General features: G+C 44.1%; 1 protein-coding gene across 1 annotated transcript; it reads right to left on the bottom strand.

Annotated features, from left to right (window-relative positions):
• Positions 1-34,767: 34,767 nt before the first annotated feature.
• Positions 34,768-65,340, bottom strand: RpL12 (ribosomal protein L12). Its single transcript, XM_070083978.1, has 4 exons — positions 65,173-65,340; positions 61,193-61,447; positions 47,422-47,540; positions 34,768-34,995 (listed from the first exon to the last, which is right to left on the bottom strand). The coding sequence occupies exons 1-4, from the start codon at positions 65,207-65,209 to the stop codon at positions 34,909-34,911; spliced, it is 498 nt and encodes a 165-aa protein (XP_069940079.1). The 5' UTR covers positions 65,210-65,340; the 3' UTR covers positions 34,768-34,908.
• Positions 65,341-72,089: the final 6,749 nt, after the last annotated feature.

Raw genomic sequence — 72,089 nt, 5'->3', positions numbered from 1 at the left:
GTAGACAGTAATGGGGAAGCTGGAGGTGCTGTCCTGGGAGACAGTAAGGGTGAAGCTGGAGGTGCTGTCCTGGGAGACAGTAATGGTGAGGATGGAGGTGCTGTCCTGGGAGACAGTAATGGTGAAACTGGAGGTGCTGTCCTGGGAGAGAGTAATGGTGAGGATGGAGGTGCTGTCCTGGGAGACAGTAATGGTGAGGATGGAGGTGCTGTCCTGGGAGACAGTAATGGTGAGGATGGAGGTGCTGTCCTGGGAGACAGTAATGGTGAGGACGGAGGTGCTGTCCTGGGAGACAGTAATGGTGAGGATGGAGGTGCTGTCCTGGGAAACAGTAATGGTCAGGATGGAGGTGCTGTCCTGGGAGACAGTAATGGTCAGGATGGAGGTGCTGTCCTGGGAGACAGTAATGGTCAGGATGGAGGTGCTGTCCAGGTAGTCTGTAAATGTACGCATGAGGGAATACATATAAATGACCCCGAGGGAGACAGGAGCTGTAGTGGGGAAACAAGTGAAGTCAAGGACAAGATAAAATCAATATTACAAGATAGTAATACCACAGGAGATAGCAAACAAGGGGACTCCACTAGCAGTAGTGAGGATATATTACCAGAAACAACTGGTGAGAGCTCCATTGTTAGTACTAGTGAGGATAGGAATGAGACAGGTAAACATGCACCAACAGGGAATACAGTCACAGAAACTCAAGGCAAACGGAAACCAAGCCTATGCACATACTATGCACTTGGTATCTGCAGGCATGGGAAATCTGGAAAAACAGATGGGACGTGCAACTATGACCACCCTAGAAAAATGCCGTTCCCATATGAAACAGGAAAATGCAAACTCACTTCCTGTAAGCTTTTTCACCCTGAAATGTGTCCCTCTTCAGTACAGGAAAGACTGTGCTATAACTTAAATTGCCAGGCACACCATCTGAAGGGGACAAAAAATACGAAACATCCAGGCCATGGGAAAACCTGGATAGCCACAGTCACTCAAGGAAGGAAAAAAAACTGGCAGGAAATAGCAGAAATCCTACGCCAAATCCAGTCATTTCTGGAGTGGAACCACAGTCGATGGCCTCCACTCCAAATAAACAGATACAGATACTAGTGCCGAAAAAAGTCCCCCCAAGTACCACCAATACCACCAGTCCGATGACATTCTTCTTTGCAAATATACAGGGTCTAAAGCCAGCAACGAACAACAAAATACCCTTCATCCGTGGACTGCTTGCAGAGGCAAATGCAATGTTCGCGGCTTTCACAGAGACCCACATAAAGGATCACTTGGACAACGAAATATGGATCCCAGGTTACAACCTATACGGATGCGACAGAGTAAACAGGCAAAAGGGGGGGGGGTCTCGGCCTGTATATCGCAGAGTCACTTGTTTGCAGAGAACTGCTTAATGCCTCAAATGATGCAGTGGAAGTTTTACCAGTAAAGATCGAGAACCAAAACCTAGTCATTGTGGTAGTCTACAAGCCTCCGGATGCAACGTCCCAGCAATTCCAGGAACAGCTGTCAAAAATTGATCACTGTCTGGAAAATCTGCCAGCTCCTGCCCCAACTTCTTGCTTCTGGGGGATTTCAACTTGAGGCACCTAAAATGGAGGAATATAGAAAATAATGTTGTTGCAGTGATAACACCAGGAGGCAGCTCTGACGAGAACTCACACACACACGAGCTTTTAAATCTCTGCACAAAATTCAACTTAAACCAGCAAATAATAGAGCCTACTAGACCGGAAAATACACTAGACCTCATCTTCACTAACAATGATGATCTGATACGAAACGTCACCATATCAAAAACAATATACTCAGATCACAACATAATCGAGGTTCAGGCATGTATGCGCGGAGCCCCAGACCGACAAAATGAGATTAGTCACGAGGGAGCCTTCACCAAATTCAACTTCAATAACAAGAACATAAAGTGGGACCAAGTAAACCAAGTCCTAAATGATATAAGCTGGGAAGATAGACTAAGCAACACAGACCCCAACTTATGCCTAGAACAGATTAACTCGGTGGCACTCGATGTATGCTCAAGGCTTATTCCTTTAAGAAAAATGAGGAGTAGATGTAAAATAGAAAGAGACAGGCGCTCCCTTTACAGGCGATGGAAAAGAATAACAGAGCACCTAAAAGAGGCCAATATATCTGAAATGCGTAGGGAGTCACTGGTCAGAGAAATAGCAAACATCGAACTTAAGCTAAAGGAATCTTATATGAGTCAGGAATCACGGGAAGAACTAAAAGCCATAAATGAAATCGAAAGAAACCCAAAGTATTTCTTTTCTTATGCCAAATCAAAGTCGAGAACAACATCCAGTATTGGGCCCCTACTTAAACAAGATGGGTCCTACACAGATGACAGCAAGGAAGCGAATGAGCTACTCAAGTCCCAGTATAACTCAGTTTTTAGCAAGCCGCTAACCAGACTGAGAGTCGAAGATCAAAATTATTTTTTTATGAGAGAGCCACAGAATTTGGTTAACAGAAGCTTATCTAATATTATCCTGACGCCAAATGACTTCGAACAGGAAATAAATAAAATGCCCATGCACTCTGCCCCAGGGCCAGACTCATGGAGCTCCGTGTTCATCAAGAACTGCAAGAAGCCCCTATCACGAGCTTTTACCATCCAATGGAGGGGGAACATGGACACGGGGGTCGTCCCACAGTTACTAAAAACAACAGACATAGCCCCACTCCACAAAGGGGGCAGTAAAGCAATAGCAAAGAACTACAGACCGATAGCACTCAAATCTCATATCATAAAAATCTTTGAAAGTGTCCTAAGAAGCAAGATCACCACCCATCTAAATACCCATCAATTACACAACCCAGGGCAACATGGGTTTAGAGCAGTTCGCTCCTGTCTGTCTCAGCTACTGGATCACTACGACAAGGTCCTAGATGCACTAGAAGACAAAAAGAATGCAGATGTAATATATACAGACTTTGCAAAAGCCTTCAACAAGTGTGACCATGGCGTAATAGTGCTGAAGGAATAACAGGAAAAGTTGGTAGATGGATCTATAATTTCCTCGCAAACAGAACACAAAGAGTAGTAGTCAACAGAGTAAAGTCTGAGGCTACTACGGTGAAAAGCTCTGTTCCACAAGGCACAGTACTCGCTCCCATCTTGTTTCTCATCCTCATATCTGACATAGACAAGGATGTCAGCCACAGCACCGTGTCTTCGTTTGCAGATGGCACCCGAATCTGCATGACAGTGTCTTCCATTGCAGACACTGCAAGGCTCCAGGCGGACATCAACCAAATCTTTCAATGGGCTGCAGAAAACAATATGAAGTTCAACAATGAGAAATTTCAATTACTCCGATATGGTAAACATGAGGAAATTAAAACTTCATCAGAGTACAAAAGAAATTCCTTCCACAAAATAGTGAAAAACCAACGTCAAAGACCTGGGAGTGATCATGATCTCACCTTCAAGGACCATAACATTGTATCAATCGCATCTGCTAGAAAAATGACAGGTTGGATAATGAGAACCTTCAAAACTAGGGATGCCAAGCCCATGATGACACTTTTCAGGTCGCTTGTTCTATCTAGGCTGGAATATTGCTGCACACTAACAGCACCTTTCAAGGCAGGCGAAATTGCTGACCTAGAAAATGTTCAGAGAACCTTCTCGGCGTGCATAACGGAGATAAAACACTGGGAGCGCTTGAAGTTTCTGAACCTGTACTCCCTGGAACGCAGGAGGGAGAGATACATGATTATATACACCTGGAAAATCCTAGAGGGACTAGTACCGAACTTGCACACGAAAATCACTCACAACGAAAGCAAAGGACTCGGCAGACGATACAACATCCCCCCAATGAAAAGCAGGGTGTCACTAGCACGTTAAGAGACAATACAATAAGTGTCAGGGGCCCAAGACTGTTCAACTGCCTCCCAGCATACATAAGGAAAATTACCAATAGACCCCCGGCTGTCTTCAAGCAGGCACTGGATAAGCACCTAAAGTCGGTACCTGACCAGTCGGACTGTGGCTCGTACGTTGGATTGCGTGCAGCCAGCAGTAACAGCCTGGTTGATCAGGCTCTGATCCACCAGGAGGCCTGGTCACAGACCGGGCCGCGGGGGCGTTGACCCCCGGAACTCTCTTCAGGTAAACTCCAGGTAAACTGTTTCTGGGACGGTCAAGATTCCCAGGCAGCTCTCTTAACCACTCGGCCATCACAAATGCCACATAAACTGGGCAGCCTGGTTCACAAGCTATGTTTCTTTCCCAGCCCGGGCACGTCACTGAGCCTCAGGCATGGGATTCCAGCTGTTTCGTTCTCCTCATATATGTTCTGACCTCACCAAGAAGCGGACTAAAACAACACTGGTTCGAATCCTCGGCAAGTCGCAGTGCTGTTATTGATTAAATACCACTTGTTCGTGGTTACAATACTATACATATACTGCTCGTGGAGGCTAGTACACCAAACGGGGAGGAGGATGAAATTAGCTCTGAAGCACCCACACCATCGTATGACCTCGGATCACGGTACAGCACCTAGCTCTGCTGGCCGCGTGATTCTTGTAGAATTGTAAGGTCCTGTGGATAAAGCGTCGTGAATTTTCGCTCATCATGCGTCAGGCTGAAACAACATGGGTTTAAATCCTCGGCTAGTCCCAGTGTTGTTATTGATTAAATACCACTAGTTCGTGGTTACAATAATATATATATATATATATATATATATATATATATATATATATATATATATATATATATATATATATATATATATATATATATATATATATGTCGTGCCGAATATGTAAAACTGGTCAATTAGCAAGAACTCATTTAAGATTAAGTTCTTTCTAAAATTTTCTCATATACGTTTAAAGATATATTTTTTCATTAATGTTAATGTAAAAAATTTTAATTTTGCACCAAAAGAATCTTAGAAGACTTACCTAACCTTATTATAACAAAAACAATTTATTTTAGCCAAACCCAACTAAATATATTTTAGATTTGTTTACAGTAATTTAATACTGGTTTAGAAAGACACGTAAGCAAACACTATAACATATTTATTAGAAAACGTTTCAGTCCTGGGACCTTGATCACTTCTAACATACAGAGGTAGAAAGACATTATATATATAGACGGAGAGTGAGGTCACGTGCGTCACATCTCACTCTCCGCCTATATATATAATGTCTTTCTACCTCTGTATGTTAGAAGTGATCAAGGTCCCAGGACTGAAACGTTTTCTAATAAATATGTCCTAGTGTTTGCTTACGTGTCTTTCTAAACCAACTTGTCGGTATTTATTACCAAGGTTTATACCAATTTAATACTAAACAAACACAGTGAAATATGTTTTTTTCGTTAGGTTCAGAATGATTTTGGTGAAATTATTGCATACACAAATTTTCACTTGTCCTATATGGCAAGATGAGCGTTGCTATTTAAGCCAAGATCGCAAGTTCTGCCTATTCGGCACGACATATATATATATATATATATATATATATATATATATATATATATATATATATATATATATATATATATATATATATATATATATATATATATATATATATATATATATATATAGTAGGTAGTAGGTTGGTAGACAGCAACCACCCAGGGTGGTACTACCGTCCTGATAAGTGAGTGTAAAATGAAAGCCTGTAATTGTTTTACATGATGGTAGGATTGCTGGTGTCCTTCTTTCTGTCTCATAAACATGCAAGATTTCAGGTATGTCTTGCTACTTCTACTTACACTTAGGTCACACTACACATACATGTACAAGCGTATATATACACACATACCCCTCTGGGTTTCTGCTATTTTCTTTCTAGTTCTTGTTTAATTCCTCTTATCTCCATGGGGAAGTGGAACAGAATTCTTCCTCCGTAAGCCATGCGTGTTGTAAGAGGCGACTAAAATGCTGGGAGCAAGGGGTTAGTAACCCCTTCTCCTGTATAAATTACTAAATTTAAAAAAGAGAAACTTTTGTTTTTCTTTTTGGGCCACCCTGCCTCGGTGGGATACGGCCGGTTTGTTGAAATATAAATATATATAATATATATATATATATATATATATATATATATATATATATATATATATATATATATATATATATATATATATATATATATATGTAGGTTAATGAGTACTGTGCCTTGCAGAACAGAGCTTTTCACCGTAGCCACCTCAGACTTTACTCTCCACCGGGGTCCTTATTACCACCGGAGTCCTTATTACCACCGGAGTCCTTGGCTCAATCTGAAAGATAGAGAGATGCCCTCTGAATGTCACATACAAGGCTATAAATTATTCCACACTGACAGGGTCAACAGGAAAGGTGGTGGAGTAGCGATGTATGTCAGAGACAATTTAAATTGTTGTGTTAGACAAGATATTAAATTAGAAGCGTCAGCCACTGAATCTGTTTGGTTACAGCTTCTCGAGGGCCGAGAAAAACTAATTTTGGGTGTGATTTACATGGCCCCAAATCTTGATAGGGAGTGCAGTAAACTTCTATGGGACGAAATTCGTAAGGCATCTACATACGAAAATGTTGTGCTAATGGGAGATTTCAACTATAGACAGATTGACTGGAGCAATTTGACAGGAAATTTAGAGTCAGGTGACTTTCTTGATACGATCCAGGATTGTTTTTTAAAACAGTTTGTGACAGAGCCAACTAGGGGAAATAACCTCCTTGACTTGGTTCTTGCCAGTAGGGAAACACTAATTAATAATCTTGAGGTTAATGATGAGCTTGGGGAAAGTGATCACAAATCACTCAGTTTTAATATATCATGGAATTCCCCTAATAATGGCAATAAAGTCTCTGTCCCTGACTTTCGCTTGGCTGATTTCATAGGACTGAAAAATTACTTAGGTGGGCTGAACTGGAATGACCTGACTAAGGGTCAGGTAGGTGGTGATGGTTGCCGATATGATGCTTTCCAGGGCATAGTTCTAGCTGCTCAGTCAAATTATGTTCCAAATAGGGAAATCAGATCAAACAAAAATGATCCTAAATGGATGAACAGTAGATTAAAATATCTGATTGGTCAAAAGAGAGGCATATATAGGCAAATCAAAAGAGGAGAGGGGCAATTGAGAAATCGATATATTCAGTTAAAGAGAGAAATAAAAAAGGGAATTAGAAAAGCAAAAAGAGATTATGAGGTTAAAGTTGCAAGAGAATCGAAGACTAACCCAAAAGGATTCTTTCAGGTATACAGAAGTAAGATCAGGGACAAGATAGGCCCACTCAAAAGTTCCTCGGGTCAGCTCACTGACAGTGATAAGGAAATGTGTAGAATTTTTAACACATACTTCCTCTCAGTTTTTACACAGGAGGATACCAGCGATATTCCAGTAATGATAAATTATGTAGAACAGGACGATAATAAACTGTGCACTATTAGGGTCACAAGTGACATGGTCCTTAGGCAAATAGATAAATTAAAACCTAATAAATCCCCAGGCCCTGATGAACTGTATGCAAGGGTTCTAAAGGAATGTAAAGAGGAGCTTAGCACACCTTTGGCTAATCTTTTCAACATATCACTACAAACTGGCATGGTGCCAGATAAGTGGAAAATGGCAAATGTGATACCTATTTTCAAAACAGGTGACAGGTCCTTAGCTTCGAACTATAGACCAATAAGCCTAACCTCCATAGTGGGAAAATTTATGGAATCAATAATTGCCGAGGCAGTTCGTAGCCACCTTGAAAAGCATAAATTAATCAACGAATCTCAGCATGGTTTTACAAAGGGGCGTTCCTGCCTTACGAATTTATTAACTTTTTTCACTAAGGTATTTGAGGAGATAGATCATGGTAATGAATATGATATTGTGTATATGGACTTCAGTAAGGCTTTTGACAGGGTCCCACATCAGAGACTATTGAGGAAAATTAAAGCACATGGAATAGGAGGAGAAATTTTTTCCTGGATAGAGGCATGGTTGACAAATAGGCAGCAGAGAGTTTGCATAAATGGGGAGAAATCAGAGTGGGGAAGCGTCACGAGCGGTGTTCCACAGGGGTCAGTGTTGGGCCCCCTGCTGTTCACAATCTACATAAACGACATAGATGAGGGCATAAAGAGCGACATCGGCAAGTTTGCCGATGACACCAAAATAGGCCGTCGAATTCATTCTGACGAGGACATTCGAGCACTCCAGGAAGATTTGAATAGACTGATGCAGTGGTCGGAGAAGTGGCAGATGCAGTTTAATATAGACAAATGCAAAGTTCTAAATGTTGGACAGGACAATAACCATGCCACATATAAACTAAATAATGTAGATCTTAATATTACGGATTGCGAAAAAGATTTAGGAGTTCTGGTTAGCAGTAATCTGAAACCAAGACAACTGTGCATAAGTGTTCGCAATAAAGCTAATAGAATCCTTGGCTTCATATCAAGAAACATAAATAATAGGAGTCCTCAGGTTGTTCTTCAACTCTATACATCCTTGGTTAGGCCTCATTTAGATTATGCTGCACAGTTTTGGTCACCGTATTACAGAATGGATATAAATTCTCTGGAAAATGTACAAAGGAGGATGACAAAGTTGATCCCATGTATCAGAAACCTTCCCTATGAGGATAGACTAAGGGCCCTGAAACTGCACTCTCTAGAAAGACGTAGAATTAGGGGGGATATGATTGAGGTGTATAAATGGAAGACAGGAATAAATAAAGGGGATGTAAATAGTGTGCTGAAAATATCTAGCCTAGACAGGACTCGCAGCAATGGTTTTAAGTTGGAAAAATTCAGATTCAGGAAGGATATAGGAAAGTACTGGTTTGGTAATAGAGTTGTGGATGAGTGGAACAAACTCCCAAGTACCGTTATAGAGGCCAGAACGTTGTGTAGCTTTAAAAATAGGTTGGATAAATACATGAGTAGATGTGGGTGGGTGTGAGTTGGACCTGATAGCTTGTGCTACCAGGTCGGTTGCCGTGTTCCTCCCTTAAGTCAATGTGACCTGACCTGACTAGGTTGGGTGCATTGGCTTAAGCCGGTAGGAGACTTGGACCTGCCTCGCATGGGCCAGTAGGCCTTCTGCAGTGTTCCTTCGTTCTTATGTTCTTATGTTCTTATTAAGCAATCACTCCCTTAGAATCTACGGTCTATACCGCCCTAGGCTACTCAGAACGCATCAGTTAATCACATTATTATTATAATAAAAAAGAAGCGCTAAACCTACAAGGGTCATACAGCACAGGCAGTTAAGCACAATACAATCGTTGTGTCCACCTCCTCTTAGTCGCATCACATTATTTCTCGCTCCAGTGTGCTGACTAAACTCTTGGGTTATTATAAAGTCATACTACATATACTGCATATACAACGTAGTGAAACAATTTCAACTAGTTCTTTAGAAGGAACTGAAAATTGACTATTCTCCCCATACAAGTTTCTGTTCATAAAGCTATGCTACTGTACTACTTTTAAGATTTTAACCACTTCCGAACTAATTTAAATTAGATAGAAAGGCAAAGTGAAATTTGGGATGCACCTTAACATATGAATGATGAACGACTTGATGCATGGTTCATGAATATCAGACACTCTCCTGTGCTCCTCCTCTTCAAGGGGGTTCCTTGGCGTGGTGAAGAGGCTCTTGGTCTGAGGAATTAGACCTGTTGGTCTCCTTCCTCAGACCGAACTTAATTACCCCCAATCCCCCCCTCCCTATCCCATCGTCCCCTTTTCTTGTCCTCCTCCTGCTCCCCATTCCTCCCTTATTCCCTTCCTCTTTTTGGCCTTTGGGATTCTTCCCACAGGGGCGCTAGTTCCTAGGTAGGGGGAAGGGTACCGGGGTCCATTCCATTCCGTTGAGGCTCTTGGCGGTGGTGTAGTTTGCCGTGGAATCTGGATCGCCTGGGGATGTCCCGATCCCTCTCCGGTCTCCCAGGGGTGGCTTTGGGTGTCTGTCCGGTGACGGGTGTATCTCTGGAGACCGCCTTTCGGATTCCGGGGGTGGTGGCCGAAGGAGGTATGCTTTGTGGTGGATATCTGGCCGCCCTCCCTTTTGTCCACCGAGGTAGCTCGGCAGATGTGAGGTTGCTATCCCAGATTGCTGGTTTACTGGCATGAAGGGTAGGGTATGGCATGGGTTCCATGCCGCATCTGTGCTACTTGCGGTGCTGAGGTCCTCTTGGGTGCAGAGGGAGATTTCCGGCCCTTTCATTCCTCCTAGGAACTATTCTCCCCTGTTCCCCCATTTTTTTATTCTTTTTTTTTATTTTTATTTTCTTTTCTTCTTTCTTTATTTTCTTAAAAACAAAAAGAAAGAAGTAACCTAACCATGGAGGACTCAATCCATGACCCTGCTACCCCCAGGCCCCTTCTTGTTACTGCACCCCGTTCTGACCCTGCCTCATTTTTAGACCACTCTTCAGACACTTCTAATGCCCCGGTGGGTGAAAATATTTCGACACGTTTCCTTACACCTGTTGTCCTGTTCACCTAGCAGCAAATAGGTACTTAGGTGTTAGTCGACTGGTGTGGGTCGCATCCTGGGGGACAAGATTAAGGACCCCAATGGAAATAAGTTAGACAGTCCTCGATGATGCACTGACTTTCTTGGGTTATCCTGGGTGGCTAACCCTCCGGGGTTAAAAATCCGAACGAAATCTTATCTTATCTTATCTTATCTTGTACATCTTGCTGGTGCTGTTTCATCACCCGCTTATGGTACCGGGGTTTCGACTGACTCCTTCGATTTGTCTGACTTTCACTCTCCTTTGACTATGCTTCCGGCCTCTCCCTCTATGGTGTGGCAATTTTCAAATCGCCAGCCTGTCCTACGTCGGACCAACTCCGGTCCCACTCCTAAACGCCAATGACATTTGCCTGATGATACTTCTTTGCCACCTTCTCGTTCTACTCAGAAAAGACCAATACGTCATGCACTCCCTTTCCACGCTCAGTTTCGGAATGCACAATGGACTAAATTCTTTACTCTATGACCGACTTCCTCTATTGCCTATCTTTCTGACCATAGTACTGGCAAGGCGCTCCTATGTCATGTTGGTAGAGATATTTCCTTTCACACTCTCAAGAGCAGTACACATATCATCGCTGTCCAGAATGCTACCCAAGCTCATGATCTTTCTCTTCTTTCACTTATCGATATTATTCCTGTCACTATCAAAAAACATCATTCCCTTAAATCTTGTAGTGGTACTGTCATTCTGCCCCATACCATAGTCCAACAGAATTTCCAGACATGTGGCGATGACATTCTTGAACAGTTGGAACTCCAAGATCTCCCAATCCTCAAAGTAGACACATGTTCTTCCTGCCCACGGGCAGAGATGATACCCTTGCAATGTGGCTCGATTAACTTTCGACAGTCGAGAACTCCCATCCTCTGTTTATGTAGCAGGATATCTTTTACAAGTTCAAAAGATGATCCCTACACTGCAACAGTGTAGAAATTGCTGGCGATTTGGTCACCCAGCGAAATATCACAGATCTATAGCCGAATGCCCAGTCTGTGGTGCTGATGACCATTCTAATACGTCTTGTAGTCGACCTCCCTCTTGTGTTAATTGTCATGAGGCTCACCCTTCTTACTCTTGCCATTGCCAGGTCTACTTAAATGAGCGAGAAATTCGTTGCTTCAAAGAGGCGGAAGGTCTCCCTTATGCTATGGCAGTTTCTCACCTATGCCTCCAAGGGGGACTGCCCTATATTTCTTATTCTCGTGTTTCTAAACGTCCCCCCACTTCTGGGGTTCCATCTTCTGCAGCCTCCTCTGTGGTTACCCCTCCCATAGTTACTCCTGTCTTTAATTCTTTTGCTGTCCTGGGCTCAGAAGTCCCTACTTCAAAACCTCAGTCTGTTCTCACTTCTTCGTGTTCTTCCTCACAAGCCCCGGTATCGACAAGACCTCATATGACACCTCCTCCCAATCGCCCCTCTACTTCTCAGAAGTCCAAAAGATCCCCATTACTCAAATCTCCTTTAACACCTCCTTCCCTTCTTCCACCTCCACATTTTACCTTTCCAGTCTCTGTACCTGGTTCTTTCCCTCCCACTGGCTCTGTTACAAGTGTGAAGGTTCACCTTCCTCCTCATACTGGGCCTTCCTCCCCTGTCCCCTCCCAAGTTTCTTCCTCTTCTGCCACCTCCCAGGTTTCTACCTCTTTGTCCCCTCCCACACTTCTTCTCCAGTTCCCTCCACCCTTTTGTCTCCCCCTACTTTGGTGCAGCCCATTACTGTCCCAGTCTTTACTCACCCTCCTCCTTCCATCACCAATATTGTCTACCATATAATGTCTTTGAATTCCAAAACACTTGAAGCTATCTCAGAATATACTGCAGAGACTAAAGAGTCAATGAACAATGATCCACCCCCTGTTCCTTCTCTTCCCTCACCTCCATCTGTGCAACTATTTTCTTTGCAGTGCTCCATTCCTTTGCTACTTGAACGTTTTCTGCTGCCGCCACATGTGGACTTTTCTAACCCCTCTAGTCCGTAGGTACCCTTACCTGCAGATTTCTGGAATCTTTATCGTTGCCAATCATGGCTTATTTACAGTAGAATATCCGTGGCCTCAGGGGTAATCGAGGTGAGCTTCAGATGTTGCTCTTCCAGTTTTCCTTTGTTGGTGTTTGCTTACAAGAACCAAAATTACACTCCGCTGTTATCTATCCCATCTCAGGCTATAATTTATTGTATTCTTTGGATCTTTTTCTGATGGGACTCTTAATGAAAGTGCCCTTCTTCTACACACTGATATTCTGTACCATCAGCTGTTTGTTCATACTTCGCTGCATTACACTGCAGCCTGTATTCACTTGCATAAGTGGTATACAATCTGTTCTTTATATCACTCTCCTTCTCAGGCATTGTCTATCCTGGATGTTGCCTTTCTTGTTTCTTCCTTACCGCCTCCACTTATGTTACTTGGCAATTTTAATGCTCATCATATCCTCTAGGGGGTCTCACTGTGATTCCTGTGGCATTCAGTTGGAGGCTTTTCTCGCCTCTCACCCCCTCTATGTTTTAAATACAGGTGCTCCTACCCATTTTGATCCTCGTACTCATACTCTCTCTTGCATTGATCTCTCGGTCTGCTCTTCCTCCACTGCACTAGACTTCAACTGGTCTGTTCTCCCGGACTTACATGACTGCGATTATTTTCCAATCATTATTACTTCTCCTTCATATTCACCATCTCTTTGTAGCCCACGCTGGCAATTTGATCAAGCAAACTGGGACCTTTACTCGCAACTAACTGCTTTTAGTGAGGTTCCTTCTTCGTTCTCCATTGATGAGCTTTTACACCCCTTCTCAACCTCAGTTTTAACCGCAGCTTCTCATTCTATACCCCGAACCTCAGGCAGGCATTCTCAGAAGTGTGTGCCTTGGTGGTCTCCTGCTTGTGCTCGGGTAGTACGTTTGAAACTTGCTGCGTGGGGTAGGTACTAGTACAATAGAACCACAGAGAGACTTCTTGATTTTAAGCAGAAGCGTGCAGTTGCTCACTGTGTCGTCCGTGACGCTAAACACATTTGCTGGCGAGATTATGTTTCCACCATCACCTCTGCTTCTTCTATGAGTGCAGTATGGAAAAGAGTATGGAAACTGAGTGGTAAATACTCTCCTGACCCAGCTCCTGTTTTGCGGGTTGCTGGTGTTGATACAGCAAACCATCTTGACGTTGCCATTGAAATTGGTACTCATCTGGTCCGTATTTCTCAGGGGCTCCATCTATGCCCCTCATTTCTTGCCTCAAAGCCTGTCAGAGAGTTAGCACCCTTAAACTTTTCTTCTCTCAAAGAAGAATCTTATAATGTGCCTTTTACACTTCAGGAACTGGAGGCGACACTCTCAGCTTGCCGATCATCGGCAGCTGGGCCTGACAACATTCATATTCAGACGTTGCAACATTTACATCAGTCAGCCCTTGCAGTCCTCTTACAACTTTTCAATCTTGTTTGGTCACAAGGAGTTCTTCCCCAGCTGTGGAAATCTGCTATTGTTCTCCCTTTCCGCAAACCGGGTACTACGGGACATACCTCCCACTATCCCATTGCTCTTACCAGTGCAGTTTGCAAAGTGATGGAACGTCTGGTAAATCAACGTTAAATGTGGTATTTAGAGACACATATCAGTCTCTCCATTAGTCAATATGGCTTTCGTAAGGGCTGTTCTTCCATAGACCCCTTACTATGCTTGGATACGTATGTACGTAATGCCTTCGCAAATAACCACTCAGTTATTGCCATATTTTTTGACCTGGAGAAGGCATATGATACAACTTGGAGAGGTATAATATTTTGGTCCAAGCCCACTCCTTAGGCCTCAGAGGCAATCTACCATCCTTCCTTAAGAACTTCTTAACTGACAGACATTTCCATGTTCGGGTTAATAATGTGCTCTCCTTGGACTTTGTCCAAGCTGAAGGTGTCCCCCAGGGATGTGTTCTGAGCACAACACTTTTTCTCCTTGTTATAAATGATTTGATCTCTCTTCTTACATCCAATATTTGGTCATCACTCTATGTTGATGACTTTGCTATTGCTTGTGCAGGCGCTGTCACCTCATTACAGTTTCTCTCCAGCATGCAGTCAACCGTGTTTCCAATTGGGCCACCACGCATGGGTTTAAATTTTAGAGTACTAAAACTCACCAAATTACTTTCGCTAGATGTCTGTCTGTCTGTGTGTGTCTGTGTGTACTCACCTATTTGTGGTTGCGTGCATGCGTGTGTGCATGTGTGTGTGTGTGTGTGTGTGTGTGTGTGTGTGTGTGTGTGTGTGTGTGTGTGTGTGTGTGTGTGTGTGTGTGTGTGTGTGTGTGTGTGTGTGTGTGTGTGTGTGTATCTCAACAATCAATATTTGCACCAATAACTTATTACAGTTGTGACCGGGTGTGGAAGTGTGAATTGCTCATTACACTATAATTTGTTCATGATTGTAGCCATGTATAAACGTAAGTAACCATTCTTACAGAATTCATTACCTTTGTAACTTGTGAGCTCATTACCTTTGTACCTAGTTCAGCTATCAAAACTTTGGGGGCCCAGTCCCTGGACCCATTACGTACCTCTGTAATCTGTAAATACCTTTGTAACTTGTCATGATTGTGACTAGACCTACCTGGAGTTCATTACCTTTGTAAATTGTGAGTTCATTACCTTTGTAAATTGTGAGTTCATTACCTCTGTAACTTGCTCAGCTATCAAAACTTTGGAGTCCAGTCCCTGGACCAATTATGTACCTCTGTAATCTTTTGACTACCGCCCACAGGATGGGTATGGGGTGCATAATAAACATATTAAACTAACAACTAGATGCTCTATCATCTCTGATCATCCTTTGTACCTTCTCTTTGGCTGTAGGTTATCCTGGAAACCACATTACCTCTCTGAAGGCAACTTGTCACAGCTGGCTGAACCTTCTTAAAACCTTTGGTCATCTTTCATAGGGAGCTGATCCTCGAACTCTCCTTCGCCTACATTCAGCCCTCATTTTATCGAAACTCGATTACGGTGACCAGATCTATTCAGCGGCCTCTCCTACTACTCTCTCTAGCCTTAGTCCCATTCATCACCATGGATTACGTTTATGCTTTGGTGCTTTTCACTCTTCCCCTGTTGAGAGCCTCTATGCAGAAGCGAATGTTCCATCCTTGTCTGATCACCGTGATGCCTAATGCCTTCGCTACTATGTTCACTCTCATGATCTCTGCAATCCTTCCATATATTGAAGTCACCGATGCTAGTAGACATTCTTTATTTGTTCATCGCCCGTTTGCTCCGTCCCTTTTCTCTTCGCCTACATTCGCTCGTCTTCTCTTCAGTTACCACCTTTCTATGTTCATGTAGCATTTAACTTTTCCCTACCCCTCTGGGAAGTTCCAGCTGTTTAAGTCTGTTCTTTCTCGCTCCCTTGCACAAAAGCCCAACTGCCTACGGTAGCTTCCCACTCTCTTTTTCTTGACCACTTCCGCTCTCATTCTCATGCCATCGCAGTGTACACAGATGACTCTAAGTCTTCTGACGGCATCGGATTCGCAGCAGTGTTTCTGGACAGTGTCGTGCAAGGGCATTTACTATCCTCGGTTAGCATTTTTACTGCTGAATTGTATGCCATTCATGCAACACTTATCCGTATTGCATCTATGCCTGTGTCATCATTTGTGGTTGTTTCAGGCTCCCTTAGTGCTTTACAGGCTATACGAAAATTTGATACACCTTACTCCCTAGTTCTCTGTATCCAACTTCGGTTATGCCGTATCTTTACCAAGCATAAAGATATTGTTTTTTGTTGGGTCCCTGGTCATGTTGACGTACAGGGCAATGAACATGCAGACACTGCTGTGCAGTCACCAGTACATGACCTTCCAGTTTCATATAGAAGTGTTCCATTCACGGACTATTTCAAATTCAAAGTTTATTCTCAATAAGGATTACAATGCTGAGTTAACAGAATTTGGTTATTGTGTGGTTTACATGTAGTAAAATAATGATTACAGAGTGTACCACTAGAACACCTAGCATGGCTAGGCTTTTCGGGCAGACTTAGTTTAAATATTAATTTTAAAATATTACAAATTATGAGGTAAGTTGGTATTATGGCTAAGTGACTAAATACTAGTTTGTGAGTTTAGCAATGTAAATGTTTTTGTTTTGGCACAGTACATAGTTTCAGTATTGGAGTATCACAGGATTCATTATTTTAAGATTGAGATTAATATTTCTGTTTATGGTCAAATGGCTACCCACCTTCATGCCCGTTGGCAGCAACGTTGGTCTGATCTGCTCAATAACAAATTTCATTCTATTAAACCGAGTATAAGTTACTGGTCATCTTCTTGTCAAGGTTGGGAGACTACTCTCTCCCGTCTTCGCATTGGCCACACTCCCACACTCGTCTTACTCATAGGTATCTCACGGAGGGGCACCCTGTTCCTCTGTGAGAATTGTCAGGTTCCAGTATCGGTTAGCCACATTGTTAGACTGCCCACTCTATCAACGAGCCCACAGAATTTACCTCCAACGTAGTCTCCGCTCTGCTGCTCTCTCTTTACCTTCCGTTCTTGCTGATGGACCCTTCTTTAATCCGGACTCTCATTGACTTTTTGACAATAACTGATTTACTCCACAAACTCTGATGATACCTTTAGCACTCCCCTCAGCCCTTTCTACCTCAATCTCTTGCTGCCCTCTACCCCCGCACTATCCACTGCCCCACTGTTCTCCGTACCCTACTAATTATCCCTCTCCCTTCTGCCACCCAATACCCTCGCTTCGTACCCTGCCCTGCAGCGGTTTAGCGCTGGACTCAAACCTAGGAAATATTTTTTTCAATGTAGTCTGCGTTTGTTTGCGATACCTCACTCATTTAGGCCATATAGATTAGTTCGGTTTCAAAATGGAATGCTTAATTGTCTTGAAGAATGACAGATTTCGTACTTGACAAATGTCGTAAGTGAAAGACCGAAAATAAAGTATGGCCTTCTTGAAGTTCAGCAGCGCTGTATGACCCTGGTAGGTTTAGCATTTCCTTTTGGTTATAATAATTCTTAAAGCTCAGTGACCTCATGTTAATTGACCATTCTTCAACTTTTGCCCTTAATTTCAATGTCATATTACAACTGTTAGGATTATTATTATATTATAATCAAGGGGGAAGCGCTAAACCCGGAGGATTATACAGCGCCTTGGGGGGGGGTGGAAGGCATTCAGGCTTAATTCGGGGAACTGGAGCACAGATCCAGTTCCCTAAATCAAGAGCCCCTCACCAACATCAAGGAACCTTCCTTGAGGGGACAAATGTTTGTAACAAGTCTGTCTCAGTAACTGGTTGAGTTATGTCTGCTTAGAGTTATATCGGTCAGTCTTCGCTGTTTTTGCTTTTAATTTGGGAGGAATTCGCCAATTTGCTCCTTTACCCCTAAAGTGAAATATAATGACCCAAAAAGTACTTGCGGATGAGTGGTTAAATGTAGGGTTGGTAACTCTCACTTAAGTTGGACATTATTATTATTATTATAATCAAGGGGGAAGCGGTAAACCCGGAGGATTATACAGCGCCTGGGGGGGGATGTGGAAGGCATTCAGGCTTAATTCGGGGAACTGGAGCACAGATCCAATTCCCTAAATCAAGAGCCCCTCACCAACATCAAGGAACCTTCCTTGAGGGGCCAACATCAAGGAACCTTCCTTGAGGGGATTATTATTATTATAATCAAAAAGAAGCGCTAAGCCACAAGGGCTATACAGCGCTTCCTTGAGGGGATATGTTGGACAGACTAACTATTGTGATTCCATGGTTTATAAGGTTCCAAGTACTTCATGTACAATACCATCGTGATTGCTTTATGTGCAGTACCATCATGATTGTTTCATGTAGTACAATCATGATTGTTTCATGTAGTACAATCATGATTGTTTCATGTAGTACAATCATGATTGTTTCATGTAGTACAATCATGATTGTTTCATGTAGTACAATCATGATTGTTTCATGTAGTACAATCATGATTGTTTCATGTAGTACAATCATGATTGTTTCATATACAAAACCATTATGACTTTCATATACAATACCGTTATGATTGTTTCGTATACAATACCGTTATGACTTTCATATACAAAACCGTTATGATTGTTTCGTATACAATACCGTTATGACTTTCATATACAATACCGTTATGATTCATATACATACAGTACCATCATGGTTGTTTCCTGCAGTGCTGCAACTATGTGAAGCCAGCCAATACTCTCTATTAAATTTTTCATCCATTCCTTGAAAATATGAAAAACTTAATACACTGCATAGCAAGAGAGGGAGATAATCAAGATTATAAATATATTTGTAGAGAAGCACTTAATGTGAAGGGATTATACATTTCCTGGGAATGGGATTATGTATTTTAATCACAACTAAGCGCTAAACCCATAAGGGTCATATAGCACTTCTCTGGGAATGGGAGGCAATCAAGCTTGAACCAAGAGGAGAGCAACTCATTCTTTTGGATCAAGGGCCCCTCACCAATATCAAGGTACAACCTCCCTCCTCTTGAGAAGGCGGAGAGATGTAGTCAGTCATGAAAACATACTAAACCCACGAGGGCCACAAGACTACAACAGCAAAACTAAAAAATAAAGCAAAGGTCTTGCATCCCTCAAACAAAAAGAAAGTCATTACAAAGGAGTAATGGTCGCATTTAATCCAAAGTTTAATCAATAAAAATCTGCAAAACAGTAAAAATTTCCAAAAGCAAAGGCCCCAATGCAAATTTTACAGAATCAAAATTCATTCTAGGTCAAAACCTACAAATTAAGTATAAACAACTGTAGAAGGGGGTCAGTCTCTCACAAGGTGTAATCCACAATATACAATCAATAAGTTACTAGAGAATTATTATAATCATGGGGGAGCACTAAACCCATAGGATTATACAGCACTTGGGGGGGGGGGGGATGGAAGGTATTCAGGCTTAATTCAGGGAACCAGAGCACACCCAAATCCCCTCACCAGCGTAAAGGAACCTCCCTTGAGGGGAATGAAAGTGCAGTACATGTATATATTCTATTCACACAAGAAAGCTTATTCTCTTTCAAAGTTTTATCTAATTTTAGTTATCTTTACCGTCAGTCAAAACCGTAAACCACGCAATGTAAATTTACTAAAACCAAATTTTCAATCTTGTACAAATTTCAAGTTAAGTTTATTTTTTATCTTATTTCATGGGAGAGAGAGGAACACAAAATTTCTAAGGATCATATAGCAAGATTAGCAAAGCTTAGAATAGCATTCAGGAACTAGAATAAAGAACCCTTTATACACAACTTATCACCGAGTACACTGCCTCGGCATAGAGCCCACACTTCGTCAATCGTGTGAAGGAGAAACTGAAAGAAATGTACTGAGAGAATATTATAATCATGGGGAAGCGCTAAACCCGTAAGATTATACAGCACCAGTGGGGGAGGGGTGTAAGGTATTCAGGTTTAATTCAGGGAACTGGAGCACAGATCAAATTCTTTAGATCAAGAGCCCCTCACCAACATCAAGGAATCTCCTTTGAGGGGATTGTGAGGAGAGATTGAAGGAAATGAACCTGACGACTTAAGAGGAAAGGAGAACAAGGGAGACATGAATACCGAGTACAAAAATATTAAAAGGGATTAATAGGGCAGATGGGACACTGTTTAAATTAGAGGACCAGGATCAAGGGGAGGCAGGTAGAAGCTGAAAATACAGACGAGCCATAGGGATGTAAGGATATATATTTTAGTTTGAGATCGAAAAGTGGAATGACCTTGAAAAGGCAATGAGGCGAACAATACACAGCTTCAAGAGTACTGATGTAAGCCTCTAGAGGCCAATTTAGCAACTGTGGGGCCAGTTGCTAAATCTAGACCCCACTAACAAATCTGTGAACATTGTAAAGGTATGTACATTATTATGGGGAAGTGCTAAACCCATAGCATTATACAATGCATGTGGGAAGGGAGGGGTTGTGGAAGGTATTCAGGCTTAATTCAGGGAACTGTGCTCCAGTTCCCTGAATTAACCCTTTGAGGGTCGACAGGCCCTCTCCGAAACTCGTTCTCAGGGTCGGCCAAATTTAAAAAAAAAAAAAAATTATTTTCTCTTATGAAAAGATAGAGAATCTTTTCCCGATCATAAAGACACCAAAAGTTTGAAATTTGATAGAAAACTTACGGAATTATGCTCTCGCAAAGTTAGCGGTCTCGGCGATGTTTACGCATCGGCGATTTTGCCCACTTTGAGCCCCATTTTCGGCCAATTTCACTGTACTAGTCGACAAAAAACATGAATATTTCGCTAGAACTCCATTTTTTCTATCGAATGGATGCAAGAAACCACTCATTTATGAAATTCAACTATCCAGTACAGTGGTCAGAATTTAGCAATTTTGCCAATTTCACACAAATTTCAAAAGATGCCAAATTCGGAGTAGGGTCCAGAATAAACAAGAAAGACATTCCTGGCACTAAAATGACATTTCCTCTAGTCATTAGTCATGTCTCAAGTCCCCTCTTATATTCTTTTGCTTTCCACTTTGAATTTTTATTTTCACAAAAAATATAAGATTTACTGTTATGCAGACTACTGCATTAGTGTAAAAAATGGTATAAATATTATTGGTGCACTTGTGAAAGAATATTAGACTCACCAGTTGACGTGTATTGCACGCTTGGCACGATTTGTTTACTTTTGAAGTTTGGTAAAAATCGAACATTTCTGCTACTTTGAGCTCAATTTCAAGGCACCTTTCTTTGTAAAACCAGTCAAAATCATCTCAATTTCTGTAATATGTCTTCCATTCTATAAAATGAGACCAAGAAAACTAGAATACAACAATAAATACCATACGAAAATACACTGCAAAGTCGCTGATTTATTCAAAAAAAATGGTCAAAGTTTTTTTTTTCTCATTATGCACTGTGTGCTGCAGGATTTTTTTTAGACTGTGCACACTGACCACATAGACCCATTCTTTCATATGAAGGCCTACCAGCTTTCTCCCACTAGATTTGAGGCCGCTAGAATTTATGAGTACTAGTACGTCAAAAACCCCTACGCGTAAGACGTACTAGTACGACGAAAACCCTCAAAGGGTTAAGCCTGAATAGGTATGTACAGTATCGATAAGTTGAGGGCCTAGACATATGCAGCACTTGGGTACCTCTTATTTTGAAGACGTTTTACCAGCAAGTTCCCCCCCCCCCCAGTCGAGAAATTATTTATGGAAGATGAGGTAATCAGTCCATCAATTTTGCAGAATTACAAGTGTAATTCATCAGCTTGTCAGCATTGTACACCGCTTATGCAATGATACCTGTGACAGGAACACCATGGAATCTGGTAGAGGATATATTCCTCAATCTACAGAACTTGCTACTAAATAGCATAAAGAAAGGGTATCAACTATATCCAAACCAAGTAACTTATTATAATCAAAACTAAGCACTAAACCCACAAAGGTCATACAGCAAATCAAGTAGCTTTTTTTAGTTAAGGTGCCAGGTAGGTCAGGCCTGGATTTATTTAAAACAATTTCAGCTAGGGTTTATACCAGAACTACCCAAGAGAACTCTGGGGAGCCAGGATAGCATACTAAATACTCAGATGAATTGATGGGGTATACAGGGACAGGCCGTTTGAGAGGCAGGAAGAAAGTACTCAGGGGCACAACTGGAAATTACATACACAAATCACAGGGATGTCGAGTATTTCTTCAGTCTTGGGGTAGCTGTATAGTGTAATGACCAAAAAACTGAGGCAGACTCCATAGGTAGTTTTAAGATCAGGTGTAATAGGTCCCACAAGGCTACGCAAATATGAATCTGGCAAACAACAAATCAAGAGGTTGGACTAGGAGCCGAGATTACCCCTTCAACCACAGTACATTATCATCATAGGCAAGCACGTAAGAAATGACTATCAGGTTCAATCCAGGAAAGAGATTATTGCATTTGTAGAGAATTATTATAATCAAAAAGCACTAAACCTACAAGGGCCATACAGCAGCATTTGTGAAGTAACTACACCATAAGGTTGTACTGCACCTGGAGGAATGGGAAGCATTCAGCTCTGAATGAAGAGAAGGGAAGTCCAGGTCCAATTGTTCATTAAAAATTCCTTAATGGTATAAAGAAACCTCCCTTGAGGTTTAAAGGAAAAGCATGTCCACTTTTTTTTAATAAAGCCCCTCACTGGCATCAAGGCACCTAGAAGGGGGAAGAGAGGGCCCTCTATTAATGAAAGAGGGTGGTTAGTATAATTAAAATCAAAACCACTGTGACAGAGCAGGACAGTCGCACGCGGTTGTGCTCGGTCAAAAACTGCGTGTCTTGATAGTAGCAGAGGGAACAGAATGCGGGAAATAAGCGTGTGCAACCATAAAGTGCATATACTCCTCTGAACAAACAAAAAAGGAATATCAGTGAACACTAAATAGGAAAATATGGATTAGTGTCTCACATGGAGAGTGCCGGTGGAGGAAATGTTACTTTGGGAATAGACCTGACTAGCACTAGTGAATTATTGCCGGATGTCAACACAAGTGGAAATAAACAAATATTGAACTATCTAAGTAATATAGTGAGTGACAATGATATATATGTGCAGTGACATAGTGAACTAAATTGTAGATAAGAATAATCTTAATTATCCCCAGTATAGCGTACAATATATAGTGTAGATATGGGAATATCTTACAAGTGACTGGCACTAGCGAACTATTGCCAGAGGTCCAGTGAAGTGTTAATAACAGATGAGTAATTACTATAGTCATAAGAGATAAAACGAGTGATGGTAGCATTGAGGTGCAGGGAATCACAGCATATATAAATTGAGCATACAATCGTTACCTCTAAACAGGAAATAAACTTTTCCATAGAAATGTAGGGGAAAGTTATAGTGCAGTGAAAAGTGAATTTTGAAAGAATACAGTGTATATCCTTGAGATAAACAGTGTACAGCACTACATAAAAGGAAATTAAATAATAATAATAAATAATAGTGAAGTGTTGCAGTGTGGGTAAGTCTTGCCCTAGTGTTGACATGTGACAAGTGATACACAGGTTTGAGTTACCACCTATAATGAATAGACTAGGATACCGAGACATAATAGAAAGACCAAGTGAATCTAAATTGTCAGCGGAACACAAGGATAGTGATTAACATAATGGAAATGGTTTAAACTGAATGTGATATACCATGACAGAAGTGCATAACATACGTCTGGCATCACTGCAGGAGCCACTCAGGCCACCCATATAACCCACCCACATACTGCAAACTTGGTTCGTATAAATACATCTTGCATATTACTGGCACCAGCAAGAGAAAGGTAAAGTGGAAATCAGCTTTCTTCCGTGGCATACAGAGTGTAGTAGGATACAGACAGGATGTCAGCACAGCATATCTGTGGGACATGTAAAAAAATCCTTGGAAGGAAATCCAGAATCACATGCAACCTATGCTTTTCCAAACACAATATCTCTTGTATTAGACTAAATACAGCCTCAAAAAATGACCTCGAACTAGCAAGGCATTTCTGGTTGTGCAATAAAGATACAACTTTGGGCAGGTATCAGAAAGGTACTAAGGAGAGTAATAAATGATAAAAATAATCAAGAAAACAAAGACGACCTCTTGGATAGTCTACCAAAAATATATAAAACATAGAAGCAAGAGATAGTGTATCAAAAAATGCAGAATGCTCATACCACAACAGATGACTCTAAACTATCTAGTCACCCACAGTGCTGAACCAGACCCATCCCCCAGTCATAGCACTAATACCCACAGTGCTGGTGCTGGCCCAGGCTCAGCTCCCAGCCCAGACTACTAGGGACCCTACCACAACCACCACTAAAACCGTAAATATACAACCACCATTGCACAAGACCGTGGCCCACAGTACAAATGTAGGAGGAGTCTCCTCCTTCATCTACTGAGGAAAGTAGATGGAATCAAGGACGGGGTGGCCCTGGCTTGGATACCGAGGATTATAGTGCAGCCCCAGAACCTGCAGAAATTGACCACGTGCCTCCCAACAATTCTCAACCAAAGGTGAATTTGTGCAAATATGATGCTTGGGGCATCTGTAAGCATGGAATATCAGGAAAAAAAAATGGGACATGCAACTTTGAGCATCCCAAAAAATGTAGCGACCTCCTGTCTAAAGGAGTGTGTCGCTCTTCCTGTACTTTCTTTCACCCAAAAATGTGTCACTCCTCGGTCCTCCAGAAGCAGTGTTACAACATTGACTGCCCTGCATACCATCTAAAAGGCACCAGGAGGCACAGACCCCACAAGACAAACAATAGTAGCTACGACAACCCAACTCCAGGTGATCTTTTAGTGGCAGGAAACTGGAAAAAGAAAATGGAAGGAAATAATAATAGTCCACCACCTTGGAGCCTTGTTGGACTGGAGGCACAGCCAGTGGCCACCCATGGCCCTCCAGAACTACAACTACTGATGCCAATAACAAAATCCCCCCAACAAACACAGAATACAACCTTTTTCATATTTGCTAATATACAGGGCCTTAAGCCATCCACCAACAACAAAATACCTTTTATCAGTGGACTTCTAGAGGAGTCTAATGCAATGTTTGCAGCCTTCACAGACTCGCACAAAAGATCACTTTGACAGTGAAATATGGATAAGTGGTTACAACCTTTTTAGATGTGACAATGAACAGGCAACAAGGGGGGGGTTGGCCTGTATGTCAGAGTCCCTCACCTGCATGGAGTTGCTGAACACCACAAATGAGGTAGTTGAAGTTTAATCACAGATAGAAAACCAAAACCTAGTCATTGTGGTTGTACATAAGCAACCAGATGCAACCTCCCAACAGTTCAAGGAACAGCTACTGAAAATTGATTCCTGTCTGGAAAACATTCCAGGTCCATCCACAAACATCATACTGCTTGGTGATTTCAACCTAAGGCATACAAAATGGAAGAATGTAGCAAATAATGTAATAGCTGAAACAATCCCTGGAGGTAGAGCAGATGAAAGGTCACACACACACGAGCTACTAAGTCTCTGCGAAAAACGCACCTAAAGCCAGCAGATAGTGGAGCCAAGACTAGAAAACACACGGCCTTATCTTCACAAATAATGAGGACCTGATAAGAGACATAATATAAAAAACAACTAATTCCGATCACAACCTAATCGAAGTCCAGACGTACATGCATAGGGGTCCTGATCAGCAGAATGCATGTACCTGTGAAGGCGTCTTCACAAAATACAACTTCAACAACAAGAACATCAACTGGGACCAGATAAACCATGTCCTAAATGAAACATGTTGGGAAGATATCTTAAATGACAGATCCAAACCAGTGCCTTGAAAGGATCAACTTCCTGGCAGCTGAAGCATGTTCTAGGCATATTCCCCCAAGAAAGAAGAGCAGGAGTAAACTGGAGAGAGAAAGACGCTCCCTCTACAGAAGACGAAGAGTCACTGAGCTCCTCAGGAGTGCTAGAATATCTCATACACTAAAGGAGGCACTGACCAGGGAAGTGGAAACTATCGAACTTAAGTTAAACGACTCTTACAGGAACCAGGAGAGACAGGAGCTTAAAGCTATTAGTGAAATTGAAAAATTCTAAATATTTCTTTTCATATGCCAAAAACAAGGCAAATACCACATCTAGTATTGGGCCCTTACTCAGACAGGATGGGACTTACACAAATGACAACAAGGAAATGAGTGAAATACTGAAATCCCAGTATGACTGTTTAATGAGCCACTAATCAGTCTGAAGATCGACGACCCAAATGATTTCATGAACGAGCCTCAAAACTCCATAAATGTATGCCAGATTTCCGACATTACTCTAACTCCGATAAACTTTGAAAAAGCCATCGACAACATGCCCATGCACTCAGCCCCGGGCCCAGACTCGTGGAACTCGTATTCATTAAGAACTGCAAAAAAAAACCCTCTCGCGTGCCCTAAGTACACTATGGAGGAGCAGCTTGGACATGGGTGAAATTCCAGTCACTTAAAACAATGGATATAGCCCCACTTCATAAAAAAAAGGTGGCAGCAAAGCATTAGCTAAGAACTATAGACCAATAGCTCTGACATCCCACATCATAAAAAATCTTCGAAAGAGTGCTAAGAAGCAGGATTGCAAATCACCTGGATTCCCAAAATCTGCACAATCCAGGGCAATATGGGTTCAGGGCAGGTCGCTCCTGCCTCTCAACTACTGGATCACTATGATATGGCCTTGGATACACTGGAAGAAAATCAGAATACAGATGTAATATACAGACTTTGCAAAAGCATTTGACAAATGCGATCATGGCGTAATAGCCCACAAAATGCGTGCTAAAGGAATAACTGGGAAAGTGAGGAGATGGATCTTCAACTTCCTAACAAATCGAACACAAAGAGTAGTGGTCAACAGAGTTAAATTGAAGGCTGCCATAGTGAAGAGCTCTGTTCCACAAGGCACAGTACTCGCCCCCATCTTATTCCTCATCCTCATATCAGACAGACATACACCACAGCACCGTATCATCCACTGCTTATATGAATGTATCCCTTTCCACTAACCGAAGAATTATTAAATTCGTGAGGGAGCATTAAGCCCACAGGGACCATACAGCATCTAGGAAATGGAAAGCTTTCAGGCTTAAAATTAATGGAGCAAAAATCCAATTCCTTAGAATAAGAGCCCCCTCACCACCAAGAAACAGGTGAATCACCTTCAAATTCCTCTGCAATTCCTTCACCAGCAAGGACACACCACCTGATATGATGAGGGTATTAGTAGTTATTACATGGATTGAACACAAAGCCTGTTGGGGTCAGAGCACCTGGGAAAGGTCAGGCAATCAGAACTGATCAAACACTTAAATTCCATTTCTTCAGACCAAAAGAGGCCTTCACCGACACAAAGGGGTTAAAAGAAGCTAATCAGATTACCAAATTACAGAATGGGTGGGGCTCAAATCTTGAGGTATGGAAATCTTAAAATTCACTGACCAGTGTAATAACCACTAGTTCATGCCAGCCTAAAAAGATTTATCCAACTAGGTATATTTGTATACACCACAGAAATATTAGCATGGATCCTACTGCAGCTACAGTGGGGCCTATGGTAAAATTCCTATGGTGTATATTAAATTATTATTATTATAATAAAAAAAGAAGCGCTAAGCCACAAGGACTATACAGCGCTGCAGGGCAGGAAGGAAGCGAGGGCATCAGGTGGCAAAAGGGAGATGGATGAGTAATAGGTTACGGATAACAGCGGGGTAGGGGATGGTGAAAGGGTAAAGGGCAGCAAGAGACTGAACTAGAAAGGGCTGAGGGGAGTGCGAAAAGTATCATTAGAGTTTGTGGAGTAAATCAGTCGTTGTCAAGAAGTCAATGAGAGAGTCAGGATTAAAGGAGGGTCCATCAGCAAGAAGGAAAGGTAAAGAGAGAGTAGTAGAACGAAGACGACGTTGGAGGTAAATTCTGCGTGCTCGTTGATAGAGAGGGCAGTCTAACAGAATGTGGCTAATCGATACTGGAACTTGACACTGCTCACAGAGAGGAACAGGGTGCCTCTCCATGAGATACCCATGAGTAAGACGAGTGTGGCCAATGCGAAGGCGGGAGAGAGTGGTCTCCCAACCTCGGCACTGATGACAAGAAGACGGCCAGTAACCTATGCTCGGTTTAATAGAATGAAGTTTGTTACCGAGCAGAGTTGACCAACGTTGTTGCCAACGGGTGCGAAGGTGGGTAGCTATTGCAGCAAAATAGTCCAGAAATGGAACACCTCGATAGGAAATCGGTAGGTCATGTACTGCTGACCGCGCAGCAGTGTCTGCCTGTTCATTGCCCTGTACGTCGACATGACCAGGGACCCAACAAAAAACAATATCTTTATGTTTGGTAGAGATACGGCGTAGCCAAAGTTGGATATGGAGAACTAGGGGATGAGATGTATCAAATTTTCGTATAGCCTGTAGAGCACTAAGGGAGTCTGAGACTACTACAAATGATGACACAGGCATAGATGCGATACGAATAAGTGCTGCAAGAATGGCATACAGTTCAGCAGTAAAAATGCTAGCTGAAGATAGTAAATGCCCCCGCACGACGCTGTCCGGAAACACTGCTGCGAATCCGACGCCATCTGAAGACTTAGAGCCATCTGTGTACACAGCGGTGGCATGAGAATGGGAGTGGAAGTGATCAAGAAAAAGAGAGCGGGAAGCCACCGTAGGCAGTTGAGCTTTCGAGCAAGGGAGTGAGAAAGAAGACCCGAACAGCTGGAACTTCCCAGAGGGGTAGGGAAAAATGAGATGCTATATGAACATATAAAGGTGGTAACTGAAGGGAAGACAAGAGTGAATGTAGGCGAAGAGAAAAGGGACGGAGCAAACAGGGGCGGCGAACGAATAAAGAATGTCTACTAATATCGGTGACCATTCTATAAATGGAAGGATTGTGTAGATCGTGAGAGCGTACATAGTAGCAAAGGCAATGGGCATCACGGCGATCAGACAAGGATGGAACATTTGCTTCTGTATAGAGGCTCTCAACAGGGGAAGAGCGAAAAGCACCAAGGCACAAACGTAATCCTTGGTGATGGATAGAGTTAAGGCAAGAGAGAGTAGCAGGAGAGGCCGCGGAATAAATCTGGTCACCATAATCGAGTTTCGATAAAACGAGGGCTGAATGTAGGCGAAGCAGTGTTCGACGATCAGCTCCCCAGGAAAGATGAGCAAGGGTTTTAAGAAGGTTTAGCCGGCTGTGACAAGTTGCCTTCAGAGAGGTAATGTGAGGCTTCCAGGATAACCGACGGTCAAAGAGAAGGCCTAGAAACCTGACTATCACGTTCGGGGACATGGGAGCCATAGAGATACAAAGGATGATCGGAGATAACAGAGCGTCTAGTGAAAGTAATTTGGTGAGTTTTGGTACTTGAAAATTTAAACCCATGCATGGTGGCCCAAGTGGAAACACGGTCGACCGCATGTTGGAGAGAAACTGCAATAAGGTGACAGTCAGCGCCTGCACAAGCAATAGCGAAGTCATCAACATAGAGTGATGACCAAATATTGGGTGGAAGAACAGAGGCCAAATCATTTATAGCAAGGAGAAAAAGTGTTGTGCTTAGAACACATCTCTGAGAGACACCTTCAGCTTGGACGAAGTCCGGGGAAAGAACATTATTGACTCGAACACGGAAATGTCTGTCAGTTAAAAAGTTCTTAAGGAAGTATGGTAGATTACCTCGGAGGCCTAAGGAATGGGTCTGGGCCAAAATATTATACCTCCAAGTTGTCATATGCCTTCTCAAGGTCAAAAAATATGGCAATAACCGAGTGATTATTTGCAAAGGCATTACGAACACGTGTATCCAAGCGTAGTAAGGGGTCTATGGTAGAACGACCCTTACGAAAGCCATACTGACTAGCGGAGAGACTGTTTTGTGTCTCTAAATACCACATTAAACGTCGATTTACGAGACGTTCCATCATTTTGCAAACTGCACTAGTAAGAGCGATGGGGCGATAGTGGGAGGCATCATGTCCTGTAGTACCCGATTTGCGGAAAGGGAGAACAATGGCAGATTTCCACAGCTGGGGAAGAACTCCTTGTGCCCAAATAAGATTGAAGAGGTGTAAGAGGACTACAAGGGCTGACCGATGCAAGTGTTGTAACGTACGAATATGAATGTCGTCAGGCCCAGCTGCCGATGATCGGCAAGCTGAGAGCGTTGCCTCCAGTTCTTGAAATGTAAAAGGCACATTATACTGTTCTTCTCTGAGAGAAGAAAAGTCCAAGGGTACTAACTCTCTGGCAGACTTTGAGGAAAGAAACGAGGGGCATAGATGGAGCCCTCGGGAAATACGGACCAGATGTGTGCCAAGTTCAATGGCAACGTCGAGAGGGTTTGCTACATCAACACCAGCGACCCGTAGAACAGGAGCCGGGTCAGGAGAGTATTTACTACTCAATTTCCTCACTTTTTTCCAGACTGCACTCAGAAGCAGAGGTGATGGTGGAAACAGTCTCGCCAACAAGTGCGTTTAGCTTCACGGATGACACGGCGAGCGATCGCACGCTTCTGCTTAAAATCAAGACGTCTCTCAGCGGTTCTATTGTATCGGTACCTGCCCCATGCAGCACGTTTCAAACATACTGCACGAGCACAAGCAGGAGACCACCAAGGCACGCACTTCTGAGAATGCCTGCCTGAGGTTTGTGGTATAGAATGAGAAGCTGCAGTATAAACTGACGTCGAGAAGATGTGTAGGAGCTCATCAATGGAGGATGAAGAAGGAACCTCACTAAAAGCAGTGAGGTGTGAGTAAAGATCCCAATTTGCCCGATCAAATTGCCAGCGAGGGCTACGGAAAGGTGGTGAATAGGAAGGAGAAGTATAGGAAGGAGAAGTCTGGTAGAACAGACCAGGTGAAGTCTAGTGCAGTGGAGGAAGAGCAGACTGATAGATCGATGCAAGAGTGTGTATGAGTACGAGGATCAAAATGGGTGGGAGTACCCGTATTTAAAACATGGAGGGGGTGAGAGGCGAGAAAAGCCTCCAACTGGATGCCACGTGAGTCACAATGAGACCTCCCCCCCCCCCAGAGGAAATGGTGGGCATTAAAATCACCAAGTAACAGAAGTGGTGGCAGTAAGGATGAAACAAGAAAGGCAAAGTCTGGGATAGAAAATGCCCGAGAAGGAGAGAGATATAAAGAACATATTGTAAACCACTTATTCAAGTGGATACGGGCTGCAGTGTAATGCAGCGAGGTATGGACAAATAGTTGACAGTACAGAATATTATTGCGTAGAAGAAGGGCACTTTCATTAAAGGTCCCATCTGAGAAAGGATCCGAAGAATACAATAAATTATAGCCTGAGATAGGTTGGAAAACAGCCGAGTGTAATTTTGGTTCTTGTAAGCAAGCACCAACAGGGTAAAACCTGGAAAGTAACATCTGAAGCTCACCCCGATTACCCGAGGCCGCGGATATTCCACTGTAAATGGGCCATGATTGGCGATGAAGAAAATACCAGGAATCTGTAGGTAAAGGCACCTACGTACTAGAGGGGTTAGAAAAGTCACCGTGTGGTGGCATTGGAAGACGTTCAAGTAGCGAAGGAACGGAGCGTTGCGAAGAATGGGGTTGTGAAGATGGAGGAGAGGGAAGAGAAGGAACAGGAAGTGAATCAGTGTCCATTGAAGGTTTAGTCTCTGCAATATATTCTGAAATGGCTTCAAGTGTTTCTGAATTCAAAAATGTATGGGAGACCATATTGGAGATAGAAGGAGGAGGGTGAGTAAAGATTGGGACAGTAATGGACTGTACCAAAGTAGAGGGGGAGGGAAGTGTGTAAGGGACTGGAGATGAAGTGTGGGGAGGGGGGGACAGAAGAGGCAGAAACCTGGGAGGTGGCAGAAGAGGGAGAAACTTGGGAGGGGACAGGGGTGGAAGGCATAGTACGAGGAGGAGGGTGAATCTCTACACTTGTAATAGAGCCAGAGAGAGGGGAAGAACTAGGTACAGAGACTGGAAAGGTAAAGTGTGGAGGTGGAAGAAGGGAAGGAAGGGGGCAAAGAAGATTTGAGCAATGTGGATTTTTTGGACTTCTGAGTAGAGGGGCGATTGGTAGTAGGTGTCGTACGAGGTCTTGTCGATACTGGGGCTTGTGAGGAAGGACGCGAAGATGTGAGAACAGACTGAGTTGTAGTCGGGACGTCAGAGCCAAGGACAGCAAAAGGATTAGATGCCGTAGTGGCTATGGGAGGGGTAACAACAGAGGAGGCTGCAGAAGATGGGACCCCAGAAGTAGGGGGATGTTTGGAAACACGAGAATAAGAAACACGGGGTAGTCTCCCTTGGAGGCGGAGTTGAGTAACTGCCATAGCATAAGGGAGACCTTCTGCCTCTGAGGCAACGGATTTCACATTCATTTAAGTAGACCTGGCAACGACGGGAGTACGAAGGGTGAGCTTCATTACAATTAAGGCAAGATGGAGGTTGACTGCAAGATGTATTAGAATAGTCGTCGGCACCACAGACTGGGCATTCGGCCATAGATCTGCAATATTTCGCTGGGTGACCAAAACGCCAGCAATTTCTACATTGTTGCGGTGTAGGTATCACCTTTCGAACTTGTAACCTATGTCCCGCGACATATACAGAGGACGGGAGTTCTCGGCTGTCAAAAGTTAAACAAGCCACATTGCAAGGGTAACGTCTCCGCCCCCGGGCAGGAAGGACATAAGTGTCTACTTTAAGGATTGGGAGATCCTGGAGTTCCAGCTGTTCAAAAATGTCATTGCCACATGACTGGAAATTCTGTTGGACTATGGTATGGGGCAGAATGACAGTACCACTACAAGAATTGAGAGAGATGTTTTTCAATAGTGATAGGAGTATTATCGATATTCGAAAGGAGAGAAAGATCATGAGCTTGGGTAGCATTCTGGACAGTGACAATGCGCATACCGCTCTTGAGAGCATGAAATGAAATATCTCTACCAACATGACGCAGGAGCGCTTTGCCAATACTATGGTCAGAAAGGTAGGCAGAAGTCGGTCTTAAAGTAAAGAATTTAGTCCATTGTGTGATCCGAAACCGAGCGTGGAGAGGGAGTGCTTGACGTGTCTGTCTTTTCCGAGTAGAATGGGAAGGTAACGAAGGAGCATCATGAGATTGACGTTGGCGGTCGGTTGTAGGACCGGAGTTGGTCCGGAGTGAAATGGGCGGGCGATTCGAAAATTGCCGTACCGTAGAGGGAGAAGCCGGAAGCATAGTCAAAGGAGAGCGGAGTTCAGACAAATCGAAGGAGTCAGTCGAAGCCCCGGTACCTGAAGCGGGTGAGGAAACAGCACCAGCAAGAGGTACAGGGGCATCAGGAGTGTCCGAAGAGTGGTCTAAACACAAGGCAGGGTCAGAATGGGGTGCGGTACCAAGAAGGGGCCCGGGGGTAGTGGGTTCATGGACTAGGGCTGCCATGGTTAGGTTACTCCTTTGCTTTTTGTTTTTAAGAAAAAAGAAAAATAATAAAAAAAAAAAGGGGGGGGGGAGCGGGGAGGAATAGTTCCCAGGAGGAATGAAAGGGCCAGAAATCTCCCTCCACGCCCAAGAGGACCTCAGCACCGCTAGTAGCACAGATGCAGCATGAAACCCGTGCCATACCCTACCCTTCATGCCAGTAAACCAGCAATCCGGGATAGCAACCTCACATCTGCCGAGCTACCTCGGTGGACAAAAGAGAGGGCGGCCGGATATCCGCCACAAAGCATACCTCCTTCGGCCACCAACCCCGGAATCCGAAAGGTGGCTTCCAGAGATACACCCGTCGCCCGAAAGACACCCAAAGCTACTCCGGGATACCGGAGAGGGATCGAGACATCCCCAGGCAATCCAGATTCCACGGCAAACTACGCCACCGCCAAGAACCTCAACGGAATGGGATGGACCACGGTGTCCTTTCCCCTACCTAGGAACTAGCGCGCCTGTGGGAGAAATCCTAAAGGCCAAAAAGAGGAAGGGCAAAAGGGAGGGGTGAGGAGGAGGAGGAGGAATGGAAAAAGGGGAGGATGGGATAGGGGAGGGGAGAATGGGGGGTAATTAGGTTCGGTCTGAGGAAGAAGACCGACAGGGCTAATTCCTCAGACCAAGAGCCTCTTTACCATGCCAAGGAGCCCCCCTTGAAGAGGGGTGTATATTAAAACTAAGCATTAAACCTGCAAGGGTCATACAGTGCTGCCTTGATGTCCATCACATTAAGCACTAAACCCAAAGGGTTACTGAGCACCTGTGATGCCAAAAAAAAACACCTAGCTTGATAATCCTTTTAGGCCAGCATGGATGAATGGTTAAAACTAACTTGCAAGTTTTAGGATTCTTGTTTTGCAATCTGTAATCATGTCAATTAACCCATTAAACAAATATCTTAAGCTTTGTATATTCACTTAGATTTCTGACAATTTACATGTTCTAAAGTAAATAAGGTCAAGTTCCTTATAGACAATGTGCCCCAAAATACAAGTCTTTCAGCTTCACAAAGATATTATTCAAATTTAAGACAAAATACTGGCATAACTACAGACTGCAAATAATTAAATTTATGACTAATCAAAGAAAAATCTATTGTCAAGAGTTCATATATAGGAGTAATACAAATGAACAAGCTTTCAGAGTAAGGTATTAAAAAAAAAACTTGCATCACAATTTATTATCAGCTGGAAATGCAAGACAAACTGGTCCTTTTACATGGAATGCTAGCTTAGGAATGCGCTTCGTTTGCTTTGTCTCGACAGTGCCTGCCTTCCCTTGCATAAAATGTGGGTGATCAAAATGTCTACTCTTCTGGCACTTCTATGCTGCCATCATCAACTCCTTCAATGATCTCGTGTGGGTTCTGACCTTCCACAGTGCAACCAATACTCTGGAAATATTTAAACTCGTTAGAAAAAAAAAATTTCAAACTGCATAAGATCTAACAGTATGTGCAACAGAAAACTTTTTCTACAAATCATGATAATATCACTACCAACTTCTCAGCAACAATTAGATTTCATAAAATCAACCCACTTACTTGGTCAGACTTGAAATTCTTTTTTTTTAAATTCTTAGGCCCTGTGTAAAGCAACTTCAGTGACCAAGATTTACATTTTCAGCCCCCACAACATATCCCACCTCCATTCTTAACTTGCAACAATTAATTTATCATTAAGTTACCTATCCTCTTACCACAACACTTAACCCCTTGACTGTCGCAACCCCCAATCCTGAGGTGCCTCCTGGTGTTGCAAAATTTAAAAAAAAAAAAATTCTTATGAAATGATGGAGAATCTTTTCCCGATTGTAATGACACCAAAAAAACAAAATTTGATGGAAAACTGACGGAATTATGCTCTCGCGAAGTTAGCAACCTCGGAGATATTTACAAATAAGCGATTTCGCCCACTTTGAGCCCTATTTTCGGCTAATTCCGGTGTTCCAGTCAACCAAACTCATAGCGATTTCTTTAGAACTCCATTTTTTCTATCGATTGAGTACAAGAAACTGCCCATTTACCAATTTCAACTACCCAATAATGTGGTCAGAAATTTGCAATTTGGCCAATTTCACGAAAATTAAAAAATATGACAATTTTAAAATAAGGTCCAGAATGAACAATGCAGACATTCCTGGCTCTAAAATAACATTTTCTTTGTTCATCAGTCATGTCTCAAGGCCCCTCTGATACTACTATTGTTTTCTATTTTGAATTTTTATTCAAACAAAAAATAGAAGACTTACTATTATGCAGACTACTGCAATATTGTAATAATTGTATAAATAATGTCAACCCATTCATGACTGCATATTAGAATGGCTAGTTGGACATTTATTGCACAATGACATTTGTTTACTTTTGAACATTGGCAAAAATCAAACATTTCCCCTACTTTGAGCTCGATTTCCAGGCTCTTTTTATAGTAAAATCAATCAAAATTAATTCTATTTCTATAATATGTTTTCCATTTTATCAAATGAGACCAAGAAAACAAGAATACAACCATAAATATACGAAAATAGACCACAGTCGGCATTTTAATTAAAATAAAAACGGTCGCAGTTTTTTTTTTTCTCATTATGCACTGCGTGCTCCAGGATTTTTTTTATATGGTGCACACTGACCACACAGACCCATTCTCTCACAACTGGGCCTACCAGCTTTCTCCTGCTTGATTTGAAGCCGCTAGAATTTATGAGTGTATATACGTCAAACAAGGTACCTCGTAAGACGTATATATACGGCCGCGACAGTCAAAGTGATAAGGACTATTATTATTATAATAAAGAAGCACTAAGCCACAAGGGCTACTTAAGGACTAAAATCCGGCAATAAGAGATATTCTACATTGACATCTTGCATAACTACATACCAGAAAGAGTTGCTCTGTCATTCCCATTATGAAATACATATGCTGAAAAGTGGGGATAGTTCTCTGCATGTTCAATAAATTTGAACATTGAAAAAACAATGGACATTTTGACAAAATCCATTGCAGATGTTGCTTGTTGATCCAGAAATGTATGTTATGTATCCAAATCCTAAACTTCCATGGGAAGCTTGTCTGATGCAGTATACAATCTACTTTGAAAAGACTATGGGCATGGTGCTCATCTGGAGGAAAAAGATGGCTAATATACTCCCAATGATTGTTATAAATTTAATATACAGGTCGAGTATAAAATAGGCTTGAAAAGTAACGTGTTTTTCCCTAACTTTTTTTTTCTTTTACTTGTTGATGTTTGGAGATGGTTATAAAAGTAATGAAGCCATCTACTGATCAGCACATTTATAGCACTGCCTTTCATACATTTTATCCAATGATTAATCACATCTTTTCTTTTCCTATGAAATTTTACCATTAGTGAGACAAGGAAGAATTTTCATGCAGTACCTTAAATTCTACTGCACGTTGATAATGAATTATTATAATCAAAAGGAAGCGCTAAACCACAAGGGCTATATAGTGCTGCAGGGCAGGAAGGAAGCGAGGGCATCAGGTGGCAAAAGGGAGATGAATGAGTAATAGGTTACAGAGAACAGCAGGGCAGTGGATGGTGCAAGGGTAGAGGGCAGCAAGAGAATGAGGTAGAAAGGTTTGAGGGGAGTGCAAAAGGTATCATCATCAGAGTTTGTGGAGTAAATCAGTCGTTGTCAAGAAGTCAATGACTGACAGGATTAAAGGAGGGTCCATCAGCAAGAAGGGAAGGTAAATAGTAGAGCGGAGACGACGACAGAGGTAAATTCTGCGTGCTCGTTGATAGAGGGGGCAGTCTAACAGAATGTGGCTAATCGATACTGGAACTTGACACTCCTAACAGAGAGGAACAGGGTGCCTCTCCATGAGATACCCATGATTAAGACGAGTGTGGCCAATGCGAAGGCGGGAGAGAGTAGTCTCCCAACTTCGGCACTGATGACAAGACGGCCAGTAACCTATGCTCAGTTTAACAGAATGAAGTTTGTTACCGAGTAGAGTTGACCAATGTTATTGCCAATGGGTGTGAAGATGGTTAGCTATTACTGCAAAATAGTCCGGAAATGGAACACCTCTATATGAAATTGGTAGGTCATGTACTGCTGCCCGCACAGCAGTGCCTCTGTTCATTGCCTTGTACGGCAGCATGACCAGGTAGAGATACAGCGTAGCCAAAGTTGGATACGGAGAACTAGGGGCGAGGTGTATCAAATTTATGTATAGCCTGTAGAGCACTAAGGGAGTCTGAGAACCACAAATGATGGCAGGCATAAATGCAATACGAACAAGTGCTGCAAGAATGGCATACAATTCAGCAGTAAAATTCCTAGCCGAAGATAGTAAATGCCCTTGCACGACGCTGTTTGGAAACACTGCTGCGAATCCGACGCCGTCAGAAGACAAGAGCCATCTGTGTACACTGCGATGGCATGAGAGAGTGGAAGTGGTCAAGAAAGAGTGGGAAACCACCGTAGGCAGTTGGGCTTTCGAGCAAGGGAGTGAGAAACAGACCCGAACAGCTGGAACTTCCCAGGGGGTTAGGGAAAAATGAGATGCTACATGAACATATAAAGGTGGTAACTGAAGGGAAGATGAGAGCGAATGTAGGCGAAGAGAGAAGGGACGGAGCAAACAGGGGAGGCGAACAAATAAAGAATGTCTACTAATATCGGTGACCATTCTATAAATGGAAGGATTGCGGAGATCACGAGGGCGTACATAGCAGCGAAGGCAATGGGCATCACGGCGATCAGACAAGGATGGAACATTCGCTTCTGCATAGAGGCTCCCAACAGGGAAAGAGCAAAAAGCACTAAGGCATAAACGTAATCCTTGGTGATGGATGGGGTTAAGGCTAGAGAGAAGCAGGAGAGACCGCTGAATAGATCTGGTCACCATAATCAAGTTTCGATAAAATGAGGGCTGAATGTAGGCGAAAGATTTCGACGATCATGAAAGATGAGCAAGGGTTTTAAGAAGGTTTAGCCGGCTGTAACAAGTTGCCTTCAGAGAGGTAATGTGGGGTTTCCAGGATAACCTACGGTCAAAGAGAAGGCCTAGAAACCTGACTATCACTTTCAGGTATACGGGAGCCGTAGAGGTACAAAGGATGATCGGAGATGACAGAGCGTCTAGTGAAAGTAATTTGGAGAGTTTTTGCACTGGAAAATTTAAACCCATGCATGGTGGCCCAATTGGAAACACAGTCGACCGCATGCTGGAGAGAAACTGTAATGAGGTGGCAGTCAGCGCCTGCACAAACAACAGCGAAGTCATCTACAGAGTGATGACCAAATATTGGATGGAAGAACAGAGGTTAAATCATTTATAGAAAGGAGAAAAAGTGTTGTGCTCAGAACACATCCCTGAGGGACACCTTCAGCTTGGACAAAGTCCGGGGAGAGCACATTATTGACTCGAACACAGGAATGTTTGTCAGTTAAAAAGTTCTTGAGGAAAGATGGTAGATTGCCTCAGAGGCCTAAGGAGTAGGCTTTTGCCAAAATATTATACCTCCAAGTTGTGTCATATGCCTTCTCAAGGTCAAAAAATATGGCAATAACCGAGTGGTTATTCGCAAAGGCATTACAAACATATGTATCCAAGCGTAGTAAGGGGTCCATGGTAGAACAGCAATATGAAAGCCATATTGACGAGTGGAGAGACTTGTGTCCAAATACCACATTAAACGTCTATTTACCAGACGTTCCATCACTTTGCAAACTGCACTGGTAAGAGCGATGGGACGATAGTGGGAGGCTTCATGTCCCGTAGTACCCGGTTTGCAGAAAGGGAGAACAATGGCAGATTTCCACAGCTGTGGAAGAACTCCTTTTGACCAAATAAGATTGAAAAGGCATAAGAGGACTGCAAGAGCTAACTGATGTAAATGTTGTAACATTAATATGATGTCGTCGGGCCCAGCTGTCAATCGGCAAGCTGAGAGTGTTGCCTCCAGTTCCTGAAGTGTAAAAGGCACATTATACTGTTCTTCTCTGAAAGAAGTGAAGTCCAAGGGTGCTAACTCTCTGGCAGACTTTGAGGAAAGAAAGGAGGGGCATAGATGGAGCCCCCAGAGAAATACGGACCAGATGATTGCCAATTTTATTTGCAACATCTAGAGGGTTTGCTATATCAACACCAGCAACCCATAGAACAGGAGCCAGGTCAGGAGAATATTTACGAATCAATTTTTGTACTTTTTTCCAGACTGCACTCAGGAAACAGAGGTGATGGTGGATATAATCTCGCCAGCAAGTGCGTTTAGCATCACGGATGACGCGGCGAGCAATCGCACGCTTCTGCTTAATCCCTTGACTGTCGCAACCCCCAATCCTGAGGTGTCTCCTGGTGTTGGGGAGGGGAGGGGGGGATTTCTTATGAAATGATAGAGAATCATTTCCCGATTGTAACAACAAAAAAAAAAAATTTCATGGAAAACCGACGGAATTACACTAGCGAAGTTAGCGACCACAGCGATACTTACAAATCAGCAATTTCGCCCACTTTGAGCCCTATTTTCAGCTAATTACATTGTTCCAGTCGACCAAACTCAGCCATTTCTTTAGAACTCCATTTTTTTCTATCGAGTACAAGAAACTGCCCATTTACCGATTTCAACTACCCAATAACGTGGTCAGAAATTTGCAATTTGGCCAATTTCACGAAAATTAAAAAATGACAATTTCAAAATAAGGACCAGAATGAACAATGCAGACATTCCTGGCTTTAAAATAACATTTTCTATGATCATCAGTCATGTCTCCAGGCCCCTCTGATATTACTCTTGCTTTCTATTTTGAATTTTTATTCAAACAAAAAATAGAAGATTTACTATTATGCAGACTACTGCAATACTGTAATAAATGTATAAATAACATCAATCCATTCATGACTGCATATCAGAATGGCTAGTTGGACATTTATTGGACAATGACATTTGTTTACTTTTGAACATCGGCAAAAATCAAACATTTCCCCCTACTTTGAGCTCCATTTCCAGGTTCTTTTTATAGTAAAATCAAACTCGCCTCTATTTCTATATGTTTTCCATTCCACCAAATGAGACCAAGAAAATGAAAATACAACCATAAATACTATACGAAAATAGGACCACAAAGTCGGCATAAAAAAAAAAAAAAAAAAAAAAAAAAAAAAAAAAGTGTCCGAGTTTTTTTTTTCTAGTCAAGCACTGCGTGCTCCAGGATTCTTTATATGGTGCACACTGATCACAACCATTCTCTCACATGTGGGCCTACCAGCTTTCTCCTGCTTGATTTGAAGCCGCTAGAATTTGAGTATACAAACACAGTACCTCTTAAGACATATATACGGCTGTGACAGTCAAAGGGTTAAAAACAAAAGTCTTCCCATGGTTCTATTGTACCGGTACCTGCCCCACGCAGCGCATTTCAAACATACTGCACAAGCAGGAGACCACCAAGGCACGCACTTCTGAGAATGCCTACTCGAGGTTTGGGGTATAGAATGAGAAGCTGTGGTTAAAATTGAGGATGAGAAGAGGTGTAAAAGCTCATCAATGGAGGACGAAGAAGGAACCTCACTAAAAAAAAGTTGTGAGTAAAGGTCCCAATTTGCCTGATCAAATTGCCAGCGTGGGTTACAAAGAGGTGGTGAATATGAAGGGGAAGTAAGAATGATTGGAAAATGATCACTGTCATGTAAATCCGGGAGAACAGACCAGGTGAAGTTAGTGCGGCGGAGGAAGAGCAGACAGATCGATGCAAGAGAGTATGAGTACGAGGATCAAAATGGGAGAGTACCTGTATTTAAAACATGGAGGGGTGGGAAGCAAGAAAAGCCTCTAACTGAATGCCACGGGAATCACAGCGAGACCCCCCTAGAGGAAATGATAGGCATTAAAATCGCCAAGTGACAGAAGTGGTGGCGATAATGACGAAACAAGAAAGACAATATCCGGGATAGATAATGCCAGAGAAGGAGAGAGATGCAAAGAACAGTGTATACCACCTATTCAAGTGGATACGGGCTGCTGTGTAATGCAGCGCAGTACGAACAAATAGCTGATGGTACAGAATATCAGTGCGTAGAAGGGCACTTTCATTAAAGGTCCAATCAGGAAAAGGATCCGAAGAATATAAATTATAGCCTGATGGGATAGATAACAGCAGAGTGTAATTTTGGTTCCTGTAAGCAAACACCAACAGGGGAAAACTGGGAGAGCAACATCTGAAGCTCACCCCGATTACCCGAGGCTGCGTATATTCCACTGTAAATAGGCCATGATTGGCAACAATAAAGATATTAGAAATCCGCAGGTAAAGGTACCTACGGACTAGAGGGGTTAGAAAAGTCCACATGCGGTGGCAGCCAAAAACGTTCAAGCAGCGAAGGAACAGTGCACTGTGAAGAAAGGAGTTGCGCAGATGGAGAAGAGGAAAGAAGGAACAGAGGGTAGATCAGAGTCCTTCGATGGTTTGGTCTCTGCAATATATTCAGAGATTGCTTCAAGTGTTTCAGAGTTCAGAGACATCGTATGGGAGACAATATTGGAGATGGAATAGTAGTAGTTTGAGTAAAGATTGGAACTGTAATGGATTGTACCAAGGTAGGGAGGGGGAGAAAGGGTGGAGGGAACTGGAGAAGTGTGGGAGAGGACAGAGGTAGAAACCTGGGAGGTGGCAGGGGAGAAAGGCACAGTACGAGAAGGGTGAACCTCCACACTTGTAACAGTCAGTGAGAGGGGAAGACCCAGGTACAGAGACTTGGAAGGTAAAATGAGGTGGTGGAAGAAGGGCAGGAGGGGTTAAAGAGAGATATTTTGGACTTCTGAGAAGTAGAGGGACAACTGGGAGGTGTCGTACGAGATCCTGTCGATACTGGGGTTTGCGAGGGAGAACACTAAGTGAGAACAGACTGGGGTGTTGAAGTAGGGACGTCTGAGCCCAGGACAGCAAAAGAATTAGATACAGGAGCGACTATGGTAGGGTCAACTGCAGAGGAAGCTGCAGAAGATGGGACCCAAGAAGTGGGGGGACGTTTTGAAACGAGAATAAGAAACAGGGTAGTCTCCTTGGAGGCGGAGATGAGAAACTGCCAGAGCATAAGGGAGACCTTCTGCCTCTGAGGCAACGAATTTCCCGCTCATTTAAGTAGACCTGGCAATGGCGAGAGAACGAAGGGCAAGCCTCATGACAATTAAGGCAAGAGGGAGGTCGACTGCAAGACGTATTAGAATGGTCATAGGCACCACAGACTGGGCATTTGGCTATAGATCTGCAATATTTCGCTGGGTGGCTAAATCGCCAGCAATTTCTACACTGTTGCGGTGTAGGGATCACCTTTCGAACTTATAACCGATGTCCTGCTACATAAACAGAGGATGGGAGTTCACAGCTGTCAAAAGTTAAACGAGCCACATTGCAAGGATATCGTCTCCGCCCGCGGGCAGGAAGAACATAAGTGTCTACCTTGAGAACTGGGAGATCTTGGAGTTCCAGCTGTTCGAGAATGTCAATGCCACATGTCTGGAAATTCTGCTGGACTGGTATGGGGCAGAATGACAGTACCACTACAAGAATTGAGGGAATGATGTTTTTCCATAGTGATAGGAATAGTATCATTATGGGAAAGAGAAAGATCATGAGCTTGGGTAGCATTCTGGACTGTGATGATGTGCGTACCACTCTTAAGAGCATGAAAGGAAATATATCTACCAACATGGCAGAGGAGCACCTTGCCAATACTATGGTCGGAAAGATAGGCAATAGAGGAAGTCGGTCGTAAAGTAAAGAATTTAGTCCATTGTGCATTCTGAAGCAGCGCTGTATAGCCCTTGTGGCTTAGCGCTTCTTTTTGATTATAATAATGTGCATTCTGAAACTGAGCGTGAAAAGGGAGAGTACAACGTGTCGGTCTTTACTGAGTAGAATGAGAAGGCGGCAAACAAGTATCATCGGGCAATTGTCGCTGGCATTTAGGAGTGGGACCGGAGTTGGTCCGACGTGGGACGGGCTGGCGATTCGAAAATTCCCGCACCGTAGAGGGAGGCCGGAAGCATAGTCAAAGGAAAGCGGAGGTCAGACAAATCAAGAGTCAGTCGAAACCTCGGCACCAGAAGCGGGTGACAAATCAGCACCAGCAAGAGGTACAGGGGCCTTAGGAGTGTCCAGAGTGGTCAAAAGAAGAGGCGAGGTCAGAACGGGGTGCAGTAACAAGAAGGGGCCCAGGGGTAGTGGGGTCATGGATTGGGAACTTCATGGTTAGGTCACTTTTCTTTTTAAGAAAAACGAAAAAAAAAAAAAGGGGGGGGGGAGGGACCAGGGAGGGACCGGGGAGGGATAGTTCCTAGGAGGAATGAAAGGGCCAGAAACCTCCCTCTGCACCCAAGAGGACCTCAGCACCGCAAGTAGCGCAGATGCAGCATGGAACCCGTGCCATACCCCACTCTTCATGCCAGTAAATCAGCTACCCGGGATAGCAACCTCACATCTGCCGAGCTACTTCGGTGGACAAAAGAGGGCGGCCGGATATCCACCAAAGCATACCTCCTTCGGCCACCACCCCCGGAATTCGAAAGCTGGCTTCCCGAGATACACCCGTCGCCCGGAAGACGCCTAAAGCCGCCCTCCAGGATACCGGAGAGGGATCAAGACATCCCCAGGCGATCCAGATTCCACTGCAAACTACGCCACTGCCAAGAACCTCAAAGGAATGGGATGGACCCCGGTACCCTTTCCCCTACCTAGGAACTAGTGTGCCTGTGGGAAAAATCCCAAAGGCCAAAAAGAAGGGCAAAAGGGATGGGTGGGGAGGAGGAGGAAAGGAAAAAGGGGAGGATGGGATTGGGGAGGATGGGATAGGGAAGGGAGGATTGGGGGGTAATTAGGTTCAGTCCGAGGAAGAAGACCGACACTTCTAATTCCTCAGACCAAGAGCCTCTTCACCACGCCAAGGAGCCCCCCCTTGAAGAGGGTTGATAATGAAATGTTTGAAGATGGTTATGCAAGTACGGAGTGGTAGGTAGCTGGAGTTTTAACCCTCGGTCATGATCCCTGCTTGGAAACTTTTTCTCTGTCAAAGAAAAAGAAAAAAAATACTTATGAAATGATACTTTTCTTGATGGTAATGAAACCGAAAGTACAAAATTTGATGGAAAACTTTCGGTCTCGGTGATATTTATGCATTGGCAATTTCACCCACCGAGCCCTATTTTCGGCCAATTCCATTGTTCCAATCAACCAAACTCGTAGCTATTTTGCTGGAACTCCCTTTGCTCTATCAACTGAATACAAGAAACCACCCATTTACTTATTTCAACTACCCAACAGTGATCAGAAATTAGAAATTTGGCCAATTTCATACAAAATTCACTATTATAATCAAAATGAAGCGCTAAACCACAAGGGCTATACAGCGCTGCATACATAATTCAAGGAAGGCCAGTTTCAAAATAGGGTCCAGAACTAACAACGCAAACATTCCTAGTAGTAAAATAACATTTTCTCTGTTCGTTAGTCATGTCTCCAGGCTCCTCTTTCTTTGCATTTTGAATTTTTATTCACACAAAAAACCAGAAGATTTACTGTTATGCAGACTACTGCAATATTGTAAATATGGTATAACTAACATCAGCACATTTGTGAAAGCATATTAGACACCAGTTGACTTGTACTGAACGTGTCGCGTGAATTGTTTACTCTTAAACATTGGCAAAAACAACATTTCCTCTATTCATTAGTTATGTTTCTAGGCTTTACAAATGAATTCCATTCCCCCCCCCCAATGAATTTTAGTCACACCAAGAGAGATTTGTTATGCAATATTATAACTATATATAATATCAGAGCATTCTTAAATGCATATCAGACCCAACAATTGATGTGCATTGGACAAGAGATGCGATTTGTTTACTCTTGAATATCATGAGTGCAACGGACAAGTGAAGTAGCAGCAGCAACACAGCAACATGCATTCTTGAGCTTCCCCAGCGCTTGGGCTACGGCCCAAAGCTAGGGTGTGGCTCTAAAAGGATCCTGTAGTGCTTTCTGCCTTTGCACCTCCTGACATCATTTGCTGCTGTGTAGCTGCCACACCCTTCAAGCCCAGTGTGGGAGAGGGTATATGGCAGCCCAAGGTGCCTAGCATCACTCTCCGAGCCCTATGGGAGCGGGGAATGGGGCTAGACCTGAGCACAGCTCGTCCCAGAAAACAAGGTACTTGTACCTCTTTCCATGTCAGACATTGGTCTGAGACACTCCCACTAAAGGAAGCCAAGGCCGGGCCACCTCTTGGAAAAGGCCTGGGCTGGGAAATTATACCAGCAAATCTACTAAATGAAATTCTAATATTTCCACTGCTTTGAGCTCAATTTCAAGCTATTTTCAGTCCAACCAATCAAAATCATCTCTATTTCTGTAATACATCCTTCATTCTATCAAGCGAGACCAAGAAACTGAACACACCCATAAAAACCATACAAAAATACACCGCAAAGTTACTGCTAACCCTCTGACTGTTGCAACCCCAAATCCTGAAGTCTCCTAGTGTCGAAAAAATTTTGGAAAAAATTGTGAAATAAGATAATCTTTTCCTGATGGTAATGACACCAAAAGTACAAAATTTGGTCAAAAACTTACGGAATTACGCTCCTGCAAAGTTTGCCATCTCGGCGATACATACGCATCGGCAATTTTGCCGACTGAGTCCTATTTTCAGCCAATTCCATTGTTCCAGTCAACCAAACTGCTATTTCTTTGGAACTCCAATTTTTCTATCAATTGAGTATAAGGAACCGCCCATTTACCGATTTCAACTACCAAATAAAGTGGTCAGAAATTGGCAATTTGGCCAATTTCACACAAATTAAAAAAGATGCCAATTTCAAAATAGAGCCCAGAATAAACAATGCAGACATTCTTGGCACTTGAAACATTTCCTCTGTTCATTAGTCACCTCTCCAGGCCCCTCTTACATTACTCTTGCTTTCTATTTTGATTTTTATTCACACAAACAATAGAAGATTTACTGTTATGCAGACTACTGCATTGTAAAAATGGTAAATAATATCAGTGCACTAGTGAAAGAATATCAGACTCCCCAGTTGACGTGTATTGGACATGTGGTGCGATTCGCTTACTCTTGAACATTGGTAAAAATCGAACATTTCTGCTAATTTGAGTTCAATTTCAAGGTCTTTTTCATCATGAAACGAATCAAAACCATCTCTATTTCTGTAATATGTTTTCCATTCTATCAAATGAGACCAAGAAAATGAGAATACAACCATAAATATTATGGGAAAATACACCTCCAAGTCGGTGTTTTAATCCAAAAACACGATCCGAGTTTTTCTCTCATTATGCACTGCGTGTTGCAGGATTTTTTTTATACAGTGCACACTGACCACAGACCCATTCTCTCACATGTAGGCCTACCAGATTTCTCCTGCTCGATTTGAAGCCGCTAGAATTATTGAGTATATGTACATCCGAAACACTGACTCGTAAGACACATACGACTTAAACAGTCAAAGGGTTAAACCAAAAACAGTCTCGGTTCTTTCCTCGTTATTCACCGGCTGCTACAGGATTTTTTTTATGGTGCACTTACCACGTAAACTCATTCTCTCATATCTTGGCCCAAATTTACCACTCAGCTTTATCTGAGCGAGATGAACTCAAGTAGTACTACAGCACAAACTCTGGCTTTAAACCCACAGAACAATGGCACAGACCCTCAAGGGGTTAAGTACAGAATCAACATTACAAAAACCTATTTCACAGCCAACAAGCTTTTCTACTCACCACTGCATCATTATATTAAGTCTAAAACCTGATCTTAGGAATGTTTACCTGTGCAGTCCCCAAGACCTCTTTCAATGTACCAGACAGAGCCTTGGCCTGGGAGCGTGGTCGCATGGTGCGTGCAATTTCCAGCATCTGGTCAAGGGTCAGGTTACCGGTGTGTTTAACTGAAAAAAAAATATGCAGTTAAAAATGGGATATAAAAGCATGCCAACATGAATGGGCCTAAAGATTAGTTTATGCAGTAGATCTTACTGGAACATTTATCTCAGGATTGCACTTCAGTCATACAATGAATACATTTCACAAATACATCGAGAGCCAGGTTAGAATTTTCTACATCATCAAGTGTTTGTGTAGTGCACTGCAGCCAACTTACTTGTCCATTTAGGTTAGAACTTTATTATGGGCCAGGCATTTTTCCATTTAAAATAATGGGTGCAAAGGGTTTTGCTAGGGTGAAAGCACAATGGATCTATTCAAGTGTTATGGGAAACATGTCCAATAGGCAACACTAAATCTATTCACCAAGGAACTAAAAAAAAGCAGGTACCAAGGTAGCAGTCTCGAGGGCAAAAACTATTCATATTACCAAACCTGGATAAATATTAGCAATGCTAGTATACATACAAGTTCAAATGCTAATGAACACCACACAGGAGAAACAGCACAGAGTATTGGTGTTCAAGAATTCGAAACTCTTAGGAATGAGCACATCATTCATTGCAATAAGACACTGCAGAAATACCTCTGGCAGTGTGGAGAAAATTTCTCCAGGGGGGGGGTATCAGCCCCCTTCAGCCCTGAGGGGCCCAGCCATCTCAGAAGGGGCAAGCATCTTTTTTACTGCTACATCAAGGAATTACCAACAGATGTTTAACAAGCATGTACCAGTTACGAGTCATGCGACTTCTTTGCAAGAGACCAGTGTTGCAAGTACTGTAGTGTAGTTTAATAAGAGAATCTCTTACCTTAGCAGGACAATTATGGAAAATCCTACACCCACTTTATTACTATGTTAAAGATGTACATTGTTGTCTATGCTTATGACAGCAAGACTCATGCATTCTGCATTGCTTCACAGTGAAAGTTTGGCAAGCAGGGGAAACGTGCTTTGTCGGCACTTCTTTGTGTCGGGAAGCTGGGGGTAGACGGAGATGCCGCAGGCTAGACTGCAATATATAATGGTGCAGTAAAGACCACCTCATGCTAAGAATGAACAAAGGAAGTGAATTGTGTATTGCTGTACCTCAGACATACAGCCCATCTCCATAATAACTATAAACCTATTACCAAGAAGCGTGTTCAGCTTCTTTAATGACATTACCACGAAAGACAAACCTTGTGGAACAGTGTACCAGTGTGCGTATTCCTAGACTGGAAGACGTGGACATTCTCAAAGACACTATTCTTCAATCAAGACGGCAATATCTGGTGTAAGGGTCCGATGCACAAATTCAAGTCTGTTTAGCATACAATGATTCCATTGATTGCGCAGTCGAGAACTAATGTACGCTAAACAGATTACAATATACCCCGATGATATGCGGGCTTTTTAGCCCAACATGTGAGTATAGGATTCAATGGATCCTGTCAGTATTCAGTAATGAAAATACCGACATAATACCCCCTAGGGGTAATTAAACTCACAAAATATTTTAATTTCCAGCCCTGAGGGAATGCATACGACAGCTTCTCAAAACATCGCCTGCAGGGACAGCTGTGTAGGTGTAAGCTGTCTTTCAAGGTAAGTCCCATTCCAGTCTACTATTTTATCTTTGACTTAACTTGTAGCATTTCCCTCAACAGGCAGGAAGTTTCCTGCTCCTGCAGTCTGGCCTTGGATCAGGATAAAATTAAAATCCAATAAAATCAGCTATAGCATTACGAAAATTTAACCCTGCTTAACCCTTTCACTGTCGAGACCCTTGCTCACAAACGTGCTCTCAATATCAAAGAAATAAACCCTTTCATGGTCCAAACCCCCAATCTGAAACATGTTCACAGGGTTCAAGAATTTTCGAAAAATATTTTTTCTTATGAAATGGTAGATATACCTTTGAAGAGTTTCAAGTTTCTCTACTGAGCCCAGCCATGGGCCAGGAGAGTCTGGTGCTTGCCTGGTCAACCAGGCTGTTGCTGCTGGAGGCCTGCTGCCCCACATATCCATCACAGCCTGGTTGACCTGGCACCTGGTTAAGATACTTGCCCAGTTTCCTCTTGAAGGCTTCACTTGTTCCAGCAGTGCTTCGGATATCTTCTGCTAAGATGTTTAATAGTCTGCGACCCCAGATGTTGATAGTGTTCCCTTATTGACCCTACTGCACCCCTGCTCCTCACTGGGTTTATTTCACACTTCCTCCCATATATCTCACTCCAGTTTATTATGGCAGTGCGCAGATTTGGGATCAGGCCCTCTAGTACTTTCCAGGCATGTATTATCATGCATCTCTCTCCTCCGCTCCAAAGAGTACTTTTTCAAGACTTGGTGTTCCCAGTAATTTAGGTGTTTTACTGGCTCAATGTGAGCAGTAAATGATGTATTTGTTCCAGCTCTGATATTTCTCCTGCTTTGAACGGGGCCATCAGCACTGAGCAATATTCTAAGTGAGGGAGCACTAGCGATTTGAAGTCACCATCAGCATTAATTCCCTCGTTTTTAAAATTCTCATTACCCACCCCGTCATCTTCCTGGCTGTTGTGATCTTTGTCTTGTTAGGGTCTTTAAAAGAAAGTCAGCTGACAATTACTTCCAGCTCTTACGTGTTCCTTCTGTTCTACTTGGCGACCCTCGTGAGTTTTGTATTTAGTGCTCCTTTTGAGTTTTTCATTCTTTCCATACTTAAGCAGCTGGAACTTATCACCACTGAACACCGTTCTCCACTGCGCACTGGAAAACCATGCTAACATCTTCCTGTAATTTTTCAGTGCCCTCTACTGTAGTGACTTTCATGTTTATTTTAGCGTCATCTGCAAATGATACAAAAGTGTGCCAGGTGTTTGTATCCAAGTCTGCTATGGAGTTGATAAACAACAAAGGTACCAGGACATTGCCTTGGGGTACTGATGCCCTGTTCATTACTACTTTTTGTTTGTGCTAGGAACCCAAAAATTCATTTGCCTACCTTCCTTGTAATGTCCATGGCCCTCATTTTGTGCACTATCACTACATGATCGTATTTGTCAAAAGTTTTTGCAAAATCTGTAAATCACATCTGCGTTTTGGTCGTCTTCCAGTGCCTCCGTAATTCTGTCAATGGTTCAGCAGCTGTGACAGGCATGATTATCCTGTTCTATAACCATGCTGGTTCGGTTATGCTGGTCCTTGAACTTTGTCATCTGCCATCTCATCCCTCTTTTGAAGATGATGCAAGAAGTTAGGGCTACTGGTCTAATTTTTAGCTAGTGCTCTACTACCTCCCTTATGCAAAGGATCTTTGTCTGCACACTTTAAAGCCTCCGGTATTTCACCTAGACCTAAGCTCTTTCTCCAAAGAATACCGAGGGTTCGTGCTAATGGTACTTTGCACTTTAAAAATAAAGCATTCCATGAATCTGGTCCAGGCACTGAGTGAGTGGGCATGTTGTCCATTTCTTTTTTGAAATCTATGGGATTTGTACCAATGTCATGTCAGTTGGTCTGCACAACCTTCTATTGGAGTGAAAAATATTTCTGCACTTCTACCTTTGTCATTTAGTGGCTTGCTGAACACCGACTCTTACTGTTCTAGGATTTCACTAATTTCCTCTTCGTCAGTACACGAATCTCCACTCTATAGTGGTTCAATTTACAGGTAGTTCTTAACTTGGATTTTGCATACGAATAGAAATATTTTGGGTTCATTGCAATATCCTTTATGGCCCTTTGTTCCCTTGCACTTCTCTTATGTATGACATCCTAAGGTTTTGCTCTAATTCAGTGATCTCTCAGCTAAGATTTATCTTTCCTCTGTTGCAGCATATTTGTTTTTTTTTTTTTTAGCAATTCAGTAACCCATTTCCTTCTGTACCATTTCATACACACTATATTCGATCATCTTCTGTGTTTCCTCTAAGGTACGTGCTTCATACATACCTTGTATGGTTCTGTCTTCAGCTTCTCTAGGCACTGGTAGGGATTTAGGGCACTCATGTCTGATTCCCAGGATATGTATGATAGCTCTTGGTTTATTTAGAGTATTTTTCTGAAGGTAATAAAAAAAAAGTACAAAATTTGTGAAGTTAAGAGATCAGAGTGATATTGACGCATCGGCGATTTCACCCACTTCAAGCCCTATTTTCAGCCAATTCCATTGTTCCTGTCTACCAAACTTAGCTATTTTGCTAGAACTTTTGTTCTTTCGATTGAGTATAAGAAACCGCCCATTTACCGATTTCAACTACCCAATAATGTGATCAGAAATTGGTTATTTGGCCAATTTCATACAAAATTCAAAAAAGGCTAATTTCAAAATAGGGTGCAGAATTAACAATGCAAACATTCCTAGGCCCCTCTTATATTACACTTGCTTTCCATTTTGAATTATTCACACAAAAAAATAGATTTACAATTATGCAGACCACTGCATTATTGCATTTGTGAAAGCATATTAGACTAGCTACTTGACGTGTATTGGACGCATGATTTATTTACCAGGACATCGGCAAAAATCAAACATTTCCGCTAATTTGAGCTCAATTTCAATGTACAGTGGACCCCCGCATACCGTTGGCCTTACATAACGTTAAATCCGCATACCGCTACATTTTATCGCCAAGATTTTGCCTCGCATACCGCTAAAAAACCCGCTCAATGCTGTTCGTCTGAGACGCGTCTATGTGCGGCCTGAGCCACGCTCACATGTTCCGCCGGTGGCATTGTTTACCAGCCAGCCTCCGCGGTAACATCCAAGCATACAATCGGAACATTTCGTATTATTACAGTGTTTTTGGTGATTTTATCTGCAAAATAAGTGACCATGGGCCCCAAGAAAGCTTCTAGTGCCAACCCTACAGCAATAAGGGTGAGAATTACTATAGAGATGAAGAAAAAGATCATTGATAAGTATGAAAGTGGAGTGCGTGTCTCCGAGCTGGCCAGGTTGTATAATAAACCCCCAATCAACCATCGCTACTATTGGTGGTACAGCTGCTGCAGCACCGTCAGCTGCTGCTGCAGCACCGTCAGCTGCTGCTGCAGCACCGTCAGCTGCTGCTGCAGCACCGTCAGCTGCTGCTGCAGCACCGTCAGCTGCTGCTGCAGCACCGTCAGCTGCTGCTGCACCACCGTCAGCTGCTGCTGCACCACCGTCAGCTGCTGCTGCACCACCGTCAGCTGCTGCTGCACCACCGTCAGCTGCTGCTGCACCACCGTCAGCTGCTGCTGCACCACCGTCAGCTGCTGCTGCACCACCGTCAGCTGCTGCTGCACCACCGTCAGCTGCTGCTGCACCACCGTCAGCTGCTGCTGCACCACCGTCAGCTGCTGCTGTACCACCGTCAGCTGCTGCTGTACCACCGTCAGCTGCTGCTGTACCACCGTCAGCTGCTGCGCCACCGTCAGCTGCTGCGCCACAGTCAGCTGCTGCGCCACAGTCAGCTGCTGCGCCACAGTCAGCTGCTGCGCCACAGTCTGCTGCTGCGCCACCGTCAGCTGCTGCTGCGCCACCGTCAGCTGCTGCGCCACCGTCAGCTGCTGCTGCGCCACCGTCAGCTGCTGCGCCACCGTCAGCTGCTGCGCCACCGTCAGCTGCTGCGCCACCGTCAGCTGCTGCGCCACCGTCAGCTGCTGCGCCACCGTCAGCTGCTGTACCACAGTCAGCTGCTGCTGCTGTACCACAGTCAGCTGCTGCTGCACCACAGTCAGCTGCTGCTGCGCCACCGTCAGCTGCTGCTGCGCCACCGTCAGCTGCTGCTGCTGCGCCACCGTCAGCTGCTGCTGCTGCGCCACCGTCAGCTGCTGCTGCTGCGCCACCGTCAGCTGCTGCTGCTGCGCCACCGTCAGCTGCTGCTGCTGCTGCGCCACCGTCAGCTGCTGCTGCGCCACCGTCAGCTGCTGCTGCGCCACCGTCAGCTGCTGCTGCGCCACCGTCAGCTGCTGCTGCGCCACCGTCAGCTGCTGCTGCTCCACCGTCAGCTGCTGCTGCGCCACCGTCAGCTGCTGCTGCGCCACCGTCAGCTGCTGCTGCGCCACCGTCAGCTGCTGCTGCGCCACCGTCAGCTGCTGCTGCGCCACCGTCAGCTGCTGCTGCGCCACCGTCAGCTGCTGCTGCGCCACCGTCAGCTGCTGCGCCACCGTCAGCTGCTGCGCCACCGTCAGCTGCTGCGCCACCGTCAGCTGCTGCGCCACCGTCAGCTGCTGCGCCACCGTCAGCTGCTGCTCCACCGTCAGCTGCTGCTGCGCCACCGTCAGCTGCTGCTGCTGCGCCACCGTCAGCTGCTGCTGCTGCGCCACCGTCAGCTGCTGCTGCTGCGCCACCGTCTGCTGCTGCTGCGCCACCGTCTGCTGCTGCTGCTGTGCCACCGTCTGCTGCTGCTGCTGTGCCACCGTCAGCTGCTGCTGCTGTGCCACCGTCTGCTGCTGCTGCTGTGCCACCGTCAGCTGCTGCTGCTGTGCCACCGTCAGCTGCTGCTGCTGTGCCACCGTCAGCTGCTGCTGCTGTGCCACCGTCAGCTGCTGCTGCTGTGCCACCGTCAGCTGCTGCTGCTGTGCCACCGTCAGCTGCTGCTGCTGTGCCACCGTCAGCTGCTGCTGCTGTGCCAGCGTCAGCTGCTGCTGCTGTGCGTCACTGCTGTGCCACCGTCAGCTGCTGCTGCTGTGCCACCGTCAGCTGCTGCTGCTGTGCCACCGTCAGCTGCTGCTGCTGTGCCACCGTCAGCTGCTGCTGCTGTGCCACCGTCAGCTGCTGCTGCTGTGCCACCGTCAGCTGCTGCTGCTGTGCCACCGTCAGCTGCTGCTGCTGCTGTGCCACCGTCAGCTGCTGCTGCTGTGCCACCGTCAGCTGCTGCTGCTGTGCCACCGTCAGCTGCTGCTGCTGTGCCACCGTCAGCTGCTGCTGCTGTGCCACCGTCAGCTGCTGCTGCTGTGCCACCGTCAGCTGCTGCTGCTGTGCCACCGTCAGCTGCTGCTGCTGTGCCACCGTCAGCTGCTGCTGCTGTGCCACCGTCAGCTGCTGCTGCTGTGCCACCGTCAGCTGCTGCTGCTGTGCCACCGTCAGCTGCTGCTGCTGTGCCACCGTCAGCTGCTGCTGCTGTGCCACCGTCAGCTGCTGCTGCTGTGCCACCGTCAGCTGCTGCTGCTGTGCCACCGTCAGCTGCTGCTGCTGTGCCACCGTCAGCTGCTGCTGCTGTGCCACCGTCAGCTGCTGCTGCTGTGCCACCGTCAGCTGCTGCTGCTGTGCCACCGTCAGCTGCTGCTGCTGTGCCACCGTCAGCTGCTGCTGCTGTGCCACCGTCAGCTGCTGCTGCTGTGCCACCGTCAGCTGCTGCTGCTGTGCCACCGTCAGCTGCTGCTGCTGTGCCACCGTCAGCTGCTGCTGCTGTGCCACCGTCAGCTGCTGCTGCTGTGCCACCGTCAGCTGCTGCTGCTGTGCCACCGTCAGCTGCTGCTGCTGTGCCACCGTCAGCTGCTGCTGCTGTGCCACCGTCAGCTGCTGCTGCTGTGCCACCGTCAGCTGCTGCTGCTGTGCCACCGTCAGCTGCTGCTGCTGTGCCACCGTCAGCTGCTGCTGCTGTGCCACCGTCAGCTGCTGCTGCTGTGCCACCGTCAGCTGCTGCTGCTGTGCCACCGTCAGCTGCTGCTGCTGTGCCACCGTCAGCTGCTGCTGCTGTGCCACCGTCAGCTGCTGCTGCTGTGCCACCGTCAGCTGCTGCTGCTGTGCCACCGTCAGCTGCTGCTGCTGTGCCACCGTCAGCTGCTGCTGCTGTGCCACCGTCAGCTGCTGCTGCTGTGCCACCGTCAGCTGCTGCTGCTGTGCCACCGTCAGCTGCTGCTGCTGTGCCACCGTCAGCTGCTGCTGCTGTGCCACCGTCAGCTGCTGCTGCTGTGCCACCGTCAGCTGCTGCTGCTGTGCCACCGTCTGCTGCTGTACCACCGTCAGCTGCTGCTGTACCACCGTCAGCTGCTGCTGTACCACCGTCAGCTGCTGCTGTACCACCGTCAGCTGCTGCTGTACCACCGTCAGCTGCTGCTGTACCACCGTCAGCTGCTGCTGTACCACCGTCAGCTGCTGCTGTACCACCGTCAGCTGCTGCTGTACCACCGTCAGCTGCTGCTGCTGCTGCTGCTGTACCACCGTCAGCTGCTGCTGTACCACCGTCAGCTGCTGCTGTACCACCGTCAGCTGCTGCTGTACCACCGTCAGCTGCTGCTGTACCACCGTCAGCTGCTGCTGTACCACCGTCAGCTGCTGCTGTACCACCGTCAGCTGCTGCTGTACCACCGTCAGCTGCTGCTGTACCACCGTCAGCTGCTGCTGTACCACCGTCAGCTGCTGCTGTACCACCGTCAGCTGCTGCTGTACCACCGTCAGCTGCTGCTGTACCACCGTCAGCTGCTGCTGTACCACCGTCAGCTGCTGCTGTACCACCGTCAGCTGCTGCTGTACCACCGTCAGCTGCTGCTGTACCACCGTCAGCTGCTGCTGTACCACCGTCAGCTGCTGCTGTACCACCGTCAGCTGCTGCTGTACCACCGTCAGCTGCTGCTGTACCACCGTCAGCTGCTGCTGTACCACCGTCAGCTGCTGCTGTACCACCGTCAGCTGCTGCTGTACCACCGTCAGCTGCTGCTGTACCACCGTCAGCTGCTGCTGTACCACCGTCAGCTGCTGCTGTACCACCGTCAGCTGCTGCTGTACCACCGTCAGCTGCTGCTGTACCACCGTCAGCTGCTGCTGTACCACCGTCAGCTGCTGCTGTACCACCGTCAGCTGCTGCTGTACCACCGTCAGCTGCTGCTGTACCACCGTCAGCTGCTGCTGTACCACCGTCAGCTGCTGCTGTACCACCGTCAGCTGCTGCTGTACCACCGTCAGCTGCTGCTGTACCACCGTCAGCTGCTGCTGTACCACCGTCAGCTGCTGCTGTACCACCGTCAGCTGCTGCTGTACCACCGTCAGCTGCTGCTGTACCACCGTCAGCTGCTGCTGTACCACCGTCAGCTGCTGCTGTACCACCGTCAGCTGCTGCTGTACCACCGTCAGCTGCTGCTGTACCACCGTCAGCTGCTGCTGTACCACCGTCAGCTGCTGCTGTACCACCGTCAGCTGCTGCTGTACCACCGTCAGCTGCTGCTGTACCACCGTCAGCTGCTGCTGTACCACCGTCAGCTGCTGCTGTACCACCGTCAGCTGCTGCTGCACCACCGTCAGCTGCTGCTGCACCACCACCGTCAGCTGCTGCTGCACCACCGTCAGCTGCTGCTGCTGTACCACCGTCAGCTGCTGCTGCTGCTGTACCACCGTCAGCTGCTGCTGCTACCACCGTCAGCTGCTGCTGTACCACCGTCAGCTGCTGCTGTACCACCGTCAGCTGCTGCTGTACCACCGTCAGCTGCTGCTGTACCACCGTCAGCTGCTGCTGTACCACCGTCAGCTGCTGCTGTACCACCGTCAGCTGCTGCTGTACCACCGTCAGCTGCTGCTGTACCACCGTCAGCTGCTGCTGTACCACCGTCAGCTGCTGCTGTACCACCGTCAGCTGCTGCTGTACCACCGTCAGCTGCTGCTGTACCACCGTCAGCTGCTGCTGTACCACCGTCAGCTGCTGCTGTACCACCGTCAGCTGCTGCTGTACCACCGTCAGCTGCTGCTGTACCACCGTCAGCTGCTGCTGTACCACCGTCAGCTGCTGCTGTACCACCGTCAGCTGCTGCTGTACCACCGTCAGCTGCTGCTGTACCACCGTCAGCTGCTGCTGTACCACCGTCAGCTGCTGCTGTACCACCGTCAGCTGCTGCTGTACCACCGTCAGCTGCTGCTGTACCACCGTCAGCTGCTGCTGTACCACCGTCAGCTGCTGCTGTACCACCGTCAGCTGCTGCTGTACCACCGTCAGCTGCTGCTGTACCACCGTCAGCTGTGCTGTACCACCGTCAGCTGCTGCTGTACCACCGTCAGCTGCTGCTGTACCACCGTCAGCTGCTGCTGTACCACCGTCAGCTGCTGCTGTACCACCGTCAGCTGCTGCTGTACCACCGTCAGCTGCTGCTGTACCACCGTCAGCTGCTGCTGTACCACCGTCAGCTGCTGCTGTACCACCGTCAGCTGCTGCTGCTGCTGTACCACCATCAGCTGCTGCTGCTGCTGCTGCTGTAGCACCGTTGGTGTGGCTTATTGAGAATACCAAGAAACAATTAACCCCAGAAGATTTGCCACCCAGGATAACCCAAAAAAGTCAGTGTCATCGAAGACTAACTTATTTCCATTGGGGTCCTTAATCTTGTCTCCCAGGATGCAACCCACACCAGTCGACTAACACCCAGGTGAACAGGGAAAAATGCCTGGAACTAGTGCTCATATTGGTGAATTTAAAGCCAGCAAAGGTTGGTTTGAGAGATTTAAGAATCGTAGTGGCATACACACTGTGATAAGGCCTGTTCTGGAAGAAAATGCCAAACAGGACCTACAGTACTCAGGAGGAAAAGGCACTCCCAGGACACAGTGTCTCATCAGTTATTGCTGCATCTTCAATAAGGTAAGTGTCATTTATTCTTCATTTAGTAGAGTAGTACATGCACAATATATATTGTGCATGTACTACTCTACTATTGTGCATGTATCCTTTGTGTGTAGGAAAATGTATATTTCATGTGGTAAAATTTTTTTTTCATACTTTTGGGTGTCTTGCACGGATTAATTTGATTTCCATTATTTCTTATGGGGAAAATTCATTCGCATAATGATAATTTCGCATAACAATGAGTTTACATTATTTATACTGTAGTTTAATAGCAAATAATGAACAAACAAAACACTCACCACACTGAGTGGTGGGAGGGCTGGCTGCCAGTTGCGGGGGTCGGAGGGAGGGTAGTAGGGACTCGCAGGTGGCGGGAAACTTAAATATGATTTGACAGCTGGGAATTTGGTGGCTGGGAATTTGGTGGCTGGGAATTTGGCGGTTGGGAATTTGCGAATGTGTGAAGCCCGTGAAAGTTGAAAACGTGAATGTTGAGGGAGACCTGTATACTCAAATTCTAGCGGCTTCAAATCAGGCAGGAGAAAGCTGGTAGGCCCACATGCGAGACAATGGGTCTGTGTGGTCAGTGTGCACCATATAAAAAAAATCCTGGAGCATGCAGTGCATAATGAGAAAAAAAAACTCCAACTTTTTTTTTTTTTTTTTTTTTTTTTTTTTTTTTTTTATTAAAATGCAGACTTTGTGGTCTATTTTCGTATAGTATTTGTGGTTGTATTCTCGTTTTCTTGGTCTCATTTGATAGAATGGAAACTATATTATAGAAATAGAGGTGATTTTGATTAATTTTTCTATAAAAAACCTGGAAATGGAGCACAAAGTACGGAAATGTTCGATTTTTGCCGATGTTCAAAAGTAATCAAATGTCATTGTCTAATAAATGTCCAACTAGCCATTCTAATATGCAGTCATGAATGGGTTGATGTAATTTTTACAATTATTACAGTATTGCAGTAGTCTGCATAACAGTAAATCTTCTATTTTTTGTTTGAATAAAATTTCAAAATAAAAAGCAAGAGTAATATCAGAGGGGCCTGGAGACATGACTGATGAACAAAGAAAATGTTATTTTAAAGCCAGGAATGTCTGCATTGTTCATTCTGGTCCTTATTTTGAAATTGTCATTTTTTAATTTTCGTAAAATTGGCCAAATTGCAAATTTCTGACCATGTTATTGGGTAGTTGAAATCGGTAAATGGGCAGTTTCTTCTACTCAATCGATGGAAAAAATGGAGTTCTGAAGAAATGGCCGAGAGTTTGGTTGACTGGAATAATGGAATTAGCCGAAAATAGGGCTCAAAGTGAGCGAAATCGCCGATTTGTAAATATCGCCGAGGTCGCTAACTTCGTGAGAGCGTAATTCAGTCAGTTTTCCATCAAATTTCGTTTTTTGGTGTCTTTATAATTGGGAAAAGATTATCATTTCAATTTTTTTTTTTTTTTTTTTTTTTTTTAAATTTTGCGACACCAGGAGACACCTCAGGATTGGGGGTTGCGACAGTCAAAGGGTTGAAGTGCAGGCATTGTACTTCCAATTTCCAGTACTCAAGTCTGGCTATATAAAAATAACCAGTTTCCCTGAATCCCTTCACTAAATATTACCCTGCTCACACTCCAACAGCTCATCAGAAATCTGTAAGTTAGAAGTATTCAAGAGACTTGACTTAGTGACCCAACACGCTTTACCTCCCGATGATACAACTTAACCACAACGCTTCCTTTTCTCGTATAGCCTACTGAAAAAAATGTATACATTAAATGTAAAAATATTCTGACTTCATAAAAATGTTTTCCTATGTCCTGCCAAACTTCACATCAGTTCCTAGTTTGACTACTACAAACTTTTATACTGTACTGTGCATACACTGTTACAAATTCATGGATTTCAAGTTTTATACTTCAAGTTGGACAAGAAACTGGTATAACACCGACTTATGAAATTAGCCTTTGGTAATAAAAAATATAAACTTGTGTAGGAATACCAAAATTAAATCTACAACGATACAGTATGATGCTGTTAAAATCTGAACCAGTTGAAAAAAAATCAAGCAGAAAATAATTGGATGCTAGCCATCTTGCAACCCAGGTGGGGGCGACCTGACAAAGAAACTTGCACCACCATTTTCCCAGACATACCAACACCACAGCTGATAAATTAGACACGTGCAGCACTTGGGTATCCTTATTGAGGAAACATTTCACCACAGTGGCTTCATCAGTTCATACAAAGGAGAGCGCTAAAGAACAGGAGTTTGAGGTAAACAGTCCATCAGCCTTGAGTCGATGTGGTCAGTCCATCAATCTTGAAATGAATACAGCATACGTGCGAAGTAGCAGCTTATATACCGTAGGCAGGAGAGATGCAGCAGTCGTAGGTGGTATCACATTTGTCCAATGTGGAAGTAGGTCATGACCAAGGGCTAGGCAAGTGAAGAATTCCCTGTAGTATTAAGATCCCAAGATGTTGCTGTATCAGATAGGAATGTAGATGAATGGTTCAGAGAACCGACAAGTTAATAAATTAGACATGTGCAACAATTGGATATTTTTAGTGAGGAAAAGTTTCGCCACAGTGGCGAAACGTTATATGCCTACGGTATGTAAGCTACTTCTGTGCACACATGCTGTATTCTTTTCAAGATTAATGAACTGACCACATCAACTCCAGGCTGAGGGACCGATTACCTCAAACTACTCCTGTTCTTTAACGCTCTCCTTTGCATGAACTGATGAAGCCACTGTGTGGCGAAACGTTTCCTCAATAAAGATACCCAAGTGTTGCTCATATGTTTAATTTATCAACTTGTCGGTTCTTTGAACCATTCATCTACAACGCTACAGCTCAAGATGCCTCTCCAAACTGAAATATCCCCACCCCCCCCAGAGAGCAGGCACTGTACTTCCCACCTCGAGGACCCTAGTTTAGCCGACTGGTTTCCAGGAATCCCTTCAAAATTGTTCTTTGCTCAAATACCAACAGCAAATCATAAAAATCACTTAACCCCCCCTCTCCTATCTATCATGTTCACACATGTCTGATGAACATCTAAACACCTTATACAAAAGCTTCCTTTACTCACCCTCCCTCTGACCTTTCCTAGACAACCAGTACATTTGTCATTTTACTCAGCAAGGCACTTACTGTGTTTTACTTTTTTGCGGTCACGTGGGGGTTCCTTGAGTGCCTTTATCACCAATGATGCAGCAGAGGGAACAACCTCAACACGTGCTTGACGGTTCTGAATGATGAGCTTCACTGTTACCTTAAGACCTTTCCAGTCCCCAGTGGCTTTCATGATGTCATCACCAACCTTCTTTGGTGAGAGACCCAAGGGACCAATCTTGGGAGCAAGAGAAGAGGTGGCAGCCATCTCTCCTCCAACACACCGCAAACACACTGAAAGATTAATTTAAAGTAAATATCTTCTGTAGGTATACTGCTAAACATTTAAAAACAAGATTTTACTTTCATATTACAGTTAAGGGACAAAAATTTACAGTAGTGCCTTGATAATACTCTCCCTTGCACCAATAAATACACAGGATACAATTACAAAATATTAAGCCTAACAATTACAAAATACTAAGCCTATCATAAATGATTGGGGACTTCAGACATGTTAATGATAATCATTTTTCAAGTTAAAAAAAAATTAAGAACCACCTCTAGAATTGGCCCACAGTTAACAGGAGGTTCATAGACCAACGACAAAAGAAATTAGCAAACTCTTCATATACCAGTATAAACATTTAGTGATCCACTAAAAGTGGAAAATCCTAAATTTTTCCTCTTATCTCTGCCCATCCTATAAATCACATATTTGACATTAGCAGAAGTCCTCTAGAACTCTCGATTAAAATATAAAACGCCCACACAAGCAGGACTGGAAATACTTTAAATGCAAATTATCACTTATCTGAATGCAAGCCCAAAATGTTGAAGTAAAGTTCTGCAATGAATTATGAAAAATCAATTAATAGTGTACACAACAGCCACACAAGAGAGGGAACAAGAGGAGAGATGCAATAAGTATATCTTCTGAATTACTGCCAAGTGACTGTACCTACATTTTTGTCCCCCCCCCCCCTTTTTTTTTCTCTCCTGTGTCACTCATGCATGAACTATTAATTGGAGATTTTTCATAATGCATTGCAAAATTTTCCTTCATTTTCAGTTTGCATCCAGATGAAGATTAAGTACCCAGCCCAGGGTATGCAGGAACTTCAAATTTAGAAGACCTGCTTTATCTGGGCTTGATAGTCCATCTTTATCTACATGAAGGCCCAGAATGTTACAGCAAAATTCTGTAACAAAGAAAAGTCATGACTAATCGTCATGTGATCAAAAGATGCGAAGGATATTGTGCTACTAGTTGGCAGTTTGATGCACTATCTGCTGATACATTATAAACATGTAAGCACACTATAATCTTAAACTTGTACACTAGTACAGAGGAATGAGAAAAGATTTAGTTCTGGTTAGCAGACAAATGTGAACATGTGTTTGCAGTGAAGTTTATAGAATTCTTGGTTTCATATTAAGCACACAAATAATAGGAGCCCTCAAGTTATATTTCAACTTAACATATCCTTGATAAAGCTTGACTGAATATACTGCACAGTTCTGGTCTATTACAGAATGGACAAATGATCTAGAAAACAGAAATCTTTTCTACATGGATAGACTGAGGGCACTGAATTTACAATCTGGAAAGGCACAGAATGGAGGGGGGAGGGGACATGGCAGAAATGGAAGATAGTAATAAAGGTAATATAACATTCTGAAAATGTTGAACCAAGACAGGACTAAGCAATGCATTAAAGTTTTAAAAATTTAGGCTTAGAAAATGTATAGAACATTGGTAATGGAGTTGAAGGATGAGTGGAAAAACTCCTAAGCAGCATTATTGAAGAAAGAACCTTAGGTAACTTTACGAAGGCTAAACAGGTACACAAGTGGACGAGAAAAACCTGCCTAGCATGGGCCAACAGTCCTACTGCAGTGTTCCTTTTAAGGTAACTATTGGCCTGGAAAGGCCTATAATCATGTTTTTCTCATTTATCCATTTATTCAGATTAATTTGGTCAGAAATATCAGAAATATATGCAGCTTGAGCAACTTGCATAATACTCTGATACTGGCAAACCACCACCAGCATCCATCAGTTACCTCAGTCAACATTACTCAGGTTATCCCTCAGCCCTACAGTCTGCACAAAAATCATGAACCTTAATTGTTAATTTTCAGTGTCTTGCATAAATAAGTACAATACAATAATTTAACAGAACCCAGTTTAGCAGATTTTGGATTTAAAGGACAATCTGGCTGACACTATGTGAAAGTTACAGGCAAGGCTGTTAAATACAGAATTATGCATTATTTTTTTGCAAAAACTGTTTGCCTATAATTTTATTAAGTCTAAAGTACAGAACTTCACCCATAGGAAAGTTATCAATTGATGACTTGGGAATGTCAGATTATCAGTATTCTAAATGTCGTGTTACATTTATGGGGAGATGGGAGCACTAAATCCAAAGAAGTCATACAGCATGTGCTGACAGATAACTATTCAAACCAGAGAAATAGTAGCTTCAATTCCTTGTATCAAAGAGTCCTCTACAAGCATCAAGGTGCCTTCTTTTAAGGTAATGTAAAAAAAAAATCTACAAGCAAAAATATGAACCATCATTAATTTATTACTATAATCACAAAGATCTGCTAAGCCCCCCTAGGGTAATTAAGTAAAAATATCACATTTTTATATTTAAATTAGTGAACACTTGCAGGGTTAGTGTTAACAGACCAGACAAGATTAATTAAGGAGCACTGAAATAGGCCTACTGGCTTATGTTTGACAGATCCTACTCTTCCCCAACCTTTTACCTACTTGGCCAACCTATGATGTTTGGGAATCTTTAATAATGAGGCATTTTGAGTCTACTTTAAGTCTGGACAATAAGTTCAGCTATTCCGATTAGGCTTAAATATGAATAATAACATTCTCTCATTAAGGGAGTTAAGGAATGAAGATATTTATATTTTGTCCCCTACAGGAAACTTCTTTGGTAAACAAACCTAACCAAATAATCCAATAAAAGAAAAAAAATTAGGTTAGATTAGGATGGGTTACAGATACACTGCTACTTCTTGTAGCTAAAAGGTTCTTTATTCTATGTACCTAAAGTAAATCTCTCCATTCAAGAAATCATTAAAAAGAATTTATATAAAAAATCTAGAAGCCAGTCAATATGAAGCATATTTTAAACAGTTTAGTTACCCCAATGGAAACAAGTCAGACTTGTTTGGGTTATGCTCAGTAATTTACTGATAATTGTACTTAGTGTGCACCTGTGCCTAAATAAACTTATAATTTTTTGTTATAGCTATTTTGTGTCCCATGTGCCTTCCTAGTGACTATACTACCGCCCGTCCCGCAGCTTTTTAACAATGGCAAATAAGGTTATTCAGGTATACACAAATACAGTTACAGAGATTATCGTACATAACAGCATGTGTAGAGATCCTAGGATAACCCAAAGTTTTATTAAAAAAATCACCAAACACAAGTTACGCTTTATGTACAATCAATAGCAAGGTTAAGATTGTTACCGCGCGCTAACAAGCGGTCCCGCGTGGACGCTCGGACACTAATAACGGCTTTACTTCCAAATGATTTCTTGGCTACTATTAATTATTTCTTGCGATTTCTGGATATAATAATAAACTGTGCTGGTTGTTAGTTGCAACATCTGGCGTAGTTAGACAAGGACTGCTAACAAAGCTATACTCACATCTAGCCTAACTAGCTATGCCAAACAATATTTCTTTAAATTAAAAAAACATATTACTTTAAATAATTTGCATAATTTAATTGTAATAAAAGAAACCCGCGAGTGAAGCACCAGCTTCACATAATATAATACTAACAAGTACTCTTTCTTTCTTTCCAAATGCATGAAGGTGTTAGCCGCATCTAGACCAACATGTACACTGATGGTACATGTACACTGACAAATAAGAGTACATTAATATGGCTACCTTACCTTAGAGGCCCGGACGGCTGAGCCGACATGATACACCATCTCATGTATCGTACAATAACACAAGAATCTCAAGTTTACCGGTCTTGATCTCCGAGGGATCGAATTTAGCAGGCATTGTGGAAGGTTATGAGCACACAGGCGGGAGGATGAGTGAAGACAGGTGGTGGATGAACTCAGATGAGAACGACCACAGTAGTTGCACCCGTCGTGAGCTACAGCAGCCACTACAAGGACCACCACCTGCTGCTGCAATAATATTATTCATCCACTGGCAACTCACACCACTAACTCTCACACCTTTCATAAACTAAAATATCCATCTATGATAATTTCGGTCAGTGAATACTGATATATAGTTGACAAAAAAGACTACTTTAAAAATAAATTAGGTTCTTAAATACTTCAATATTTTTATCAACGAAATATTCATATTATGGATGTTTATTCTCAAAAATTATATTGATATATATTTCAAGTTCAAGAAGCAACACATTTATTTACTTTATAATTCTCTAGTATTTTTTTCTTTGAGTAAAATTATATACTAAATTTTAAATGAGTACTAATTTATTATTCGTATAATTCGCTGTACAAAATAAACTGACAACTTTCACTAGCGGGCTGCCACCTTTATCAAAAATATCCAGTAAATACGTATTTATTCTGAAACTCGTTTTAAAAACTTGTAATTAACTTATGTTTTGTTAGTTATCTTATTAGTTTTAAAGTAAACCGACTGTAGATAAAGTACTAAAGTTATAATTCACACCAATGGAAATAAGTCACTTACTTTTTGGGGGGTTAACCTATAATAATAATAATAATAATATCTTTATTTCTACATGTACATGTTACACAGTCCTAGCTGACATACTACTATATAGAAAGTAGCTTGTTATGCAGAGCATTACGGGCAAATTAGGTCAGTTTTGTCCCAGGATGCGACCCACACCAGTCAACTAACACCCAGGTACCCATTTTACTAATGGGTGAATATAGATAACCGGTGTAAAGAAACACGCCCAATGCTTCTGCCCTCGCCGGGAATCGAACCCAGACCCTCGCCGTATGAAGCGAAAGTTTTAGCCACCAGGCAACGGGGTAATTTACTCTACGTTAATTATACTTATGTATATGATGTTCAACGATGAGAAATTTCAGTTACTCCGATATGGTAAACATGAAATTAAAACTTCATCAGAGTACAAAACAAATTCCGGCCACAAAATAGAGCGAAAAACCAACGTCAAAGACCTGGGAGTGATCATGTCGGAGGATCTCACCTTCAAGGACCATAACATTGTATCAATCGAATCTGCTAGAAAAATGACAGGATGGATAATGAGAACCTTCAAAACTAGGGATGCCAAGCCCATGATGACACTCTTCAGGTCGCTTATTCTATCTAGGCTGGACTATTGCTGCACACTAACAGCACCTTTCAAGGCAGGTGAAATTGCTGACCTAGAAAATGTATCTCTCCCGCCTGCGTTCCAGGGAGTACAGGTTCAGGAACTTCAAGCGCTCCCAGTAATTGAGGTGTTTTATCTTAGTTATGCGCGCCGTGAAGGTTCTCTGTACATTCTCTAGGTCAGCAATTTCACCTGCCTTGAAAGGTGCTGTTAGTGTGCAGCAATATTCCAGCCTAGATAAAACAAGCGACCTGAAGAGTGTCATCATGGGCTTGGCATCTCTAGTTTTGAAGGTTCTCATTATCCATCCTGTCATTTTTCTGGCAGATGCGATTGATACAATGTTATGGTCCTTGAAGGCGAGATCCTACGCCATGATCACTCCCAGGTCTTTGACGTTGGTTTTTCACTCTATTTTGTGGCCGGAATTTGTTTTGTCCAGGTAACCTCCAGGTACTCTGATGAAGTTTTAATTTCCTCATGTTTACCACATCGGAGTAATTGAAATTTCTCATCGTTGAACTTCATATTGTTCTGCAGCCCATTGAAAGATTATAAGTACATAGTTACAAGTACAAATATTAAATGGGTCATACACCCACACGAGTGCGCGCGCACACACACACACACACACACACACATAAAGGCACTGACAGCTTGACAGTTTAATATGTTTATTATGCACCCCAGACCCATCCTGTGGGCGGTAGTCAAAAGATTACAGAGGTACATAATGGGTCCAGGGACTGGACCTCAAAGTTTGATAGCTGAGCAAGTTACAAAGGTAATGAACTCCAGGTAGATATGGTCACAATCATGACCAGTTACAAAGGTATTTACAGAGTACAGAGGTACATAATGGGTCCAGGGACTGGGCCTCAAAGTTCTGATAGCTGAACAAGGTACAAGCGAAATGACCTCACAAGTTACAAAGGTAATGAATCATGTAAGTAAATTTAATTACTTACGTTTATACATGGCTAGGATCATGAACAAATTATAGAGTAATGAGCAATTCACACGTCCACACCCAGTCACAACTGTAATGAGTTTTTTTTATGTTTTATATTTTATTTAAAAACATTGTGTACAACTTACATCATCACATATATATTATCCATCAACAGTAAACAATACAAAGAAACGTGCACACCCTATCCATACAGTATGACGCCATCCGTCTAATACTACAATGTCATGACAGAGGTCTTAACACAAATTATCACATATTGAAAATGACAATGAACATGGTCAAACTTTACAAAGTCGCTTTCAACATAACCATCACATGTGCACAAAGTGTGAAATATGGAAATAAAATACATATACAAACAATATTAAGTCATGCCCTGTAAACAACCACCAAGGATGGACCAATGGTGAACCTATACGTTCGTAAACGTCTACAGTAATACAAAATGCTCCCAACATCAGCTACAATATACAAAAATCATGTCCTAGGAGACCACATAGCAAATATCAAAATACCACCCCTAATCGGCAATCTGCACTGACGTGCATACACCCCACTTACATCAGACAAAACTTAGTCACAATGTACGGCACAAGTACCAATTATGACTACTATGGGGCAACCCATGCCCTACCCCTACAGGAAACAACCACAAAAAACACATAAACCCATCCATCCCCTGCTGCACCTGGCCAGGATATCAGCAGGTCACAGCAGATGCCTCACACATGCCAATCAAAACCATGAACAAAACTCCAAGCAAAAGGGTGCCCACCCCCCAGGAATGGGCCCCAGTGCACATCGAAACATATGGTTCTTTGTCGTACCCGATGCAACATAATACAGCATACACCAGTGCTCCGAGGAGTAGCCACGTACTGGAAACATCGTCCCCCAGAACATCACAGAAGACCGGCATCTACCACACATAATAATTCCTCACTTGTACCTCAACAACCATCCTTCCACCTCACATACAAGATCCATACACACACACACAAGCCCCCCCCAGGAGAGACCAGCCCACCACATCCCCTGAACCCCTTCTCCCTTACATGCCCAATAAAATCCTCACCGTTAAACTATGATAGCCTACAAGGAAATCTCGCTCCCACCATACCCCATAAAGAGCTTGGTTTCTACACAGTGTACAATAAAAGATCGCCGCCAACACCTTTCCGTGCACCCCCCTCAGCCTGACCCCTCATCACCCACAACACAAACACAAAAACCAGGATGAGGTAAGCCATAGTTTGCTGCACAGGGCCACCCACCCCTCCCACATCGAGACTCAATGCCCACAAAACCGAAATCCTGCCCCCACCTGTCTCACCACCTTCCCCATCCACTCCCTTACTTTGCCCAACCATTCGCAAAAATACGCTGCATGAAAAGCTGTGTCCTCACTCCATAAACCCCACACATACCCTCTTCCTGTATCCCCTGGTCTCTGAGAACCACCCCTGAGGGCAGGATACCATGGAGAAATCTGAACATAAGCTCCCTCTCCTGCAGCCATATGCATAGCCTGCACAACCTACCCCAAATATCCCCCCATACATCGGATACACCCCTTCCACTGTCGCCACCTCCCTCTACCCCACCGCTTTCTCGATAATTCCCACCTGCATACGTGTAGCATCCCTTGCATACAAAAGCACCTGCAACATGTTATCACATGCATGCAGGTCCTTCCCCCCCCCCCATCTCCTTACATTCTCATACAAAAGGTGCAACCCACCTCCCTTACACCCCCACTCAGAGGAACCCCCTCTTCTCATATACACTTATAATCTTACCCTTCAAATTAATTAACCCAGCCAGCCTCTGTGCACTGGGAGAGTAACAAACCCCCTCTGCAAGCAATCACCCCCAACCCCCAAATAAACTGAAAGACTCTCCCCAACAATGTCCCGATATCCAATTGCAACAATGAGTACATTGCAGCTACATGCCGAATTTTACTATACAGTAAAACACTGACCACAAAAACCCACTGATGAAGTGTTAGATGACCCGGTCGCAACCCGTCCAACCTGCCAAGCACTCATGCCACTACACTCCCTGAATTAACCATCCTGGCTTGCTGCACATCCCTCATATACTCAATCCCACAAAACTTAACATGATCCAAGACACACCACTGCTCGCTACCACCCCTCCCACCCTCCTCACCCAATCCCCCAACCCCATTAACTTTGACTTCTCCACATTCACCCACATGCCTATAGCCTCTCCAAACAGATCTACAATCTCCCTCACCCCACCTAACCCTTCCCCCTCATGTACGAGAATCGTCATGTGAGCTACGTAACCAATAATCCCCGGCACACTTCACGCTGCCCACTCCTCTTCCCCCTCACACACGTCTCCACCACTCTATTAAATGGGTCCTGCAGACATGCAGAAAGTAATAGGGACAAAGGACATCCCTGCTGCAGACCTCTATCCATCAGGATCCACTCCTCCACCCTCCCATTCACCTGCACCCGGACACCCATCCCATGATACAATGCCCGCGCCCATTGCACAATTTCATCCTCAAACCCCTGCCTCCCCATGATCCACCATAATGCCTCCCTCTCAACACTATCATATGCCAACCTCCAGCCCAAGGCCAACACCCCTCCCCCCCGCTTCCTGCACACTCTCAACAAACCCCCAAATCACCCCATACCCTTCATACATTGTCCTCCCTGGCACCCCATATTGGCCCCTCGCAACTACCCTATCTATCACACATTTCAACTGGTTCCCTAATATTTTAGTGAATAACGTATAATTAGTGCATAGCAAAAAAATAACCCTATAGTCGCTCACTGTGCATGGACTGGCCACCTTCAGGACCAAGACCACCACTGCCGTCACCTGCAATGCCCCTAACTCACCCTTCTCCTTCATTGTATTCAACAGCTTCACCAAGAACCCCTTGAGTAGTCCCTAATTCTGTATATAGAACTCACATGGCAGACCGTCAACATCCAGCGCCTAGCTCCTACTCATGCCCAACAATGCCCGCCACACCTCCCCTTTGTCTATGTCCCCTCCCAGTGCCAGATGATCCCCCTTACCCAGAACACTGGCCACCTGCCCCTCCAACTGCTCTAATGCCCCCCCTGTCACACCTAAGCTCCTCAAATAAGTCCCAAAACATTCATCTACGTAACGACCCATCCCTTCCGTTGTACAGAGCACCTGCCCCACACAGTACCCTCCTACCTCTGCATGCACTAACAAATGTTCCATTTCCAAGGCTGCCTGATGCCGCTGCTGCCCCCGCAGAACACATGCTGATGGTCTGTCACCCAACAACACCTCCGTCAACCCACCCTTTACCCACACCGCATCAAACCTCGCATTCTGCAATTCCCTGATGTCTTGCTTCAGCCCCTCAATTTCCTCTACAGGATAGCCTCCACCCCCCACTCTTCTCCCATAACAATCCTGCAACCCCATCTTTATATACTGTATAAGCCCAAAAGACATCTGAGCCTCCCCTTGTCCTGATGAACATAATAACCCTGAATCCTTCCCTTCACTGCTCCATCCCACCATGCCAACAAATCCCCTACAGCTCCTGCCCCTGGCCATAACCCCTTCCACATTCCTGCAAACCTCTCCCTCCCCTCCCCTTCCTTAACAAGCCTAACATTCAATTTCCAATAGCTTCGATGCCTCCTTGGCAACTCGTCTCACCTCAATTCCATTAATACTGACCGATGATCTGAATATGCCACGTCCACTGCACACACCCTCTCTACCTGTGCAGTCCATGTTATGTACAGTCAGTCTAATCAAGCAGCATACTCTCCCCGCACAAATGTGTGCTCCACCTCCCACACTTCACCCCTAGCCACATCCCACAACCTCCCCTCCTGCAAAAGATCCCCTAGTACTACTGAGCAAAACCCCATCCCTCGGAGCTCCACATCTTTCCTGCACACCACACAATTCCAGTCACCCCCCATGACTGCCATGGGGGGAAGCGACCGGAGGTGATACACCAACACATCCTTCACAAAAGCATTCTTGATATGCCCATCTCCCTCTGCTGACCCATAGATGCACACTAGCGCCATCTTCTCCCCCATCCACAACCTGTCTAATCGCACAACATGCCCCTCCCCTCCTCACTGTGGTATACAACAAACGGGCTGGTCTCTCGCAGCAGGATGGCAACCCCCTCTTTCAAGTGAGTCGAATGCGCCACAAACACCCAGAAACCATCCATTACCAACTCACACCCGGCTTTGTAATTGTGCTCTTGCATAAAAGCTACATCCGCCCCTACCTATGTAGAAAATCCGTGAACCACATTCACTTCACTCTATCTCTCAACCCATTTACATTCACTGACATACACTTCAGGCCAGCAGTACCTTGTTCTCCTTCGGCACTGACATGCCACTAGTTGCCTGCTGGCATCTGCCACCATGCTCACTACCCAACACAAAAAGACCTCCTTTAGCTGCCACCAGGTCCCTGGGCCCCTTAGGGCTGCCCTGTGCCACCTCTGCCCACACCTTGCCATGCCTCTGCGCCGGGGTGAAGACGTCATCAGCGTCCGACAGCACTGCCGCCCTTTTGCATAACCTGCCCTCCGCTTCCAT

Source organism: Cherax quadricarinatus, chromosome 11, assembly GCF_038502225.1.
Source record: "Cherax quadricarinatus isolate ZL_2023a chromosome 11, ASM3850222v1, whole genome shotgun sequence".
In the NCBI taxonomy this organism is placed as follows: Eukaryota; Metazoa; Arthropoda; class Malacostraca; order Decapoda; family Parastacidae; genus Cherax; species Cherax quadricarinatus.
This window is presented reverse-complemented; position numbering and strand designations above follow the sequence as displayed.

What these genes read in the sequence shown, in the direction of transcription:
- RpL12 (XM_070083978.1), bottom strand. Translation starts at nt 65,209, where the DNA reads ATGCCTGCTAAATTCGATCCCTCGGAGATCAAGACCG. An exon ending in TCCCTCGGAGATCAAGACCG is followed by an intron (nt 61,448 to 65,172) that starts GTAAACTTGAGA and finishes TTAATCTTTCAG; the next exon opens with TGTGTTTGCGGTGTGTTGGA. An exon ending in CCGCAAAAAAGTAAAACACA is followed by an intron (nt 47,541 to 61,192) that starts GTAAGTGCCTTG and finishes TTTTTTTTTCAG; the next exon opens with TTAAACACACCGGTAACCTG.